Source organism: Haemorhous mexicanus, chromosome 4 (genome assembly GCF_027477595.1).
Source record: "Haemorhous mexicanus isolate bHaeMex1 chromosome 4, bHaeMex1.pri, whole genome shotgun sequence".
In the NCBI taxonomy this organism is placed as follows: Eukaryota; Metazoa; Chordata; class Aves; order Passeriformes; family Fringillidae; genus Haemorhous; species Haemorhous mexicanus.
In genome coordinates, this window is record NC_082344.1 from 58,961,977 (window position 1) to 59,018,776 (window position 56,800).

At 36.6% G+C, this 56,800-nt stretch overlaps 1 protein-coding gene and 1 long non-coding RNA gene across 3 annotated transcripts; one reads left to right on the forward strand and one right to left on the reverse strand.

Annotated features, from left to right (window-relative positions):
• Nucleotides 1-4,485: 4,485 nt before the first annotated feature.
• On the reverse strand, nt 4,486-51,009 carry TBC1D19 (TBC1 domain family member 19). 2 transcript variants are annotated; one of them, XM_059845044.1, is made up of 21 exons: nt 50,840-51,009; nt 40,993-41,065; nt 40,177-40,222; nt 38,313-38,388; nt 32,492-32,566; nt 31,465-31,528; nt 30,510-30,556; nt 28,817-28,927; nt 27,922-27,994; nt 27,146-27,184; nt 24,472-24,584; nt 20,900-20,974; nt 20,370-20,432; nt 14,892-14,976; nt 12,601-12,645; nt 11,368-11,400; nt 8,898-9,007; nt 7,602-7,693; nt 6,739-6,854; nt 5,863-5,933; nt 4,486-4,876 (listed from the first exon to the last, which is right to left on the reverse strand). In XM_059845044.1, exons 1-21 carry the CDS (start codon nt 50,936-50,938, stop codon nt 4,802-4,804), a joined length of 1,581 nt encoding a protein of 526 aa, XP_059701027.1. In that variant the 5' UTR covers nt 50,939-51,009; the 3' UTR covers nt 4,486-4,801. The 2 variants fall into 2 exon arrangements, with proteins under 2 accessions (XP_059701027.1, XP_059701028.1); XM_059845045.1 differs by lacking the exons at nt 40,177-40,222; nt 50,840-51,009 and having other exon boundaries at nt 40,993-41,046.
• On the forward strand, nt 11,840-15,504 carry LOC132326605 (uncharacterized). Its single transcript, XR_009486276.1, has 2 exons — nt 11,840-12,153; nt 13,632-15,504. It is a non-coding gene; the product is annotated as an uncharacterized LOC132326605 (long non-coding RNA).
• Nucleotides 51,010-56,800: the final 5,791 nt, after the last annotated feature.

Sequence of the window (56,800 nt, forward strand, 5' to 3'; positions counted from 1 at the left end):
TGAAATCTGGGCACATGGAGGCCCCTCTGCAACTTTCTTCAGAGAACCTCAAGTTCACTTCCTGTAACCAGCAATGTCTGACAAGACACAGAATCAGGTGAACCTCCCTGGGCTTAAATAAAGACTGAAAAAAAAAAAATTGCCAAAAAAGCAATATTTCTCCCTTTGTATTAATTTTAAGACTGATCCCTGGTTAGTACTTAGCACAATCAGATGGCAGTACCACTGTTTATGTGCTGCATTCTTACAAAGCATGGTGATTAACCCAAGACAAACATCTTGTCCTAACCACAGACTCATTCTATACCCTTTAATAACTGGGGACTTGTGCAGCACTGTGTCCTCCACAGAAAAGACAAGTATCTCAAGATGCTTCTCCAAAGCATAATTGGCCAGTAATGCCATAATTTGCTAGGTATACTATCAATTGCCTAGTTTAAAAAATACTATGTTGAGACATTTTAACACTGTTTTAAAGCAGAGTACAACTGTCACTCTGCTGGATCAAAATGATCTTCCCTGCATTAACAATTTTGTTAAGGTACTGAAAAAGCCGAGCATTAAGTGCGCAGGAAAAGAAAAATCTTTCAGTGATTTCAAACAGCAGCACACAATCTCTAGGTTCTAGAGATTTTGGTTTACTCCATGGTTATTTGCTGCAAGAAGTGGTTCAGATCACAGATGTGCAGCCCCTCACTACACGTGTGACCTTGTGCTAAAAGCCTGAAACCACCAGAAGGGTACTTTCTGCCTTCTGTACTGATTCCTAAAGTTGTGAATAAACCCTGAATCCCAAGTGCTGGAGTTGTCCTTCAGCACTTCTGAAAGCCCCCACAAGAATGATACCCACTATCATTCCTATGGCTGCTGGAGGGGGAATTATTCCCAGGGGCTGTTTCTCCTGTGCTGCTGCCCAGTCCAACAGGAAGGCTGGCTAATGCCCCCGTGCCTGCCTGCCATTCCCAGGGGCCCTCACCTCGCCCTGGCCCTGCTGCACTCTCTGCCCAGCAGCTGAGCTTCCTGGGGCTGGAGGAAACCTGCTGGAGCTGGCTGGGCAGCACAAATACGTGCTTCAGCTAATTGCCCTTTCCATGTGGGCTGTGGGCATGGAAGCTGCTGGTCCAGCACATGCAAGCTGCCAGGCACAGACAGAAATGGCCTGGAGGAAAAGAGGAAAAGGAAGCGCCCAGCAGCTCCCACTGCATCCGCCCTCTCCCTCCCCCATTTCCTCACATAAAATACTGGACAGAATATTTTACTGATTTGTTAAAATATTTTGAAAGGCTCCTCCCCTTCCTCACTAAAGATACAGCCCTTCAGTTTTGCAATTTATTTCAATATCTTTTATAAAATCCTTATTTTATTGTTAATTAACAGCTCACTGTATTGCTATCCCCAAACTGATCTTTATACAGCAATTCTGTTTCAAGGAATCCCTTCCATCTTGTTGGAAGCATTTTATAAAATTCATGAGAAGATAGTAAAATAGGTGCAAGCTTAACCTTTTTTTTTTTTTCTTTGCTGTTTTCTGGCAACAAGTAGAAATGTGTCTTAAACTGGAGACTCCTTGCAGCCTTTTCCCTTTACTGGGATATCTAACTGTTTTACAGTCTTTATACTCTCATCATTTCTCATAATAAAACTTGTTACTATGACAAAAAAAATCCACTAAAAATTATAAACTGTTCTAGTTATTCAGTTGTTCCATGACCCAGCCATCAAGATTTGAGCTTCAACATATTTTGGAAGTACTGAAGAAAGATAACTTGGGTACATTTTTAGACAAGCCTATTTATTTTTGCATTTTTTACAACAGTCTATTTGACATTACAAGAAACCCTTGACAGACCATAGCCAGAATCCTAAGGTAAGCAGCAAAATATTTGATCATTATCTATAAATATGAAGACAACTGGTTCTTGTACTGAAATGTCTGTTTATATTGATTTCAGATAGGGAGGAATGGACCAAAACAATTTGACTAAATCGAGTCATTGGACATTAAGCTGAGCCTGTTTAAAACAATGTAATTATCATTTTACATATCACATCTGGCCATGACTTAAAACAGCAAAAATGAAAAAAGAGTTTTAGAAATTTGGAAGTCAAATGACAGACTACATATGTCAAGAAGTTTGACCTGATCTCTAAAGTTAAAGAATTACAACTTCAATAATTGATATTACCTACGTATACAAGAGAAGTATCTAGCTGCAAGACAGAAACCAGTCATTTTAATATTACATTAAATTAGTATTATTTGAGCAAAGGAGATTAAAAATACAAGTATCAGCCGGAATCTGAAACAGAGTATTTTGCTGGAACTCAATGATTAACTGAGGGGAACATGAAAACAACACCACTTCAGTAAAAACAACATTTTAAAATAGATTTTAAAAATATATAAAAATCTAACAGTATAGTTGAAGCTTAAGGTGAGGATCTAGTTCAGTTTTTAATCTCATCCTAATCTCCTTTTAAGGCACTTATGCTCAGTATTCCTGTATGCAAGAAGGTGTGTGGGCACCCTCATGAGCTCCAGAGCACAAGGTTCCCTTCCAGGCATCAGGAGAGACACTGGCACAGGTCAGGCACAGTTTAAGTGCCCCAGTGGGAAAGATGGAGGGGATGCAAGGGAGATGGGAGATAAAACCAGACCATATTCTATTAGTCACAGAACTGCTTGTTCAAAGAATTCAACAGTCTCTATCTCTGCCTACTTATAGCATTTCCAAATTTATTGAAAATTAAAAAGAAGAGAAGATACTGCACAAAAATCCTAATCTGGAAGAAGTTAAGGTGCTGTTCAGATTCTGCACTGTGTATAAGCACAAAGCAAAGGGAATTAGAGGGTCAGCAGGCCTGTAGGGAATCTCCCTTGCTATTTAGTAAATACTTTTAATTCTTTATAACGCCACGGTAACCTTAAAATGACCTTATTGAGCCACAAACCTTGTGACTCCTTTGTAAAATAATTTCTAAACTTCTACCCAATTTATGGATTTTAAAAACTGCATAATGCTGCATTTTTAGATGGAGATCTGAAGGTTAAATAAGATCTTGTGGTTTATACACAGAGTATCCAGAATGCAAACAGAAATTCAAGAGAAGAGAGACTGCTCACCTCCTTGAGGAATCTACTCTGTAATCTTTAGCAATTCACTTAATCTTTCTATGCCTTCATTTCCCATATATAAAACAGGGTAATACTTGCTGTAAAGGATAAAAGCTATCACATCATTTTAAAAATCAAGTGTCACAGAAAAACCTCTAGTTAAACAGTTAAAACAACTTCTTGCAAATATTAAGGAAAACATCCATTTTCTCTGTTATCCAGAGCAAAATTTCCCCAAATATTCTCAAACATTATATCTGCTAAGCAGTTTGATTCTTTGTATAGGAAGTGTTACCAAGTCCACAACTTAACCTCTTTATAAATTAGCCCTTTAAATTTACTAGTTCACTAAGTTTCTACTACATTATTGTGACAGAGACAAGTTTCTACTCATTATCATCACAGACATACTGCTCATACCCCTACCTGAGACTACAGCTTATACCACTTGTCAAATTTTGAGCAAGGTATGAAGGATTCATGTTTCACTGACTTACATTCAGTATGGCAAATAATGACAACTACATGTCCATAAGCATGTACATGTTCATAAACCAGATGAAAACAAAAGTCCTATTGCAAATGCAGTAACTGTGTAATCCATTATCATTTTTTGGCTTAGAGCCTTTTTCAGGTGTTTAGATACACTCAGTCAAATCAGATTATTGATTCCAACTTTGGTATTAAACAAATCAAACAAATTTTGTGAGGAAGACCTCACAAAAAGGTATGAGAGCTAACAGATGATGCCAGCCTGACTGTAGTGACAATCCATCACACATCAACATGGGCAGGGCTCTTGCACTGAAGCCTGAGCTGTTGAATCACAGAGGCTGGAAAACTGTCAAAGGCGTAGCACTGCCCTCCCAGAGAGGGTGTGGGGCACAGCAAAAGGACTCTTGGCATCATTCTCAGGGCAATATTTTGTCTCATGCAAAGACTGGCTCCAACAAGTTCTGAAGGAAGCTGTGCTCAGGCCTTCTCTGCAGGGGAACACATTTTGTGCCTTTGATCTGGGGAGGAGTTCAGCAGATGCGTGAGATAGCTCTATACCTAACCAAAGATGAATGGGGAATGTGTGACTACATCTCTGTGTATGAAAAGAATAAACAGGCGCAGTTAACATGAGAAAGAACATGGAGAAAATTTCTGTGAAAAGAATAAATAAGACAGGGATAGCAAAACTGATGTATGATCCCATTTTTTCCTAAGAAAACAAAAAAAAATAATCTCGCAAGTAAAAGTACCTATATTTTCTCACTTGACAGTATTGGACAGGAAATCCTCTAAGCTGTGAGCCTGAACAAGTAATTTCATATTAAAAGAATAAGAGCTTTTAGAACTCTGACAATAACATCACAAAACTCAGATCACGAATTACATTTACTTTATTTAAATTAATATCACATGCATTTTAGACAGTGATTCATATTATTTACTTGCACAAGTAGTCATTCTCAATGTACAAGTAATTGCTTTTACATTGCTTTTACAGTGCAATTCATTAGCATGCACTTCACACAATCGTGTGCAAAGTTATTTTTTCCAGTTAGAAAATATTAAGGTAATTATTTCTAAATTGATTTTATACATGGAGTTTAATTTTGGTTTTATGCAGACATTGCATAGTTGTTGCTTAGCTTCTCCAGAAAGACTGAGATGTGGTACCACTATTGTTGAAACAGATCAAGTGACAGTAGCAAACAAGAAGATTTGAAGAAGAGGCATAACTTTCAGGGTTGAAAGGTCAGCAAGGACAGCCTAGGATGAAAATCAGAAAGGTTTGTTAAACTTGACATTTGAATCACATTTCCTTAAAGCAAGTTAAGAAGTCAGGAAAATGTTCAAATCATGACTACGATACTGGCAATAATCAGATGTGGACATGGCGAGAAACAAATTATACTGGTTTATGTTAGTACCCTATGGCATAACTTTTCATTCCAACATTTCAAAGAAAAAACAGGTTTACCCAATGTATAGTACCCAAGTAACTTTATTTTAGCCTTTAGCCTTACTTCAAATATACACTGCATCATGGGTGAATAAGGAGTCTAACATTTCAACTTGTTTCTAAAAATAATTGGGAATTAAGAATCCTTATCCTGTGGCTTGGCTAGTACTTGTGAACTAAGTCCAATGTAATACCTCAAATAATCAATGTCTTCTCAGGAAAGTATGTTTTAAAAAAAGCCAAAGAAAGTGATCACAAACTCTCTAAATCTGGAAAAAAATCCATCACTGCATTTTTGAAAAAAAAAAAAGAAAAAATTAACAGGTGACTATATATAGTAATAATCTTCATACTAATAACTTCATTTTCTTAATTTCTTATGGCAGTATGCACAGTGAAGTTTCAGATTCACACTGACAAAGTAATCTTGTAAAATTTTTATAATTTGTAGAACAGAAGCAACTAAAATGTACTGAGGAAAAGGGTACAAACCTCTGCAATATATCAAAAACAATATATCCCACTAACACAGATTATATATTAAAAAAAGATTAACTGTAAAAAATAATTTTATAACACTGCATTTTTATAGCAAATATGCTTTATTTCCTTTTACTCCAGAAAAGCAGCATTATATACAACACGTTCACAATTTCCTTATTTTTTATCTAAGGTAAGAATTTAGACAGAAAGATTTGCACTATGCATCATGTGCCATGTGAAGCTTAAGTTACTCTTACTGGCAAAGCATCAGAAACTATTTCAATCTCCTCTAAGTGAAACTTATCCTTACTTCAGCTGCAGCCAGTGATGTCACCTCCATCAGGTTGACTGCTCGAAAAGCAAACACAGCAGCTGCCAGGACTGAAAGAAAATGTCCAATATTTAGGTTCTGACCTGATATATAGTGGTTAGAATTAATCTTGAAATAAAATACCAGTTTTCACTTAGTTTAATTATTTTGATTCTGAAGAATAATATAAAACAGGTGGCAGTGTTTGAGTTTCTTTGCTCTTTTAAACAGACAGGAAAAACACAACATTCTTTCAAGAAAGTCTGAGTTTAAGATGAACAGCTTTTAATTAAAAGGGACAAGCTGTCTTACATGTACAAATGAAACCAAAAACTTTTCTACTCACCTACTTTGTATTTAAAAACTGACTCAACTGAATATACATGTTATCTTTAAAACATCCATCTTAAACCTTCCTAAACACGAGGGCAAGTTTATGAAAGAAACTTTCAAAGTGTCTTAAAAGATGCCACTTCAAAGGAAATCCAGCAAAATCAGGGGGACTCTCAATTGCTTTAAGTACTGCAGAGATAGTTGCCATAAATAACACGAATCTTGTACTTTGTGAAAGGTGATGAATTCATTTACCACTACTACTGAAGCTGGGAGAACATCCTGTGTTCTGTTCAGAGAGCACTTAGCATTTTTTGAGTATTGCCATTAAAAAAATTACCTGACATATTTTTTATTAAAGACACAGTATTCATTCAGTTCCATTTTTCTAGATGATATATGCTTTGACATGTATGTAACCTGCTGTTTGCAGGTTGTCAAAGAGCAACTATTTTCTTCTCATCACAGAATACATTGAAGCTAATGCGTATTTGCCTTACATTCACACAGACTTCACATGTTTTGTAAAAATAATTCTATTACCAGCAAGAATTTCTAGAGAATTGTATCCCAGGATTCTGTCCCACAGAAGCAAGAGCTGGTCTGTAGCTAAATAACCAGAAAATGCTCGTACCATCCATTTAAATGAAATTCGTAGCCTGCAAACAAGTGAAAAACAATGGTTATTATATTTCTGCCTCCCATAATGACCAGATTGTCTATAAATTGAAAATATTTAATTATCTTTCTGCATTTCTCTTCTCTTCCAGGAAGAATAATAATTTTCTCTTGCTGCAGTAGTAATCAATATTTTAATTTGCAACAGCCATCATAACATTATTTAGCATCTCATTTAATAAAGTACTAATATCATTCTCATAATCATTTTGATCAAACAATCACATTAGAGTGATCTTCAGCTATTATCACCCTCAATGTTTCATCCTTTCTGCCATTCCGCTATTAAGATGGATACCAATTAAGACAAAACGGTTTTCAGGTCCTGTTGTGCCTGGCGCCATGAATTCATTATTGAACGACTCTTGCTCTCTTGCCTCTTCTAGTACCTTCTGCTGCAACTAACACATCTCTGTATCTTCTGTCCCCTAGGAAATACATCACTTAGTTCCATCAGATACAACATGAATTACTGAAACTTAGCTGAATAATGCAGCATAGAACATTTCTCACAGAGCAATTCTCTTTCACAGAGCATACAGAAGAAATGCACAAAGCACAGATATGCAGGTTAGACAAAGCACTCCATCTGACTCTCAAGAAAAAATGGAGAACTGATGGTTATACTTATGTGTAATTTCCTATAGATCTTCAATTAAAACACTACAGAACAGCATTTTCAGAATATTTCAGCATTTCCAGAATACAAGTCAGAAAGAAGTACTTACGGCTGAGCTCCAATTTCTCGGAGGTGATAGAAGAGCTGGGGCAGATGAGTTTGTAGAAGAGTCTCAAAAAGCAAACACAATGATACAATGCCCTAAAGAAACAAGATCATGTCATGAATACTAACACTCATCCTGTCAAATCTGGGAAAACAGTAGCAGCATGTAAGTGTGCATGAAGTTTTAGTTCAAGCAATAAAGCAATATTAATGATACAGTATTCAACTCAGGTGAGAAAGGCACAAGCAATTCTAATACCTTCAGTCACTAAAGCCTTGCTTCTGAAATTCCATGTATGTATTAGCAACATAGTATGTTTTGATAGTCCTTTGCAAGTCTGAGTTACTTATGGTGTTTGTATGACAGGGTTGAAGTACTTAATGGGTTATTATAATGTAACCTACTTGAAATATCTCCACTTTGATGAAACAGACCTCAGTTGCACTAAAAAATAAACGATGTGAGAAAAAGTATCTCTCTGAAAAGTAAAGCCAAACAGCAATAGGGATGACTACAAAAATAGTTAAACACATTTTTAAAATTGTTTCAAAAATTCCCATGGATATGAATAGATTCTTGTTGAACCCCTTTCTCTGCTATTCAAGATGGAAAGCACAATACATAGCCTTGAAATGGGATACCAAGGATAGGATTTTCTTTTAACCAAGAAATATTTTCAAAAAGCAACTTTTCAGCACTTTTTGAAGGAAAAAATAAATATCTACTCTATTTTATTCTTCACAAATAGAAGACAAGCCAATTTTTACAACTCTTGTACATTCAAGAGAGCTGATTCTGGTCACAAACAGACAAATTATTGAAACTCATCTAGTAGTACTAAAAAGTATGTGCTAGTCATACCAAGATTCTTCAGTTAAAGAAACAGACACAAACTTGGTATCACTGAAACAATATCTCAATACATATATTTTATTCCCTTTACCCCAGACAATATTTCAGAGTCCATTTACATATCTTTAATGAAAGTGAATTTTTGTGACTCTTTGAACTGAGAAATCTACTGGATTAAAAAACTTGACTCGTATAAAAGACCCCATACTCTCAAAAAATGAGAACTTACTATTTTAATAAGATACATGGTAGCAAAGACTAACACTGACATAGAAAACAACAATATCCAGACTGGAATTACCTAATAATTTTCCCAAGCTTGCCTGAAATATTTTAGTAAATTTAAAAGGATACATTTCAATCACATAGAAAACCATGCTACTGTATATTATTGTTCTCTAGCAAACAGGGTATCAAGTGAGTGGATTTAATTCCTAATGAACTTACAGAGGGATGAGAAGAGATGGAATGGAGTCTGAAGAAAAAACGCACATACATCTCACGGAATATCTGATACAATTTGGAAGGTTCATGGTACAGAAAACAAAGTGGAGCAACTGAAAGGATAAAAGAATTATAATTGACTCAACGCTGTAAACTGCTAAAAGAGTTCAATGATTAAGTGCATGAAGTATGAGGAAAAACCAGGTAATTTATAGTACCACAATTTACAAGAACAGTACTAAACCAATTATTGAGAAAGAAGTATTCCACCACAGTCTATCATTTAATGCAAAAAGTCAAAAAAGGGAGTATGATATATTGTAGACATTATTCCTACATATTTAAAGAACCTGCTTACTACAGTGCTGGCTTCTGATCCCTAAGAAATATGTTGTAAGGAGAGCACCCTAAGGTGCAGAGCAATGTGAAGAGTGCAAGTTTTTGATTAAACTGTCTCTAAATTTCAGTGTGCCATGGGGCCAGTGATCAGCTCCAAATTGATGCCCTATTGGTAAGATGGCTTGAAGACAGATACTGTGAAAATGAAAATGTTACAAGAACAGCTTTTGGTTGCCACAATAACATCATTAAGTATGACAAACGCATAGAGACATGTTTATTTCTTACAAGACCTGTAAACCATGGACATTTGGTAGTTAGTACTGTTTAGAGGTCTTCTAGCAGACCTGATTCAAAATAATAATTGATTACGTTTGTAAAACAGCAGGTCTGAAACTTTGCTTGTTTTGTAAAAGTCTAGCATATAGATAAATCTGTTATATGTATGTGCTGCTCAAACACAACCATCATTCCTTGAGACTGACAGTCCAGACACTCAATGCATTCTCACAGACAGCTGTCATACCTTTTTGTGAACAGCCTTTTGATCTGTCCAGTCATCATGCTGACTGCTTCACTTTACAGGTTTAATCACTTTTAGCTAACAGTTTACATTTTAACACACTCATAGTTTTTATCTCTACATTCACCTTTCCCTCCATTTTACTTACACTAAGCTAGGGATATGGAAATATTTATCTGCATATGTATGTACACATACACACATAGATATAAGTACATTTCTTAATATATATACAGATATATGCATGTGTGAATTTATTTTCTTATTTAAGTATCAGAGAAGGTGGCTTAATAACAAAAATGGTGTCTGTGTATGAGAGGTGGGGTGCTAAGGCAGGGTGATATGTTCACAGAAACATGTATTTCCATAAGGGCCAGAAAAGCAAAGGGTGTTACTCGTGCTCATGTTTTTAATGCTTGAAGATGGAGGTGGAAAACTTGTCAGTGTGCACATGTACATAAGGGCCTGGAGAGTAACACAACAGCCTCTGACAGCTGGCACCCTGACAGTGAATGCGTGCCAACAGGAAAAAGGGTATAGGATTTTCAAAAGAACCCAGACACTTCCTCACATAGCACATAGCACAGTATGGAATACAGCAGATGCTCTGCTTGGTCTTAGCCACTGTAGCCAAAGTGTTGAGCTACATTACCATCTTTCTGCTGCCTTGCTTTTCACCCTTCCTCCTTCCCAGAGCCAGCATATTCTGAGCCTGTGCAAAGAGCGAGGACAGGAGGGAGGGAGGAAAACTCACACCTCCGTTTGGGAGACTCTGTTCTCAAGGGCAGAGTCAAATCCAAACATTTTGAAAAGCAGTTCACACAGAACAAGTGAATGTCTCTAAGGGAGTCCCTAAGGAAGAGTTTGTGACTTAAGTGCTCATTATTCCAAAGACTCTGGATTTCCTACTCAGGTTCAAATTTGCATTTCATATTTCAATTCCATTATTTTAATGATTGTGTGTGATCATTAAACTTCATTATTAGTAAAACACAGCATTTTAAATATAATCTTAAATCTGCTTGCTCTGTGATGCTATGAACACCTTTGATAAACCAAAAGAAAAAACTGAAAAACCAAAACATCTAATCTCACATCTGCAATAGCTGCAATATGTCTGTAACCCCAGGAGATTATTCTGCCTTTTTTCCTAAAAATCTTTTTGATATTTGTGCTTTCCTCCGTGCTGTAAATTAGCAAGCATTATATTATTAATGCTCTTTTAACATCTCTTGCAGGTAAATGTAGAGAGCAACAGGTCTTTCACATTATTTATGTTTTTAAGAATTTTTTCCATGGGTAACTTGTCTACCCAGAAGTGAAACACAAGGAAAGAGCATTTTGTTGGTAAACTTTATCCCTCTATTCATATACATTAAGATGCTTAGCTCAGCTATTAACTCTCAAAGAAGGAATTCCCACATGGCAGCAAGCTGTAACATGAGTAAATAAAACAGCCTGAAATTTTAAAAATTATATTCAACAATCATACACAAAAAACCATAAAAGCACATACACCAGTTAAAAAATTGCAGAAAAGTATATACAGCTTTAAAGTTCAATATGAGGAAAAGCAATCCTGAGGTTTTGGCTTATAAGAGTCACACTTACCATACATAGAAAAGCCATGGAAAGGAATTACACCTGCAAAACAAAAAAATTTTTTTTTTGTTCTTTAATAATCCCCTTTATGCATGTAATAAATATTACTCCCCCTCATATTATCAAATTGTATTCTGCCTACATCAGGAATAAAGTATTTCCTTGTAATTGCACCTGCACAGATCTCCATCTTGTACATACGTATGTACAGTATCACCTATGTCAGTACAACCAATGACATGTTTAAACACAAGCTACAGTTCCTAGAAAGTCAAGTAAAGCTCAGTTTCCATGAAGCTGATACACAGAGGCTTTGCTGATATCAGAACCTAATTTCAGATTAATGACAACCCATAAATGTCATGCACTGACAAGAATGGAGTAGGAAAAAAAGGAGGCCAAGACCTCTAGTAATTCATGTAGTACTCAGATAGAACATCCACAGTACTTGGCAGCTGTAGCATGACAGCTTGCTCCTCCTTCCCAGCTGATCTTAGCTCCCATTCTTAGATCCCATTTTATATAAGACTGGCAAGAGGTGGCTGCTTTGGCAAAAGATCGTAAGAACAACGCTTCGTGGCTACAAAGCTGCAAGAATTGCAGAGGCAAACATAGAAAGAAGTGAAACAAAACTATGATCTGCAAGTGACTACACTGAAATACAGAAGATATAAAAGACAAGGCCAGAGACACAGATTTAAGATTGGTGATGTACAGCCTTGAAAGCAAGAGGAAAGAGCTTGAAATACAAATGGAGGATTCAAAAGGATTCAATAAAGGATTTAAATGGTCAAGGTAAGAGCTGAAAAAACCAATTTTAATAACTGAAGTTTTAACAACAGCAACGATATTAAAATTACATAGATCTGTTGTGTCAACACACATTTTGAAAGGAGACTTTAGGGTGTGGTTTGTTAAGTACTGAAAAGCTGGGAGGTCAGCCAGTTTCAGCATTTATCATTCAAATCCACTAAGTGCTGATACAAGACTGAATACAAGCTGCAGTATCACAAGTTGTTTTCCTTCTCCTTCCCACACACAAAGACAAATTCCATTTGTAATCACTAACACCAGGCTGAATGTGGGTTTGGAGTAGCTTCCATCCAGCTTATTCCTTTAAATTAATTAATTTCACACAGTAATAGCAAAACATAACTTGCAATAGAAAAAGAAAATATCATGTATTTGAGAAAAAAAATCTTTCCAAACTACCACTAGAGGAGGCAAGAGTATAATTCATACCATTTGGAGGATAGTAAACAGCATATTCTTCCATTCCGAGTTTTCCTGTAAACCATCAAACCACAAAGAAAATGTCATTAAGCTGTAAAAAGGTATAAAGATTTAAACAATTTAAATTAAAAAGTGGGTTTTAAGTTACAATTACAAAACTCATAACTAATTACATTATTGACCATATGACATTGTCTTAAATGTGGCAAGAAATGTAATGGGACAGGTACAATGTCAGATATAAAACTGAAACGCAGCACCAATAAAGAAGAATGACAAACAACAAAAAAAGAGGAGGAAAATTTCAGCAATGCCGTTCCATTTAGAGTCTATCTGGGTGTGTCTTAGGAGCTCTAAAGGTGTTTGCTGCAGACCTGTAAGACAGTGAAGCTCTAGGAGGGAATAAGGGCAGACTGACCTAGGGACAGGAAAGGCCTTCAAACAGATACAAAATAAAATACAGATAAAAAATATTCAAGGCAGCATTAGGTCTGCAACAGAGGAAGATGGATGTTCTGATAAAACAAACAAATATTTAAGTAATCCGCTGGATACAAAAGAGTTAAGTCAAGAAAACCACTAATCATATACACTGATAGTATAACTTCTTTATCTTTCCTGCAAAATGAACACATTCTATTATCAAACCATATTTTAATGATAGAAATTAATAATCCAAAATCTATTAATAAAATTTAACAACTTATTTAGAAAAATAGAAGTGCTATTAAATATAATTACAAGTAATTAAAACTTGCAATTATTTTAGTTCTAAAATGAGAACATTCAACTAAAAATTTAATTTATTACATGAAAATTTATAGAATATTCTGTGTACTCTATTTACTCTTAACAATAGAATTTAGCACATGGAACTTTTGTCAGCTTCAACGGAATCTGGACCTTGATAGTTTCCTGAAACAAAAATTAACCTGCGAAATTGCTGCTTACTACCCTATGAAAACAAAATCCAGTGTTTTCCAATTATACAAATGAGTTGTTTCATTAAACTAAAAATTATTTTCTCCTTTTTCTTTCAGCAGTTTGCTTGTCGCGCAGCCAGGAATTATAATCTGGGAGGATGAGTATTTTTAGCATAAAGCACATCTCTTGGAAAATCAGCTAAAAATAGGACACACAAGCCTTTCGGATTTGCACTGCACAGATTTAGGTATCAGCAACATAATTCCCCAGGATTTGCCTGGGAATACGCAGGATGTTCTCCATTGCTGTGTTTCTGGGCAGCCACGGCTCTGTGTCTGAAGTGAGACCTGGGATCCCACTGCTGTTTTGCTCTCAGTGAGCCCTTTGCTTATTTCAGGGAGTAGGTAAACTCCATCATTCAGTACAAGACAGTAAAAAAAGCAACAAAAAAGGAATTAAAAAATTAGGAAACAAACATTACTTATAGCGACATAAGAGGCAGCAAGATGAAAACTCTCAGCAGAGGTCCTGTGCAAAAAAAGTACTTAGGGATCATATTTGGCTAAATACACAGGCACCAGGACCAAGGAAATCAATGGGAATGTAGAAGATGAAGGTGCATGGGAAAAAAAAGTGATTGGATTACTGAATGACTCAAGAAGGAAGGCAAAATTAGGAACCTCTCGGTAAAATCAAAGCAGGTGAGCTTCTAAGACACATGGAAACATCCAGAAGAATGGCATGAGAAACTGGCAGAGAAGGCAAGCAGACTGAATCAAGAAATCTAAAGATTGTCAAGAAAAATAATGAGACCTCAAATCAAATAACATCCAAAAATAAGCTAATACTCTGGAAGATGCCATGCTTTTTAAAAAAAATCAGTTCTAAGTATGCTTGGTAAAGCTCTACTCTCCCACACGTTTGAACAGAGCCCACAGATCTTTAGCAACATGTTTTGCTCCTGTCTACAAATATTTGCAAAACTCACAGCTTTGCAAAGACAAAGATTCTATAACTACTTCCAGTTGCTAAATTTATTGGAGTTGCAGAGGTCAATATTGTCTACTTAAATGTCTATCTCTGATGAAGACAGGCATTGTCATGATTTTACCATATTTTCATAGTTGTGTTTCATTTCTCCTGGTAAAGCACTGCAGAACTATACATAGGAAAGTGGAGTAAAAGAGCAACATTGCAATCTGTGATCAGCTTCTAAACTGTCAGAATCTATGCAGAAGTCAGCTGGATATATTTTTATTAACATTCTTTAAAGGGTAGTCTGCTAGGTGTAATGAACACAAAGCAAATTCACATATTGTATTAGTGCATCAGTCAACAAAAATCTGCATCATCTTTTTAAACACAACTCTTTTTACCTTGTATATATGATTTGGGTGGGGTGGCACTACTGTAACTAAAGTGCTCCAGTACAGATGTATCTCGGGAAAAACACAGCAACACCTGCAGAAAAGAAAGTCAGCTGATTAACCGGATCAAAGCAATGTCAAACAAATTTAATGTCTTAATTAGCACCTATTAGATGCTATTTAAGAGAGCCAATAAGGTTGAAAACTCTTCACCACCTTAGCTTGTTTTCCTGCTCAAATTTCCAGGCTCACTTTGAACTTGCTATAATTTTACATTCATGTTCATTTGTTATCAGTTTTATATCCACATTCTTTTACCTTCCTTCTTCCCCCTCAGCAGGTGTTCATCCCCTTCCGTCACAACATTAGTGACTGTATGTGTATCTGGCTGCTTTTACATTTTTTAGACTGTTTTTCAACTCAGTTACTGTAACCTGGGGATGTCCTACTAAGTGAATGAGCAAACTAATCATTTACGCTCTTGAATGTGTGCAGTTCTGGAAGAACTTACATTTGCTTTCATTCCCAGGATCCTTACAAAATGTTTGCATGCAATTCAGCTCTTTCAAAAAACAGATTATAATGCTCACCTTGTATCCTAAAATCACAAATGTGCATCGTATAGTCTAAAGTGTATTTGGGTTTTATTGTTTACATAAATTAAAAAAACCTGTATTCACAGCAACTGAGTATAAAATTAAGCAGTAAAAGCATTCACAGAAAAAAACCCACAATTAAGAATCTCATCCTATCTGGAGTTGCAAATATTGTAGTAATTAGTACTGTACGTAAAAATCTTCATGTTTTCATGCACTGAAAGGCTGCACTATGAAGAATGTACACGAGAGGGCAGACATAAGGCAGACTTCAACTCATTGCTGACTTTAGCACACCTGAATCAATCCCTCTCTGGGATAGGGTTGGGGTTTAAGCCCAGCTGGAAACCAAGTATCACTCAGACGCTGGCTCAACCCTCCCTCTCCCTCTCCACCCCGGTGGAATGGGGAGGAGAATCAAAGTAAAACTTGTAGGCTGAGATAAGAACAGTTTAGTAAGTAAATAATGGCAAATGATAATAATAATGATAATAAAAGACTAATGCCAGACCCTTCCCAAACCCAGGTCGGCCAACCAATTCTGGGTAAGTCCCCCCAGTACCAGGCATGATGTTCTGTGGTCTGGAATACCCATTTAATCAGTCCTGTCTATGCTCCCTCCCAGTTTCTTTTGTGTACCTCATCACTGGCAGAGCATGAGACAAGGAAAAAGTCCTTAGGATGAACACAACTTAGCAATACCCCAAAATAGCATTGTGTTATCAAAACCATTCTCATTCCCAATCCAAAACACAGCATTGTAACAGCTACTGAGAAGAATTAAACTCTACCCTAGCTGAACCCAGGACACTCTGCTCTTGAAGATTTTAAGAGTTTATTTTAACTGTAGTCAAGGTGTAAAAGGAGGAAATGTTTCACTACATAATTTATTGTGAAAAAAAATGAATGGATTTTTCCTTCCAGTAATTGGTGCAAAGATCTTACATGTATCAGCATTTGTTAAAAGAAAACAAGCAAGATGACACACCTATTATTGCTTTAAATTTTTTTTTAAGGAAAGCAGGTGATATTTTGAGACTTTTTTTTTTTGAACCTCAAAACTATTTCTCAAATACAAACATCTTTTAAAAATTAATAATACTTTCTTTATCTCAAACAGTTTAAGCTAAATATTATTTTTCTGCAATACACAATCATGTTCATAGCTGCCAAAATATCACTGACAATAACAATGCACAGGCAAATGTAATTCTATGTGTATGTTAACTGAGGCGAACAAAAGAGAAACTAATCTGAACAGGACATAAACTATGTTCTCTCATAGGGGAAAGAATGTAACCTTCATCTGAGGCCCTCTTTTTTAGGAATACAGTGTCCAGTACCAGTATCTGGAAGTCTTTAAATGAAGACTCTGCAACTTTAGAAGCGATAGACTCTAGCTCAAACCTAAGTTATGACTACACCCAAAAAACTCTGGGCAATGTTCTTTACACGTATTCATTCTGCAAGACGTAAGACTAAACTATTACTTCAGGCCTGAAATAAAGAATTTACTAATCTACTAATCCATGTGTTATTTTCCTCATTAACAAAATGATAGTGCTAAAGAAAACAATAGCCCTTTTTAAGTACAGAAATATTAACCAAATTATTGGCTATTTATAATCCAACTGAAAAGTAAACCACTGAATTAAAATCATTGAGGGAAAGAAAAAAAACCCCTAAGACAAAGCTTTTATCCAAAAGAAATTACTTCATTAAAGTACCTGTATTTTATTTCAATTATGAAGAAGTAATAAAAATAAGTAAACTTTGGGGAAAAGAAAGCAAAGATATTAAAGGAAATAAATTATGCCATTTCACAGTGTTTTTCCTGAAAATAGTTGTATGCTACTGAAGAGGTACCAATAATGCAACAAGATATCCACATCATTATTTAAGCCCAGATTTTCTCATTTTGATGGACAATTCATCTGTTCCATAACATACTAGGGACACACTCTGCTCAATGACTTGGAAAACTTAAGAGGCAGTAACTAGTCATGAAAAAAAGCCATAAACCCAGAATGAATGTATCTGGTTTAAACTAACATTTTTATTACCTATCTTATTTAGCCAATATTTAATTCCATGTATCATATTAAATCAATAAATAATATCCCATATCACAGTGACTCATACTACAAAATTTTTCCAGTGGCTATAGAACAAAATAATTTGGCAGTAAAGCATTTGCAAATTAGGTTGGAAGAGGAAATTATCAAGGAAAATGGATAACTTTTTTCTAGAACAGCGTCTGAGGAATACCACAAAACAGCAATCAAAACTAGAGCAACAAATAATTAGAAGTTTGAGATATTTTCTGCTTCAAAGCCCTGCAGTAAAACTAGACGTCTGTTTTGAAGCATGCTCACCTTTCCTGGACTCCTTTGTTTTTAAGGGCTGCTTCCCAAGGAACTCTCTGAATAAGTCTCCTAAATACATCAGAGTCTGCCCTCCGGAAGTCCAAAGAAAGAGTCTTATTGATGTTCCTCCTAATTTCATCAAATATTGAGAACTCTGTAATTTCATGATCACTCAGCCCCAAGCAACCTCCAACCACCACATCTCTCACCAGCCCATCTCTACTTGCAAACAACAGGTCTAACATAGTCCCTCCCCTGGTGCGCTCACTCACAACTGAGACAAAAAGCTGTCCTCCACACCCTCTGAAAACTTCCTGGACTGCCTCTTTTCTGCTGTATTAAGTTCCCAGCACATGTCTGGTAGGTTAAAGTCACCTACAAGAACAAGGGCTGGTGATCCTGAAACACTCTCCAGCTGCTTAGAGAATAAGTTGTCCACCTCTTCTTCCTGGTTGGGTGGATGATAACAGACTCCCAGTAGGTTGCAGCCTTGTTGGCCTTCCCCTTAATTCTTACCCATAGGGACTCAATTTCATCATCATTAGTTTCAATACCTGTGGCATCAAAAGCCTCCCTAATATAAAGGGCCATCCCTCCACCTCTTCTCCCTTTCCTGTCTCTTCTGAAGAGCTTGTAGCCATCCAGTGCAGTGCTCCAGTTATGTGACCTGTCCCACCACGTTTCCATGATGGCAACTACATCATAGCTTTGCTACCGTACCATGCTTCTAGATCTTCCTATTTGTTACGCATGCTGTGTGCATTAGTGTACGTGCACCTCAGCTGGGCTACTGATTTCACCCCTAACTCAGGCTTACCTCCCTTGGGCCTGCTTCCAGAGAGCCCAGCTGCATCCCCTTCTCCCTCCAAACCTAGTTTAAAGCCCTCTCAATGAGTTCCACCAGTTCATGAGCTAAAATCCTTCTGCCCTTAACAGAGAGATGGAGCCCATCCAGCTCCAGCAGGCCAGGCACTGAAAAAAGTTACCCCATAATCAAAGAACCCAAAATTCTACCAATGACACCAACCCTTGAGCCACTTGTTGATAGTGTGAGCTCTCCTACTCCTTTCATCATTTTTCTCGGCCACCAAAGGGACTGACTGAGCAGAACATTACCTGTGCTCCTGCCCCATCAACCACTTGACCCAGTGCCCTAAAGTCCCTTTTAATTGCCCTGCCACTCCTCTTTTCAATCTCATCCCTGCCAGCCTGGAGTATAAGCAGCGGGTAATAATCAGAGGGCAAAATCAGCCCAGGGAGTCCCTCAGTAACATCCTGTACCCAGGCCCCAGGGAGGCAACAGACCTCCCTGTGGGATGAGTGTGGTCGACATAGGGGGCCCTCTGCTCCCTCAGAAGAGAGGCAACTACTACAACTACCCCGATTTTCTTTTCATTTTAGCTGTGGTGATCCATCTGACAGATGAAGCGTAACTGGGAGGCTCACTGGGCAGACAATTTTCTTCTATGTCATCTGGCTGACCCTCTTGATTCAGGGCCTCATACCTATCATGAAGTAGGCACCTGGGTAGGTGATGGGGCTTGAGAAGAAATTTTAATTCTGAAACTAATTCAGATACAGATCTTAATATTGTGTCTATTTTAAAATGAAATGTCATCATTTCATGAGGTTATAGTTTTAACTATTAATGTTTAAATGCTGAAATATAAGCAGACATATTTGAATAGTATGCTTAAACAGTACTGCATATTTTTATATCTATATGGATTAAGCAGCATTAAGGACAGTTTCTTGCCTAGTTAAATTACTAGCAGTTTTATGTATTCCCATCAAAGAAGAAATTATTTAGTTTCACATAGCTCTCAACCAAAAAATTAAGCAAGTCTAACATAACAGATATGACTAATGAAATCAAAAGCACTGTGGAAATGTTAAGTTTGCTGCATGACACCTCTGTTGACACTGCAATCAACTATACATTAGGAAATTTATAGATGTAATCTCCTTCTAATTATGGGCATTTGATAGCCATCAACAAAGACAATTCTTTATAAATTAGCTGGATTCCTGATTCCTAGAAACAGTTGTGTGACGGGAGCAATCCTACAAGTAGCCATACCTGTCACTACCTTAGTCAGAATCAATGTCTTTAATTTAAAAATATGTCAATATGCTTACTGCAATAGGTCACTGTAAAGCAAGGAGGTATTTTAATTAGACCTTGAATATACTTCTCATGACCTAATTTTTCTGTACACAACTTTTAATTGTTGGGGGTTATTTACTGCAAAGCTGGAAAGGGGAAAAATATGGCTGACTTTGTATTTTCCAGCTTAGTGCACTGGAAAGACATTGTGTATGGTCCTTCATAGCAGGAGTTTTAGAAGCTTGCCCTGCTTAATCTGTGTGTCCAAGATTGCTATTCGGAAGAGAAAGTATATGCAGTGAATAGATGTATCTGTCCCACTGTATTCTGCCTTACAAAGGCAGTTCTCTCTCCAAAGATGATACAATCCCACAGGAGTGTAACTCCTAGGTTTTCTAATAAAAAAATAGTTACATACCTGATATAAATAATCCTCAAATACAAAATAGTAGTCATCATTGCTTGCTGTCAGCTTTACATCCTGTAATAAAAAAATACAAGACTTTGAAGCCAAAAGACCTCCCTTCAGACTCCCATGGAGGCTAAACTTAACATGATGATAGAAGACTGTTTCACTTTCATTCAAAGAACTATAGCTAAGCTTAGACTCCACATTGTAAAATTAAAAAATGCTCTATTAACTTGATGATTAGTATTCAGAGTTGAAACTTGAAATGGAAGCAGTCATACCCTGTTGGTTCTTTCTCAGAAACCCAGTTACTCATTCAAATGAAGATATTCCTTTATGACTTAAGAGTTCAACTCAAATGTCTTACACAAGAGACAACACAGGCAGGAGGAATAAATTCACAATAATAAATTCACATTAATGATTTTTACACTCCTCAAAACCAAACCATCTAGTATTTTCTTTGTAAAAAAAAAAAAAACAACAAGATACAAGTGTGATAAGCACATAAATCACTCACTGTTTAGTGAATTACTTACTTTGTAAATCAGGCTGTCCACTAAAAGGTTGTGTTGAATCACATTCGACTTAAGCTGTTCATAATACAAGATGTCCTAAAAGTAAGAATATTACCATTATCTGTCTGAATTTATATTTAAAGTAAAAAAAATAATTTTCAGCAATTTAAAAAAAAAGCATGTGTTCAACTAAAAAAAAGCGCTGCATATTTATGAAGCATCTATCATGGTTTGTGTCCAAAAATGTGTTACATTTCTTATGTTATTTAGAATTTTTTCAATTTTAAAACAAAAATCTTACCATTTTCATCTGATTCAACATTTCTTCTTTGTCTGTTGAATTTTCATGTAACATTGATTTGTAAACTTTTTCTCCCTCAAAAATATGTTTCATTTTTATATAGACTGCAGGTTTTCTGAAAATTATAGGTGGTATAAAAATACCATACCTCCAAATATACTTATCTTTCCAAACTGAAATTAAGTACACTTCAGGACTGCAGTGAGCAGTCTTCTTGACCTTACAGAGCCACATCCCAAAACATTCATACTGTATCCACTTGAGAGCATAAGGGAGCTCATGGGCAAGAGAGAACAATATCTTTCAGCAGAACCCGGCAAAGCTACTTTAAACAGAATCTGGATATTCACCTTCTCTGAAATAAAGGTTTGGATTACTCAGCAACCTCTGTGCAGCACAGTCCACCTGTGTCCTGTCATGAAATCGCTGGTACTAGAGCTACACTCTCACTGATGAACTGTTGGCAGGTCATGACCCATTTTTAGTCACCCTTGCCATGTGATTGCACTATTGCACTTGTCTCTCAATCTAACAAGGACAAAACTAATACCTAATCAGATTACATAAAGAGAAAACAGACAAAAGAGTTAAAGGAAGACCCTCCCAGTGAATTCTTGAAGAAGGCCCAAAGCTTATTCTCCTTTTACCAGAGATCTGTGAAACCTGCTTATAAACTACAGCCTTCCGCAGCCAAAGATGACGACAGTCTGTTACTGTAACTGAGTTTTCTGATGTTTGAATGGTTCAATAGGGATCTTTGGCTACTGATCCTAATCTCAGAAACTCTTCTGATAAGGCAGATACACATAATGTCCCATTATGAACTTGCCACCTCACCTATTTATTAAGTTTTTAAACCTTGGAAACTACATTCAGTAATACCTATAGAAAAGTAAACCATTACTGATTTTTCCATGCTGGAATTTTCAGAAATAAGGTTTTCCACCTATTAACTCAAAAAACTTGGAGGGGGAAGAAAAAGCCTATCAGATAATGAACAAACTTCTTTCCTAAGCACTGTTTCAATAGCCTGCAGAGACTAAACAATTCTCTAACACTATGAATAGAAGGAAAAAAAAATTAAACAGATTCTCAGTAAGTGTATGCCATCCATTTTGTGCAATGAGACAGACATCCCACAGGAAATAACTGTGATTCTGTGATTCAAGTCCATATGATTAAAATATATCTATAGCAAATTGGACTGTTTACACAGACAGTATTAACTGTGACACTGTTCACCTTCAAATGTTTGTCTTTGCAACCTTAAAAAGGCTCTTTTAACACTTCCTCTAAAGTGTACCATTACAAATGAAAACTGAGAAACAATTCATTGTCAGGCAATGTGTTTATACATTTCTAAATAATCCTGCATACTGAGCTCACAGTTTATCATTTTTATTATTACAATGCTAGATTGTTAGTATCATTCCTTGCTTGGCTGTATATTAGCTTTATACAGAGGCTGAACTTTACTGAATAAAATTGTCCTAACAACAATATTGGATGCTAGCACACACAGTGCTGCCCATACCAAGCCCTCATAATGTTTCACATCAAAGAAAGGAAATTCACAGTTCATGTTATTTAGAGATTCATACAACTATAAATGTAATAGAACCTAAATTGCAAATCAGAAATATTACAGCAAGGAACATCTGCAGACAACTCAACTCCAGCAGAGAAACTATTCACAAGACGTAGAGAAAAGAAGTGTTAGATAAATCTATAAAGTCTATATGAAATTCAGCAGATCATAAAACAGCTACATGTATACGGAAACTGCTTTGCTATATTTCACAAAAAAGAAAGCCATGTATTCCTTCTATGCAAGAAGAACATCTCAGGGTAGCATTTTGGCAGTAGTCACAGCTTACTTCTGTGTAAGAAACATTAGTTAATGCACTGCTTAAACTGAACCACGGCTATTCATCTTAGAGCTGTGTTAATCCACGTGCTGTTCTACCTGATCCATGGGCACTCTGCTAGGTCTCATTCAGAAAACTGATCTTTTAAATGCATGTACTCAAAGTCCACAAAACAACTCTAACTTAGAACCCAGGATAAAAAATACTATGCAAAAATAGTCTTGGAAAAGAAGACAGAAGATTATGACAGCTGTTACACTAGAACAGTTTCAGTTTTGCAAGAAGAAAAACATTTACATGCACTTACCTCACAGCTTAAATTATTTTCTTCAACATAGTGTATCTTGTCCCAACTTGATAACCTCTATTTTCTATGGGGACTGAGGGTGCATTTTGTATTTCACTGTTTTTCAATCCTTTATTTCAACAATCTCAAAATAGTAGACTAATTTCCCAGTCTGCATCACTTTATCTGCCCTAACCATTTTGTGTCATTGTATTCATTATCATTTTCTAGCCACTTGTCCTCATCTTTCTAGAGTTCCTTCAGTATCATCACAAAGTATTGTCTCACCACTAATTCCTTGCACGCAATCTACTCAGTTCAGTCTCAAGGCTCTGGCAGAATGTCTTTTAAATGAAAATTTCTACTGCACTCAAGTCTCAGAATAATGTGTGTTTGAAACAGTTTATTTTCTTTTTCATCTATAGCTGACAAGTATAATTTGCGAAGCATGTAAAAAATTATCACAAGGTAAATTATTATGTACATATAAAAGCCTCACATCAAAGTTTCCCCAGTTATGCAAAGACCTTAAAGACGGATTTAACTTTTTATGGTATATTAAATATAATAACTGTGGCATGGCTTCAGATATGGCAAAAAATTTCATTGTTGAGGACTTGCATCAAATATAAGGTACAATGAAAAACTGTTGCAGTACAAGAGAACATAGAAACAACCCACATCTCCTCTCTAAGTCTTTTTGATTGTACCTATGCAGAGTATATGCCATAATACATAAAGTAATTTTTAAGATATGTAAATCCATATGACAACAGGGTCAAACAACCAGGAAAAAGATATAACACATCTTTTTATAAAACTTAGCAAAGATATGAGCAGCTGATTCTTCTTCACAGGTATTTTTTCTTGTCCCTTCTAAAAAAATCAGCATCATATAGGAAAATCTCAGGAGTCAGTCACATTCTACAGTATTTTGCTCACATATCTATTAAAAATTAGGAAGAGTGGCAAAAATTTCACCACAGCACAGAGCTTTTTAAATCAGAGAATGTTTATCAGTTTCTGTAACAACGCTGTAGAACATTTCTATTTTGCAAAACACATCACTAGAAGATATCTGCTTACACTTTTGTGTTCTCACCTTGTCTTCACATTTTACTCTCCCTTCACTACTTACCTCTGGCTGATTAGAAACGTTAAGAATGAGAGCCCACAAATCAGCTCGGAGTGCTGTTGGACATCCCTGACGAACATACTGCTGAGCTGCAGCACTATCTTGCTCTGCTAAAACTGCAATAAACAAAGCAGGTAAAGAGTTGCTGCAGTGTAAGACTTCTATCAAATACCTTAATTTTTAACTTTAAAAACTGGCTTACCCTGCTGTAAGCATTACCTAATAGGAAAATACTGAAAATTCCACAAGGCAATTTTAAAGTAATTCCTTGGGAAACAAGGCAATTGGTACTAATCAGCAAGGCTGCACTAAGCTTTGTGATAAAATAGCATTTAGTATGTACACATGACTATATCAAGGCTAGTTGCAGCTACTAAGCTGTCATCATGCAGAACAAGCAGCCATTTATAGCCACAAAATACTCCTGGTTTAACTATGATTGTTATCTCAGTTCAAATAGGAGATTGCCACTCATTCTGGCTTTTTTTGTCTTCCTTCTTTCCATGTTAACTATATGAGCATCTTCACAGATAACTGAGGCAGAATTTTCCATTCCAGAGTGTACTGTCATGTTCTCTCATTATTGGTGTATTTACTCTAGAGGATAAAGACCTCAAAAGATGTCGGTTTGCCTTCATCTTGACATAAAACAAATACTCTACTGCTGACAGGTTTGCTTATTTGGGTCACAGTTGTGAAGCTTTAGGCCCTCTGTCACAAGGGCCTCATGCTGAATACAGTACTGTATATACCAGATAGGTATAGGACAGATTATCTCATTCCCTGCTTAAATCTATAAACTTGAAAGACACACATCTTCAGCTATTGTAATCTGGTAAAAGTGTTCCTCACCAAGGGTGTGTGATTAACTTTACCCTGATACCCAAAATGTCTTTCACAAAAGAGAGAGTTGGGAGAAATTTTTGTGTTATTATCTAGACATTACATAGGTGTTCGACTGCTACTTGGAAGTTTCCAAATCCATTTCCTCTAATTTTTCTGAAGTGTCTATGGAACAGCTTGCTTTTCTATATCTCATTGAATTTGATATTCACAATATCTGCTCTGATATGACTTAGAAGTATCTGCTCTGATATGACTTAGAAGGATGAGGTTTGGAATTAAATATCTATCTAATTGATTTTTCTTTCCTTCTCTTTTTGCTTAGATACTGAAGTATCTTTGCTTAAATACTGAATAGACCAGCTTGCCAAATATTTGTTTAACTTGCAGAGCTCTAACACAGACACTTCTATGATCCTTTGTTCCTGCATTAAGAGGGAAAAAAAAACCCATTCCAACATTCCCCACAGAACTTCAGAAATACTGTGATTCATCTTGGCGTCCATGGGTATTTACCTTATTTTTCTTACTGACATAGAAAATATTAAGTTGTTTTGGTATATACAAAGATGGGTTTTACTAAACACCATAATATAAAATCCTCAGACTTGGCAATACTTCTAATATAAAAGCAAAATCAATACCACAGTGGCAAACAAAGTCATAACTAAGACCTGTTAGAACATGCAGCAGGACTCCCACTGAATGAACAGGGATTTCAGTTTTTGGTCAAGGCACTTACATATTTACAAAATTTATAGTCTTTGAATATAGCAAAAGCTAAGGTATTATCTAGAATAGAGCTGCTCAGTACATATATATATATATATATATATATATATATATATATATATATATATATATATGACAAACATGAATGACAATGTGGAGTTGAATGAATGGCTCAAGAAGTCTAGAAAATATCATTTATTTGGAAGAATGGGAAAAGAACAGAGAGGTGGAAAGTACCTAATGAGTTGCTCTTGGATTAGAAAATTGACAGTGCAGGACAGAAAGATTACAACGAAAGAAGGAAGAAAGAAAGACAGAAAGAGAGAAATATCATTGTTTTGTTACTGCAACAAAAAAATGATGATGAAGCACTTTTGGGAATTGGCAGTATCCTGCCAATTTTTTCCTTTGGTGCTAATGTTCAGCAGGAATTAGAAGAGACAGTAATGAGTAAATATTGGTGTATTTCAACCATTCCTTGTATGCTTTTTCTATAAGCAAACTTAAACTATTAAAATATTATTTCTTTTAACTTCCCCTTCCTTTTGTTGGCAATTTCTTAACTAACAAAAACAATCCTGGAACTTTTCAGAAAAAGCAGTATAAAGAGACAAGTAAGTGAATATTCCATAGTGGCTAGTATGGAATAGCAATACTAATTGCTAATACAGCAATATTCTGCAATTGCAACTGATTATTAAAAAGGCTATTCTGACACAAAGCATAGATCCCATTACAATAATGAGATCTTTGTAGGCAGAGAAGGGACTCCACAGAATTTTGATTTTAAACTGAAATTCAGTAGTGGAATAGGTTAAGTTGCCACCAAAAAGATGTCTATGTGCTTCCTATTTTGTTTTAATTGAAATACCTGTGGAGCTTTGTATCTGGTAGCTACAGGTAGACTGCAAATGTTTGCATTTCTGTCCCTGTCTAAATGATAACAGCATTAGTGACTGTCTATCTAAATTACAATGGTATTACTGATAGTGCTTTGTGCTAGTCTAAGTTCTTAAAATTCTAAGAGGTACATGCAAATACAAATTTACTAAATGCATTCTTAACTACTCAAAGTTTATTAGAGATAAAAATAGATCCATACCTTTCTGCCCAACACGTACATGTTCATTTTCAAAGAACTCTAGAAAACAAAACCACAGAAAAGCATGGCAAAAAATAAATGAAAAAGACACCCCAGCTGATAATGTGTTTCGTATTTTTAACACACATCATTACATTCAGTTGCTATTTACTGCTAACATCACTAAAAGTTAACCTGCACTAGAGAGTCAAAGTCCTTTTTCAAAAACTAATTTTGTGTTTCAGAAACACAAATAGCAAAGCAGCACTACATCACATGATTTTCAACCAGGCAAGTTTCCATTTAAAAAGAAAATCTTGTGATACTATAGTGATTTCCATTTTTAGGCAGAAGGGCCATCTTAAAACCTCTTCCTACAGCAATAGATTCATACATGGAAAACCAACAGAGATTATACACTATTTAAGTTACTGAATATTAATATATGGATATGTCCTCTAATATTTTGACAACAGTTATTTTAAATGTTTGTATGTATATCTGCATATATATACAAATACACCTATCTTTTAGCTGGATAAACATTTACTGATAATTTCTGTATTTCTGGAAACAGGCAATGTGCTTCTCTAAATCCTGAAGAAACTTCTCCAAATCTGACTCTTCATATAAGCAATGTTTTTTATTACTAGCTATATTTTACTATGAAAACAATCATACTTACAGAGCAAATATTTATAGTTTACTACAGGAAAAACACACTTTTTTTTTATAATTTTTAAGGATTCTACTCATTAGTGTTCTGTTTGAATGACTGGAGCATGGCATTAGCTTACCAGGAGGCACTTGTGCTGAATCATCAATACCTAGCTGTCCTATATTTAAGCCCAGTTCACTAAAATCTTCTTTCTGAAAAGGAACAGAACCATAACAAAATAATTAATATGTTCAATTCTCCAAATCACTTGAGATTTCTTCTGAAAGGCTTAATGTGAATATTTTCTGAACCAAATTAAGTTCTTCTAAATGCATACATTTGAAATAGAATCTCACATCAATTCTTAATCTAGTTTTAGTTATAAGCCCCAGTTTGCATGTCAAATTACGAGCTACATCTGGATGTAGTGAAGTGGTGAATGAAAGATCAGGTTAAGGATCTCTAATTCCCATCTCTTTTCCAACCCAGGTGAAGGTTTTTCTACTAGCATATAATCTGCAAGAGCCTCATCAGTGAAGCATTTAGAAAAACTCTCCCATATAATACACTAGTACTCAAACACTTCTTTTCATTTACAACCTGACAATAAAGGGATTTAAAACTATATTGAGAAGAAAGTCAGAAGCTAACTCATTGTCAGGCTACTGATCTTGAACAGAATCTGCAGAACTGAGATGTGCTACAAATCTGAAGTTTCTTGTACAGAAGAAAAATGACTAAGTGAATAACATGTACAAAAGTGTATTTTGGGCACAAATTAAACCTGTGTGGCATAAAATGAAAACTTCTCTACTAGCAGAAATTTTACTCTTTATGTTTTATTTTTCATGAAAAATATTTTTAATAGAACTTCTTTGTGCTCTGTATTTTAACTACACATTTAGATTGATTTTCACTTTCAAAAGGAAAAATTTATGATAATACTAACATTCATTTTTATTAGTTAGAATAATTTTCATAAGAAAGGAAAAAACTCTTACAGAAACCTCTTATAAGAAAAAAAATATACTTACCAATTCTGGAATATCTTTAACTTTCAAGGGAACCTGAATTAGTCCCAGATGATTTCTGAAACTAGGCTGCTCTCCATTTTCATAATTTGGGTTTCGAAGATTCATCAATACCTTAAAAATTGTAGCTCTGTCATTTCTTGCTTACATTCAGAACTCTTCTCAACATCAGCATTACAAACAGTACATTCAGCATAAAATCATTTCCCACAACTTATATATATATATATATATACATATATAAATTATCAAATTATATCTCAACATTTTCAAAACCAAAAAGTATTGAAAATTTTAAGGTTATTTAACTTTTAATAGTCTACTATTTAACTTTTAATAGTCTACTTTGAAAAGTCAGCTCAATAAAAAAGCAGAAATAATTTTTAATATACACAATTAAGTGCTGGCTACATGTCTTGAGTGAAATTTACTTCCTCATTTAAACTATACCAACTACATATTTGTGATGGCCACAGTATCCAGGATATTTTTCAGCATTACTTTTCTCTGAAATAATTTTTATCCATCTTCTTACACAGGCAATCTGACAGAACTTCCAATAAAAGTGCTACATAACTAAAATAATACTTTACCAAATAATAATATCTCAAAATATCTTCTTTCATCTAAGAAAAAGAAATTACATAATTGAAAACCTAAAGCAACTATAATTTAAATTACAAGGAATCATCTCATGGTAAGTAACTGCGATCTATAAAGGAATTTACAGTCTCTTACATACTGTTATTCCAAGGTATAGATTTTGATTTGATGTTGAACTGCAAAGATTCTTTCTAACACGAATTTCCAGCTCCTATGAAATTCTCTCATAATATTGTACCTCTACAGTTCTCACTCTTGTAAGTATTCTAATACCATATAATCTCACAGTCAGACTTGTTAATTTAAAGAAACTGCAAGCTCTGGAAAGAAAATGGCATAAAAGAAAAAGAGAGTGATCATGAGGGTTACTGAAAAATGCTAAAAAAACCCCAGATTTATTTACAGATCCCAGATTAAAAACACACCACAGCTGTTAGTACAATGAGGAAAACAAAATAAATAAAACATTTTCAACATTATTTTGATTAACTGTACAGAAGGAGTGATATGCAATAAGTACTGTTTTACTGTGATGTTCTGTGCTTGAGTCATAGAAAACATTGAATAATACTGACATTTAAGGCTTTAAAGATTCTGCAGTCACCAATTTTTTAATGGTCCAGTTTGATTACATACAAAAGCCCTGAAATTCTACACAGTCCTGTTTCATGTTTGATTTTGTACAACCTAGATGACCTACAATTGCAACTGCATACAAGTCTACAATCTACTATCAAACAGTCTATTAGTTTCACATATTGTGATTTATGAGCTTAATATATTGGAATTGAAAATGTAAAATGGTTTACAAAATCACTTGAGAATAACTCTCCAAGCAAAAAACGTTGGGCCCAAACTATACTTTAGAGAAGTTTATCACAGGTTCAATTTAAAACTGCAGTTAAAAAATAAAAAAGGGGCAATAGCGTTTTGTTTTGTAAACCAAACATGGATTCATAAAAACCATGCCAAATTTCACTTGCTATAAATAACAACTAGTATGAAATACATTTAGCAATTATTTTTCCCACTCAATATAAAAGACTATAATGGATACAAGCCAATGGCTGAGTATTGTTTCACAAAGGCTTACCTCAAGAAAATCTTTAGGTGCATAAACAGGCCGGAAAAGACTTAGATCTGAAGTAAGATTTCAATGACACTATGTTAAAACCAAAAGATCAAAAACACATGTGCCATATTTATAACACAATCTAGCAATTTAAATAACAGATTACATCAAAATAACATCATCACATATATCATGGCAACAACTACCACATATTCTATCATGATTATGCTACTGATAATTGCCTCATTTTTTAAACCTCAGATAAATGAAGAGGAGGGTGCTCTTCAAGGTCTCTTCCAGACCAAACCATTCTATGATTCTATGAAGAGAACAGTAGTCACAGGAAGCTTTTACTTAATCCTCATAAGTCTTTAGACTGAATCACTCTTAGACTTGGGAAAGATATGATTTTCAAAAGCAGGGTATTTTTCAACAGCTTAAAATTATTGAATTACACACATTGCTGTCAAATGAAAACTGTGAGCAGTACTAAAAAATCCATGAAAAGTGTTTGCCACCAGAGGAGGTAGTGTGATACAAACCAGCACCTCTGCAAAATCCTTTTTAAGGAAGTTGGCTATGAACTAGCATGAGAGTTAGCCTTGCTTTCCCCAAGTATAATATCACTGATTATTCTGTCCAAGAGTTATTTTTATCTTTTGTCAAAAAAAATCTGAGCTCAATTATCCACAGTTCTGAACATTTTCTGTCAGCCTGAGTTTACATTAAGAGGAGCTGTCTTCTAGTTGAATAAATCTCTAGAGCACTGGAATATGGAATGATTCAATGTTAGTACAATAACTTGAAACAAAATAAGGAAATAAGTATTTATATATGCATAATGACACATTACCAATGAAAGATCGAAATCAATTTGCCTTGAAGAGATTAGATTAACCTTTGACTGGTAAGTAAGATGTGCATCCTTCCTTTCTATGTACAAAAGTTTAATGCATGTAAATTTAGTTGACTTTACCTGGCTCATCAGTTCCCATTTCATTCCATTTATTAAGCAATTCTTTTTGTTCATTTGCAGGCCTCTGAAATACACAAAAAAGTGCTTCTTCTTTTTTTTAACAGAATGAACAAAAACATGCTTATTTCAAATACACATTCATTTCAACTATACATTAATGCAATGTTTTACAAAATAGCAATACAAACTTATTTGCTAACAAATTACCCCTAGCCTGAAGGTACATTACACACTGGGAAAGGCCAAGTTCAGTTCCTGGAAGGAAAGAAGCCCATTAAACAGTTTCAGGTGTTTAGTAATGAATTTAGGATATTTAGTACTCAATTTTGTGTTCCTGAAGATTTACTGCCCATTGCATAGAGCTGTTGGACTCTTATCAAATTCCTGTCCCTGGTAGCCATGAAAACCAAATACAGCAGCATCCTTTAGCTCATGAACCATAGAGGTTTCTGACACCTATCACAGAGGTCAAACAGGGAAATGAACAAAACATGCTAAAGTTACTCCCTAATTCCATGATCTTTAAAATTAAAGCCTCTATATTAATTTAAGAAAAATCAACCAAACAACAACAACAAAAAAAAAACCAGACCAGAATGAATGATAAACAAAATCAGCAATGTACCAGTATCTCTCTCTCCTTATGCACCAGTTCAACTACCACCTTCTGTGCACACAAAGCACATTTGTGTCGATTAGTTAGTTACACAGTTGAGTCTTCACACAAAATACTGTTATGAGCAATGAACACAGTAATTAGCTTTCCAAAATGCTGCTCCCTCAAGAGGATAACTACTGCAACAGCAAAGAGGAAAATCTACCTAGAGCATTCATATTCTCCCAAGCTGAGCTGACACATTCACTGTCACCATCTCTGAAAATTATTCTGCACCAAAATTATTTAGATACTGAACCTGCAGCTCTTGATAACCATGTCTAAAATGGAAATTACATTACAAGTGTGCAAGATGAGGCTTAATTTCAAAGAAAATGTCAGTTTGAAAACAGAAAATTAACAATACATTACCTTCTGTGCTAGTGGGATATTGAGTTCTGTGCACATGCTGTTCAGACTTTTCAGAATTCGCTTCTCCCAACTTCCCTAAAATACACACAAAAGATAAATTATAAGGAGTTTCTTTTTCCTGAAAATTGAATTTACTATGCAATAACACGCAGTTTTTTGAAGTCAGATATATGTAAAAGGATAGCAAGAGTCACTGACTGACACCTGCAAGCACATGAAGAGAATATTTATATGCTTCTTTACATGGAAGCAATAGATCAAACAGATTTAATTCTTTACAACACAAAAAAAAAAAAATCAGAAAATTTAGTTGTTCATATTTCAGATCTTTAAAAAAGCATGTATTTCACAATTACTGATTTTTATATATACTTAATGATCAAGTTTCTTTATAGATCAATATTTAACAAATTTTTCAAACAATTATAAAGGTCAATCAACTGTGCACAGCAAATACCTTCTCCACTTTGGGGCCTGAAGAGACTGGCAGTCTTTCTCCACAAAAAGTATCTCAGATGTCGTCAGAAATAAAGGAAAGCTAGAAATCTGATATTCTGTAATGCTTAAAAAAATAGTTCTTCTAACACAATGCTCAGGAAATAGTTGTCTAATCGGAGAAAAACAGAAGTAGACAATACTTCAGTGGCCAGCAGACCGCTTAAAAAGCAACCAGATTCTTCTGGCAATTGCATTAGGCTTCAATAGTGCCTACTCCATGGCCAACTCCTCTGAAGTTAATGCCGATTAGTAATGACTTCCTTGTCAATGGACTTGGTACTTTGCTTCCGTGATTACAGCACCACTGGTGGGTTTTATACTTAATTTAGTTTTCTATGGATGACAAGCCAGACCTCAATCACATGAATGCAAAGACTCCTTTGAATTTCATTTAGTTCTATTTATTGCTTGTAATTTGCTCTAGACGCAAATTTTACAACAGTTAGTTACTGTTTAACCACGCTCCTCAAGGTTCTGTCCAAAAAAGGCTGCAGTTTATTAGACAGGAAGCAAATGAGAGGAAGGGCAGTTTAAAATCTTGTCTATAATTGTTTCATTTTAGCTTTCATTTACAAGGTCATTTTCAAGATCCTCTCATACCTTTTTCCATCAAAAAAGTTGCTACCTTTCACCAGAAATTTTTCCTCACAATCAAGTCATCCCTTCACTTTTTTTTGCATAAACAAAACAGATCTGAGTTTTGAATGTAAGGAATGTTTTCCAAATTGCATACTTTTTACCATACTCCGTAAAATATTTTTCTTTAACTGTATTACCATATTTAAATCCCCTTCAAATGCTGTAGTTACACAACACCATGTGACAAAATGGTTCATCTCTCACAAACTGGTAGTATCAAGCCTTTACTATTTTGCCAAGAAGTGAGGTTTTGTTGCTAGAGAAATAAAAAGTGAGAGAGCACAAAGATTACTAGGTCATACAGGATAAGAAAGTGGAAATGGAGAATACACAGGTAGTAGCAGCAAAAACAAAATCAAAGGTAAAGTCTTTTTTGGTAAAAGCGTGGTCTAGATCAGATGGCCCAGCATCCTGTCCCGCCAAATCCTATGTGTCCAATGTTGTCTCCCTAAGATTATTGCAATGGCTAATTGTTCCCTATGCAAAAAATTTTCTTCTGTCCAATCAGAATCTCCCCAAGAGTAACTTGTACCCATTAGTTCTCATCTTTTCCATGTGACTCTTGTAAAAAGGAGTCTCCATTTTCTCTGCAGCCACCCTTTAAATACTGGAACAAGGTCTCCCCTAAGCCTCCAGTTCTCAAGGCTGAACAAACCCAGCTCTCTCAGCCTTTCCTCACATGTCAGGCTTTCCAGTTCTCTGTAGCCCTTCTCTGGACCGTCTCCAGTCTGTCCACACCCTCTGCTGTACAGAGGGGACCAAAACTGAACACAGTACTCCAGATGTGACCTGACTAGCGTTAAGTAGAGTGGGACAATGACTTCTTTATCTCTGCTGGTGATGCCCACATTGAAGCAGCCCAGCATCCTGTTGCCTTTCCTTGATGCAGCAGCCCACTGTCCACTCATACAGAGCTTGCTGTCCACTAGGTCCTTCAGGTTCATTTCCTTCAGGCTGCTCCCCAGACAGGTAGGAGCTCCAAGCCTGTCCTGAATTCTGGATTATGTTTTCCCATATGCCAGACCTAACATTTGTGTTTTTACATCACAAGTCTCTTGTTAGCCCACTCTTCCAACATATCCAAGTTTTTTTGCACAGTGACTCTCCCTTCTGATGCAACTGCTTGGTTCGGTACCATTAGCACTATCACTTCATGATACCATCAAAATTAAGGGAGGACAGGTGGAGGGCGCATAGGCAGGGGAATAGCAAAGATATGCTTAAAGATATGAAAGCTACAAAAGAAGAAGAGACAGATAAAAGCTTTGCAAGACCAAAAACCATCTAATTCCAAGGAGAAATGGAGGTTAACACACTTGGTGTGACTTACAACTGCCACACCAGACATTAATCCACTCACTGCACTGGGGATGCAACATACTGGTAATAAACCACTTATACTCCGTCATAAACTGTGAGTTTAATTCATATTTCAAGACCCAGTAAAAGATAATCAAATAAATGCAAAAAGACAAAACCAAAGTGAGGGTTATGCAGCCTTTCCAAGCAAGATACCTCTCCAGGACAGCAGGTACCTGAAGTGAGCAGAAACAGAATGCACTGCTCTTGACTGAAATAAAAAGGCAGAGGGAGAGGTCATAAAGCCATTTTATTGATGGGAACAATACATTTAACAAGATGATTCCTCTAGTCTTACAAAGAAATTCAACACTAAGAAAACACACTATTAGATTGCTATGGTTACAATTATTTAGCAAAATAGCTGAAACTGAGGAAGGAAGCATTGCAATTTGGAAACAATTTCATAGCATCACAGAATGGTTTCCAACACCTAAAGACCACACCTAAAGGGAAGGAGAAGGATTATGAACAAGGGCATGCAGTGATAGGACAAGGCGGAATGGATTTAAACTGAAAGGGTAGGTTTACATGAGATAGGAGGAAGAAATTCTTTACTGTGAGGGTGGTGAGACATTGAACAGGTTGCCCAGAGATGTTGTGGATGCTCCATGCCTGAAAGTGTTCAAGGATGGGTTGGATGGGGCTCTGAGCAACCTGATATAGTGGGAGGTATCCTTGCAAGGGAAGGTTGAAACCAGATCTTTAAGGTTCCTTCCAACCCCAACCATTCTATCATCCTATGACTTACAGCATTACTACTCATTGCCATTAATGCTCTATCCTTCTCTAGAAACCTGGTTTTCTTTTGAGGTAAGAAAAGAAAGCAATATAAAAACTTCAGTCTGCCATCTACGAGAAAACAGAACCAATGTGAGAAGAAAAAGGGTTAATTATGGACATTTTAATACCTACCCTAGAAAAATTATTAATATCACTTTAATCAGTGACTCAAAGTCATTCCAGTAACTATCAGAGCTGTTTTCTGGGAGTAGTACCCTTATTTCCAGAATTCTGAACTAGAGCAAAATTTATTAAGATAGAAAAGGATAAAGAAATTGTCAACAAAATTATAACAATGGAAACAGCATCTGAAATGGTGACTGTATCTAATAAAAATAGAATATGACAAATATGGAGAACATTTTTATATGGGGACAAATTTTGATGATAGCACCAAAATATTTTTTCCAACTGCTGTGATGCTAAATGGAAATAAAGTAAAAAAAAAAATTACCTACAAATAAAAAAAACCCCAGTTTTTACTGTCAAAACATTAATAAGATTTTCAATACCTATGAAAGTAAATTGCTAAGCTTTCACTTTTATCTCTCTCCCAAAAGGTATTAGCAACCTGTACACTTGTATTTTAGCTATTTCCAAATATTTTAAACAAACAAAATCATTGCAACACTGGCTTTGTAAGCTTTTCACATTGTTTATTTAATCAAAAAGAGTAACAAAATAAAACCTAGTTATGATTCAATTGCTCTAATGATGCCTGTTTTCTTACAGGCCCATTATCTACAGTGACAAATGTATGTCATCTTGAAAATCAAACACTTGCATGTATCTCGGTGGTTTTAGAAAAGATCATGTTAGTTCTCTAACTGTGCATTTATTATTCTTTCTCAACTACCACAATTTACCAGTATTTCTCTACGGAAAGGGTTTACAAGTCTCTATCAAAGAGCTGTATTTTAAGAAAGAGTTTGAAAGACCATCATACTGGTTTGGCTGGGATAGAGTTATCTTTCTTCATAGTAGTTGGTATGGTGCTTTCTTTTGGATTTGTGACCAAAAGGATGTTGATAAAACACAAATGTTTTAGTTATTGCTGAAAAGTGCATACACAGCTTTAAGATCTTTCTAATGCTTCCCCAACAGCAAGGAGGCTGGGAGTGCACAAGAATTTGGGAGGAGACAGAGCTAGGACAGCTGACCCCCAGTGAGCAGCGGGATATTCCAGACCATACAACATCATGTTCCAAATAAAGAAGCTGGGACAAAAGTTGCCTGATGATGGAAAGTAATCAATGAATCCCTATTCTGCTTTGTTGACATGAGTAGCTTTTACTTTGCCAATTACACTATCTTTGTAACACAATTTCTCACTTTTGTCCTTTTGATTCTCTCCTGCTTCACTGGGGGAAAGTGAGTGAGTGGCTGAGCTGCCTACCAGGGTTAACCCACCTGGAGGACATGGATGACTAATACTCTTTGAAATAGGGAATTAAATTTTGCAACCAGCAAAGACAGGACTTCTCCTGCTCAGTTTTAAACTACTGGAATAACAGGCCTTCCTACATACATCTAAAAACACTGCAAGTATTACATACACTTTTGTAAAATAATAACCCATGAACCCGGTTCAGAAAAACATGCATATAGATATATCTCTCTGGTTCTTGCATTAATAAACTAGTAAGAATTTTTTCAGGCAGCAAATTGTGGCATTACATTTCACACCACACAAGAAAAATTGATTAAAGCAATCTTTAGCCCCAAATCCTAAAGACTGAAACCCAGGACAGAGAGATAAGACTTAGAGGAATAAACAACAATATGATTGTAAAGGTAACACAATTTGTTGAGTATTTTGTAAAATAATATTGCAATGTATCTCTAGGCAGAGTTAAATACACCTTTATCCCTACCTCAGTTGTTTTTGTTAAAGCATATTCTTCAAGCTTGTTATGTTTTCTTTTACATTTTATGTGGGTTTTTTTTTTTTTGTTCATTTCAAATGGCATATATTGGCAAAAAATTAAACAAGCAAAAGTTTTTTTCCTGACACCAAAAATCCTCATTTAATCTTTCCAGTCCAGTTTCTCTTATTCTCCTTCAATATGGCTTAAGCTCCTTAGCTCTATATTTTTCATCTTCCTTTCACATTTTTAAGTACTAAATATATCTCTTCTTTCTGAAGATCTCACTATCTCTGCAGCCTGTTATTTTTCATCGTGAAACTGCCTGTGTCCCTTCAAAAAATGCTTTTGTAACCCTAATAAAACGACCTATAGCTACCCCTATTTTCTTCTCAATGAAACCAAATTCTCTTCTTTGACATATTCACATCATCTCTATTCTATATTTTTCACCTACCTGCCACTATATCCTACTACTTTCGTGGCCGGAGAATTACCTGAGCATTTTCTGTATTTATGTAAAATGTCACATACACAATATTATTATTATTAACTTTGATCCAATTACAAATCTGAGCTTTTCCTAAAACCTAGAAACACAATAACATTCTAGAGAGCAAATCTCAAATAGTCTAATTAAAGCTCTGATATGAATGGTAAAATTCATAACAACCAACCTGTGCTTTCCTCATATAGGCTAAAGGTTCTTTAATATGTTCAGGTGGTGCTGCAGGATGACAGGGCAAAGGAAACCTTAAGAAAAAATATGGTAAACTTTAAAAATTCTGATATTTTATTTTGCTTAATTAATCCTGTAATTGTAAACCTAAATATAACTTCTTTCATGAGAGCAATAGCAAAAACATAAGTGTGTGTTGATCAAAACTGAGTGCTATTTTTAGAAGTATTTTTTCCTCATCCATGCTATGGATACAAATAAGATAACAATATGCAAGAATTAATAACATTTCAACATGAGTTGAATTAATAACATTTCAACATGAGTTCTTCCTGTATTAAAAATAACATTCCCTTATAATTTCACATACTTATAAAATAAAATAAAATAAAATAATTATATTAACAAATCAGGTATTTTAAAAGTGTATTTTCTTCACATCACGTCATCTTTATGATTTCCTGGAACTTTCCCTTTCCATGTCATCAATTTTTCGAGACAATATATGTTTTTTAAGGGTTTCTTTTTCAAAATCAGTAGTGAACATGTACATGCCCAAAGTAATTAGAATTTTGAGTGAGGTGTTGACTTAAGCAAAGCTGAATATCCACTCATAAACTGCATTATGACAAAATATAAAAGCTAGAATAAAATTTAAAAACTAAACCAAAACACTATCTTTCAGTAGTATAGGTTATTTCCAATGAGTTTTTCTCAAACATTACATCCAGCTTAATTTTAAGTGGCTCAAATGTCTTTCAGGAAACAAAATTTACACATAACTTCTCTAATAGTTAGCCTGAATTTTCATTTGTTTGAATGCATTCAACCAGTTCCTATCATGCGTTTTTGGGAAACCCTCCCCAAATTTCTTCCCATTTTTAACAGATAAGACCATTCTTGTACTTGCTGCAAATTTGTTATGGACTATTCTGTTTCCAATGTGTAAAACAGAATCAATATCAACAGATTTCAGAAATCCTGTTTCTTGGCTTTTCCACAATGCTCATGAAATCATGGTGTTCGGTTAATTTCAATTTTCAAGGGCAAATTTCGTTATTTTGCTGCTTATTTCCGTGCATTAGCCCTAGAGACAGGTAAATATTTTTTCCCTGGGAAGATATAATGAAGATGAATCCCTGCTAACAGACAGAAGCATTTGGCAGAATTAAGTTCCGAATACCACTAAATATACATTGTGCTAAACTGGTAACTCTAACAAGCTTATTTACATTAGCACAAATAGATTTGCATACACAATTCTTATTTTATAGTTGCATTCATGGCTATATCTGTCATGAAATTCACCTTTCCACTGTGCCAGAATGTGAAGAAAAATTATGCTTCCCAGACGTCTAATCCAAAGTTTGCTGAACAATAATAAAAAGGAAACTTGGCCGATTTGACTGCGTTTATAACCATATCCCAAGCATGATGAGCACTGACCTGAGAAACCTAGAGATCCAATACCTTAACGATTTTTTAAAATAATTAATACAAAAAATATGTGCAATGTTGTGACCAATACCTAAATTAAAACTCATTTGCAGCAACTACCTCATTTACATAATTATATTATGACCCTTGGTAACTTTGGAAGTAAAGCCAAAAGGAAAATACTAAAGTAACTACAAAATATGGTGATATTTATTTCATTTATTCTTTAAAATGCACTTGAGTCCAGTATTTTCACTAGGATGAAAAAGAAATAATGGCACTTTAAAACCAGAAACTAAGCAGGTACTCTTGCTATGACAGATATTGCAGATTACAGTAACACACCATACACCTCTATAAACAAATGGATCAAAAGTAAATCATGTCAGTAGAACTCACTAAGTGAAAATACTAAATAAACTCACACATTGAGTTCACTATAAACAGCATTCTGAAGCTTCTTTTCCCAACCTGTTAAAATAAAAAAAACAACCAGAAGACACCTTTAGGAATTAATACTAATGGAACATCAATCAGAGGTTGCTTTGCAGTCAGTGGAGTTTTGTGTCTGGTCTCAGTTCATGTCTACCTACCAGAGAGACAAGAGGAGACAAAGAAACCTTGATCTAATCAAGACAGGAAAACTGCAAGTTGAAAACTCTATAGAGACTGAATATTCTTTATTTCCACCTGCTGTTCAAATAATTACAATTTAGTTTTGGTTAAAAAGCTTACATTCTATTTCTTAAAGCCATCATTTTATAAAACCAACAATTAATATTAATTGACACAGTGTTCCTGATGATTATAAATCTGAGATCATTTATCATAAAATCCTTACATTATAGTAACATAGGCTACAACTTTCAATGCAAATTGGAAATTTAACAAAAGGTAAAATTTTCAATAATATCTCCATGGAAGTTAATTTCCATTTTCAGAAGTGACTGAACTCTCTATTCACTCAGAACTTTCAGAAAAAATCACCGCTATCTTAGAAAATTATAAAAGCACTTTGCATACATAGTATGTTTTTCAAAAAGCAGCTGGAATCCAACAACACTTTCCCTTTAAAATTTTTTTAACCTGATTTAATAATCTGGAATCACTGAATGTCTGCTTCTGGCTACTGTCAGTGACAAGACACCAAGCTCCACAAACCACTATTTTCATCACTTATATCACATATGTTGTCAATATATCTATCTTCTTCACAAATATATCAATTAAGTGTTACAAACCTGATGTCTTCAGAAAATCCTTAATATCCTCTTTTAGAGATTCCAGCTTAATTTCTGGTTTGTGTAGGCTAACCTAATATGAAAAATAAATAAATAAGTATCAAGAACTAAAGAGAAATTACATTATTCAAATTATAAAGTAAGTAATGAACATGCTTAAGGTTACACCCAAAGCAAACGCCTTCCTTGAGCAACAACAGTCAAAAATATCAGTTAACCTTTTTCTTACTCAATGTCTTCACCTTTTTCATCAATGCTAAAAGCTGCACATGGGGAAGAAGAGAGAAAAAAGGAGTGGAATATGCAATGAATGCATATAAACGTACATGTTTAATAATCTGAGCAAATACCCCACATACTTAGCACAAATGCTAGACTATACACATTGAGGAATTGGTCGTAAGGTACACATGGAAAAAACTAGAAGCCAATCCCTGTATTTCACCTGAAAGAATTAAAACTGAAAACGTTCCATAATTTTTCACTTAACCTCCCACAGTTCAGCTTTTTCAGGTAAGAAATGCCATTTTCAAACCAAAAAACTGACTGCACTGAACACTCCCCACTGCAGTTGTGACTACCGGGTATATATGACCTCTTGCAATGAAATGCACTCAACACACTAACCAGCACTAACCAGCACTAACCAGCTTTACAACCATACCATGATACAACCATACAGATGGTGCTGCACATCTTTCAGCAACAGCAGGACCAGCTCCTACAGCATCTCCTTCTTCTGCAGCTAGATGAAGAGGTGAAAACCAACACAACACAAAGGTCCAAAAGGACAACAAGCAGAAACTCTGAAGTTTCTGTGAAGTGCCTTCCAAGACATATTTTCCTAAGCATGGTACATGGCAATAGCTGATTAACATCAGATAATAACGTTGAAGGTTTAGAGAAAAAAGAGAAATGCTGCATGCTAACTTGAAAATAACACCAGAAGATCTGTGTGTCCACAGCCATGACAGCTCCAGGCATATGTCAGAAGCATATGGCCATATCATCTACATAGAAATGTGAGACACCTCTTACCAAAAGCTACTCAACAATATACTGTAGGCATATCGGCTACTGATTCTATTGCAGCAAGCTTTCCTGCTGCAATGGAATTTTAATTTTAATTTAATTAAAAATAATCTTTTAGCGATTTGTGCAGATTTCCAGCCCTAACAGCACTGCTGACAGCATGGCATGCTTTAAGTCCATGGCACACAACTGAAACTCAAAAATCCTGTACTTTGCCTACAGTTTATACATAGAAAAGGGTGTTTCTGCACTGGAAAAGCTGGTCTAGGTGAATTCACAATGCAGAATTTTAAGAAAACCTTTCCATTTTCCCCACATGAAAAGAGGAATGGACAATAATGGAGAGAATAACAGCATCAGCATTTCAAGGCCCCTTGCCATTACAGGTAAGGGAGGCATTTATATTTGGGTTTTGACTGCAACAGCAAAGAGACTATTTCTCAGCATGCTTCTGAGAAAGAAAGGTCATCATAAGCACAGACCAGAAGGTGTGGTGGGTTGCATAACTCTCATGTCAAATGACTAACACATATTCCATCCAGCACAATGGTAAAAGCTGGCAAAGGATGGTTACTAATATCCGGGAAACAAAGATTTCTATGTGTGTTCTTGGGCAGTTCACAAAATACCCTTTTATGCAAAAACCTCAAGGAGGATTTTATGAAGAATTCCTTTTGAAGCTACTTTGATGGGAAGTCCTTTTTGGACATTTGTCAGGCTGAGGTTTTCTCTGGTGCAAGGCAGTGGTTTTGTATGTTTACTGTAGAAATTTTAAATAAAGTAACACACATCAAGCATGGCAGATTTTGCCATACTGTTCCTCAGAAGGTTTTGTGCACCCTTTTGCAAATGTTCAGCTTTGTCTTTGAGTTAAATATGGCTCATTCTAATCTCAAGGTCCATGGGGTTTACCCATCAGGTCTGGCACACTTTTTAGATGCAAAAAAATCCCCTCACAAATACAACTCATTGACAGATGATAAATCACACAAAGAAAAGAAAGCTCCTGTACAATCTGCTATATAATGGATTAATTATCTTAACACTGGAAACAGTACAAGAAATTATGTGAGTGCAATCAGAACAGTGTTTTAATTCTCTTCTGTTCACACACCTGTGAGCTCTTGGCTTATTAAGGAGTATCTGATACTCCTATTGAAAACAACAGGGGTTTTTTTAGAGATTCCTGGAAATTTTGGAAATTGATACAGCATATCACATTAGAAGGCATTAAGGAGTTCAGTCCACAGACTACTTCCCATTTTCCCTGTCAGGCCAAAAGAACAACAGAGGTCTTTCTTGTAAACTGCTGTTCCCAACAGAGCCTGTTCCCCAGCTGCAGAGCATAAAATCCAGAGACTCTCCTGTTTGCAGCAGAAAGGCAGTCAAAAAGGAAACAGGACAGCATGCTGGGGAAAATTTTTCCCCAAGGATTACATCAGTGCATCAACCTGCACTGGTTACCTTCACCTCTTCATGCCCATGAATTCAGCCAGATATTATTTCATTATTCCTAGCCCTGATGCAGCCAATATTCTCAGGCTAATCTTTAACTTATCAAAACATCTATCTTTAGCACCTTTCCTGTGTTCTTTTTTTTCCTCTTTGCTGGAAAAAAGCTCTACTGAGACAAATTTTCACATAAAAAATATGAAAATTCCCCCCCAAAAAATTATGGGGGCACTTTTGTCTCCACTTTTACCAATTCAGAGATCAGTTGCAAAAGCCTCCTCCCATTTACACTTTCTCTCTTGTTTACTTGTGTACTACAATCAGCACATTCCTAAGTGCTAAGCAGAACAAGAGAGCCACAGAAACTGTTAGGTTTGCTGATCAGTTTTCAAATCAGAAATTAGATACTTGAGAATGTGGCAAACAGTTCAGCTGGCAGCTGCAGCCAGCTCTAACACACACCATATTCCAGCTCTGTTTAACACAAAAAGGGAAAATACTCATTTTAGTAAGTGAAAGGAACTCTCTTCAGAACTGTTTTGCTGTAACTTAACAGTATGGTACCTCTTTAGAATTCATATGGGTGTTTATGGGAATTAAATTGAGGAATCAAGGGGACTTAGCAGAGCTGATGTTCCAAAATTACTAGTCCAGGTCTCCCACATAATCTTGTTTTTCCTTTGGATTAACTGATCTAACTTATTTCTGTGTTGTACCATGTTGGAAAACACATTTAGGTATTTATATTTTTGGTAGGGTTGGTTTGTTTTAAACTGCTTGGTACGACATACTGACTAAGTCTCATTTGCATTTTTTTTCCCTGTGATTTTTGGTAGAATAAAAAAAATATGTTGAAAAATTTTATTTATATAAAAACGCATTACTACAACTTTACATAGATAAAAATGCCTGCCTAAGATTTATTGGGAGAAAACCCCACATTGATGAGATTTGTACTCATGAACTGAATTAATTCCCTGCATGATCAAAAAACAGCAAACACCCTGGTAGAACTACCAATTTCAACACACACATCTTGAGGAAAGGGTATCTTACTTCCATAAGAAAAATACTATCTGTTACTATAAGGAGATTATAATATGCAGGTAATAAAGAGTGAGCAATACAGGGGAACAATTCATGAAAGCAAAGGGTGACAGCTAGAACAGGGAAAAAGCCAAATATTCAGAGGCTGAGTCAGGGCAATATAGAGCCCTGAAAGGGAATAGGGATAAAAGTCAAACATTTCAGCAAAAAATAACAAATAATTTTTAATAAATGTTAATGCCTAACAGCTTTTCCCTGTAAAATTAGCATTGTGCATAATCTTATGGACAGGGCACCGAGGTCCAGGTGTGGGATGTCTGTGTTCCTCGGCAGTCTTGGTCAGCTTGCTGTGAATCATGACACATCTGTCCCTTCCACATTCCCTCACAAAACAAGCTTTACAGCATTCCTTGGTACCCCCCAATTCTTCAGCTGTACAGACCCAGACTTCAGGGACCTTTAAAATTTTGCCACATTTGCCGGTGCTTAGGGTACCACTAACAATCTTGTGTGTACATCTTTGATTTTGGCAAGGTATCCTGCTGAGGTCTGCACAGCCACCATCGGAAGTGGTACTCTAAATGTACTCTCTCTGTACCTAGATGACAAGATGGAAGAAAATCCAGACATTCAACACTGCTGTGGCTGAAAGGAAGCAAAAGGATAGCACAACAGTAAAATAATAAAATTGGTGGAAATAGGAAATTGATTCGCAGAGGAACTGAACACAGAGTTCAACCTATTTACAAATTAGCATCTAAATTTGAAAGTGGCATTCAGTGATCATGACTGGAGCAGCACTGGTCATTCAAGAGATGATGAATCAATCACAGCACTCGAAGAAGTATAGGAAAATAACCAGAGGACCAGCAACATACTACTAAGAGGAGGCTTAACAGAACAAAGTGTTCCAGCATAACTCCTGTGTTAAACTATTTCTTTTCTCAACAAGAATAAACACTGCAGAGAAGTGATCCAACTACACTGAAATGTGGAATCGCATCAGGTGAACACATATTTTTATCCTGTTGCAAACAGTTCTGCAAATAACTTTACACAATCCTAATATTTTTACAGGCTATCAACCATAATTTCTGTTCAAAGCCTTTTTTGTTTAGATACACATGTACCCTCTCAAAGCATTTATTACTGTTCAGTATGTTTCTGCACAAGTGCACAATGTTTTTCGGTTTTATTGCTATTATTTCCCAAATTACAATAAAACAGAATCCCCAAATATAAATTCAATGAAAGCTAATAAACATTCACCATTCCTTATGTACTTCATCCTACCATAATTGGACTTTATAAGGACCAAGCTGACTTGGTAGCACTTCAAGCACAACCACCACAATTTCAACATAAACATTCAGTAAAAACCTAAAACCCTGCAACTTTAACGGAGAGATTAGTTTTGGTTATACATTTCTGTAACAGAAAGAAGAATCACTCTGAGCCTAACTAAACAAATTTCAGTAAGTGTGAAACCCTGATTACAATGACAACTTTCCAACCCTTCTACATTTCTTCACGAACTACAGTAAGGGAAAAAAGTATTGTGAACTTTCTTATACAAGTAAAAATAACCTAGCAGATACAGGGAGAGCTTCAATCAGTTTCATATGGAAGTAAACAGCTTCAAATGTTATGCTGTAGTACAAGATATAAGGATATATTTTAATGATGTAATTTTAATGTTTAATAAATTTTCTAGGTTTTGAATATAAAATTGTTGCTGAAAATAAAATACAGACACAAGGCAAAAACCAGAATCTACACTACTAAAAAAGTACTACTCAGCCAGTCAAGCTTGCATTGCTTCTGAATTATATCATCTGATCAACACATACTCAACTGCATTCAATTTAAAATTCAGTATAATGCAAATACTACTACTGAGCTCTATCAGCAAGCATAGTAAATCCTTTGCCAAATACAATGCATGAAAATGAACCATTAATTTTCCATGATGACTCCTGAGCCCACATTTTTTTGCTAATTTTTATTAAATAAATGCTACATTGCACAGAAACATTCTCCTCCTTAATTTGATCTTTTATATGTTTGGTATCAATTTCAGATACCAATCAGATTGGTATCGATTTCTTTTTTTTTTTAACTGGCGAAAAATATCATGAAAACAATATGCTGAGACATGTTGCAAACCACAGATTATAATTAATTATTCTAAGCTTATTTACCTACACTTTAGGAGCACAGTCAGGCAGTACTCCAGCTCCAGTGTTCCTAGTGCTCCCAAAGGAAGTCGTCTCCTCCTTTGCCCCATCTGAAGTCTTGTAAAGACCCTTACCTCTCCCTTTGAGCAATACTGTCTTTAAAGCCTTCTGGTTCCATCACAGGTCTCCTCAAAGTCAAAGAGCGGTGGCAGCCTCCCCTCCTCTGGACAGTGTTTCTGACTGCGACATCTCTTCTCCAGCCTTTATACCTTCAGGTACCTCCACCAATGTATTCTCACTCCCAAACTTAACTGCTACCGTGGGGTGGGATGGGGTATCAGGCCTGATTTTTATACTTATATTGCCCCTTTTTAGCCTCTTAGCTTATCATGCTTTGTTACAAGTTCCCCTCAGGCTGTCCCACTCCAGCTGTACCTACAAGAAACATCTGAGAATATTTATGCAGACTGGCAGGGGGGGACTTCTTGCACTGTGAGTCTTTCTTGTTCCATTTAAAACATAATTTAGAACCTTTATCTTTCATTTAGAACCTTTCCTTTTATTGTCACCTCCAGCTTTAGAAAAGTTCTTTAGGAATAAACTACTGAAGCTTTTGTCTGTTGGTTGGTTTTGTTGGGTATTTTTTAAACTCTGTCATTTGCCCCTGGTCACTAGAAGTTCTGGGCAACTCTGAGTTAGACTGATTTCTGTTAGAGGTTTGCATGGGACAAAAATTAGGATTGATTAATCTCAACTGATTAATAAAGCCTAACTCAAAGGTTTTCAAAGATTGTGAAAAATGCAGTTTCTGAATTGGCTGCAAATGAAAATGTGCTAAAAAGGTAGCACTTTTTCATGTCTCTGAACAGTTTCATTTTTATTGTCTGTTCACTAACACAGATTTTCCCTAGAGCAGAATTTTAGCAAGATTTCCCAAAATAATTTGTTTTAAAACCGCATTTTGTCCTTGAGATGTCCATGTTTTATTTTTTCTAAACACCTCTAATCTCTACCTTAAAAAAATTTACAATTCAGAAAGGGAAGAGAAAAATTAAGATAAAAACAAGCAAATTTGATTACAAACTTGCACAGAGAAGTTGTGCCCAGAAAATGAGGTCTTTCCTCTGCTACCCCACTAACACCAGCAGCGTTAGTTGAAAAGTTACTACCAAATATTTTGGCTCTTTGTCACTGTTACTCTTTCCTTTCAAACACACTACAAAGTATGTTCAGAAGAAATTCCAAAGTGATAGGTACATTAGAACTCTCACCCACATTAATCTCTCTTCTTAACTTCAGTAATGTATCAATATATCAAAAATCAACCTAACATTTATTTTTTACTCATTCATCACTTACATGACACTACCTCTACTTCAATCCTTGGGATAAAAATGTCATTATCTTGGTATCCCCAGAGGTCAAGCTCTGACAGCAAATCATTTGATGCCCATGCCAAAGTTATTTCAAAGAGATTGTGTATCACAGCCCTTGACACTAGCTCAGGCTCCCAGTGACAGCCAAGCAAAGCATTGGTTTGATCAGTTCATAACCACAGGGCTACTCTCTCACCACTCACAAATAATGTTAGGGTACTGTGTTTTCCCCAAAATTCTATTAACTCATCAATGAAACTGCTCATTCTGAGTTCTCCTTCCTAGAAAATAAGAGACAAATTCACAAAACACAGCTTTTCTAATAGCTAAAATATTGTTTGTGAGACTACATGTTCTCTCAAAATTTCAGGGATTATTATAATGGACCTTAAGATCCATTTTGACTGCAGTGTTTTCAGAGACAGTAAATATTATTGAACAAATATCAACATCATTTTCTACACTAAGAGATGAACAATATTTGTGAATTATAACTGCAATATAAATATCCAAAACAAAACTAAATTTCACTTTGATGCACTGATTCCAAACACTTCTCAAAATACAGTGTGCATCTCCCAAAATAGTTTAAAATCCCCTAAGAAAGGAACCACCCTTCAAAATCACAACTCGTGCAGACCAAGCAGACAAAAAACTCCATCACATCCTATCAATAAACTGGAGTTCAGGAGTGATGCCCAGCAACAGCTAAGATTTCATATTTGATAGTGCAACTCCAGCAATACCCCATGTAAAGAGAGGAACATCAAGCACTAGCTTTAATACAGAGTGAAGCAAAATTCAGAAACATTCAGAATGCTGTACAGCTGCTCAAGGCAGAACAGGAGACCAGCCACTGACTGAGGGGCCCTTGCACGGAATAGCACTAAAGTGACTGTCCAAGCTTTATAAACAAAGCAAGTCTTCTGTGCATGAAAGAACATAAACGCGTGCAAGGTCAATAAAAAAAGCCTCCTCCATCAAGAACACACAGCTTCCTGCCAAACACAGTGTATATTTGGCCCTACTAAGTTAAACTACAATCTCCAAGAGATAATTCATTTGATTGAGAAATCCCATTGTTGATGTATCTATAAACTTTCAGATCAGTACACTAAACTATAGCTCTGATTTAACCTGCTGTTATAAACCCTTCACACTAAGAACCCTAAGAATCAGCTTGAATATTTGTTGCCCTGTTTCTTTTCCTTCCCCTTAGCACTTCATATGACTAGAATGATCATGACCTATACAAACACCATTTTTTTCTTCTCTAAGAAATCTGTACAACAGTACTCTGCAAAGCCATCATAGCAGATACATTCTCATATCCAGAAGGGATTTAGGCACCTCACTGCCCTTTCAGACTCCAAACACCACCTTGGGAGAGCACTGCTCACGTTCTCAGTGTCCACCTGCACAAAATGGTTCCACCAAACCAAAGCCACCCGCCCAGTTTAGCACCTTCTAAACACCCAGCCAAGTCCTGAGGACACCAAGCTTCCTCCTCTCTCAAAAAACCCATGCAAAGAATGAAGTGATTGTGAAATCAGGCCCTGCCAGAGACAGGGATAAAGAATCCAGTGGAAGGGAGTGCATTCAGGTTTGTTAGCAACAGGAACAGAGTGGTTAGAACAGAGCCCTGTTCACCGCCCATTTTAAGGACAAGATGTGACTCTCCACTTCTCATGTCGGGTTTTTTAGGATGCTCAATTTCCCAACACTTAGCAGAACCCAGCCTCTAAACTCTTTCATAATTCCAGCTCCCTTCAAGTCATGTATATTGGCTTATTCAAATATTTAGAAAGCCCTGTCAACAGAAGCAAGGCAGACACACATTTATAAAAGCATTTAGAGACCAAATCAGTACATTTAAATACAAAACAAACAAAAGGCAGGCAGTGTGACAGTGATGTCACTTGCTTCAGAGAGCTTCAGGGACATTCAAAGAAGAAAATCATTCTTCATTTTAAAATGCAACAAAACGAATGGACAAATAATGGACATGGTATCCTAAAAAAACCAAACCAAACCAAACCAAAAACCAACCAAAAAAACCCACTAACGTGTAAAATTTTAAGCAGTGTTTGAATAAAACCCCAAAACAAAAAGCACAAGATTTTATAAAACTCAATCCAGAATATTTCAGTAATGCACAATATTTGTTACAGCACCATGACTAGGTTATTTATGATCATGAAAATTGACGCAATATTAATCTGAAACATCCTAAATTATATTCAGCTGAAATATGAAAATCTGGCTCCAAGTACAGATAAGTTATTAAATATAAAAAAACCCGCAACTGTTACCCCAGCTACTAAAATTCACTTCCACGCGTATTTTTTTCATTTATTTTCACTTCCTTTCACCAAAACCTCATTTTCTCAGGGACACAAGGGGAGCGGGGGAGGGTGGGTGGAATTTAAAGCTCTCCAAATTAAAGATTAAAAAAGCAATTCGTTTCAGGACCTATATTTGAAGCAGCGAGATTTCAGACGGATAGTCTTCATCTTCACTGCGAAATCCTTGGGTCCCAAGGGGAAACACAATAAACACGGCTCTGAAAACCAAACAAGCCACTCTCCGGCTCCGCCGAGGAGGGAGAGGAGCGGGACAAGGAGGAAAAGAGGGAGGGAACGAGGGGCGCCGGGACCCCCTGCCCACGAGGAGGCCACCCGGGCCGGGGGCGCCGGCCGGGAACAAAGCACCGGGAGGGGCAGCGCGGAAGGGAGGCGTGCGTGGGGGCAGGTCAGGGCTCACCCGGGCCTGTCGCTCCAGCTGTGAGTGCAGGCTGGAGCCCTGCAGGCGCTGCACGACCCTGGCGATGGTGAGGGACAGCCCGCGGTCCGGGTCCAGCATCGCGGCCCCTGCGCGGCCCGGCCGCCTTCGCCGCCGCACCGCCGCGTTACCCGGCAACGGCGGCAGCGGCGCCGGCCTGCCGCTGCGTCCGGCCGGGAAGCGGCGCCGCACGGAAAGGTTCCGCGGCGCCGCACGGAAAGGTTCCGCGGCGCCGCCGCCCTGCCCTGAAGGGGGAGGAAGGCCCCAGGGGCCGTAGGTGCTCCTGGGCGAAAGGAGCCATAGAAGTCAGAGAGTCTGCAAACAGTCAGAAAATTTTATTAGAAAATTACTGGAAACTTTTATGCCCTGACCTCCTATGTAAGCACAAAAACAATGGAAGGAAGGGAAAGAGATGACGGGTCCTGGTCCCAGCGCAGCGATTCAGCTGCGGCGGTGCCCGGGGTCCTGGGCTGATGCCTTCTTATGGGCAGGTTTGTCCAGCCGAAGACACTTTTCTGTGTGCTTCCCCAGGGATACAAGTCGGCCCGTATCGATGCGAAGTTTTGTTGCATTTTTGGATCTTTTCCCTCGTGTGCTCGGCGTGGGTAGCGGTACGGTCTCGCTGGAGCCGGGCAGGTGTGTGGCGCTGTCCTCACAGCCCGCCCTGATGCACCTGCGAGGGACTTGCATCTATTTAGCCTCTCTGGGAAAATCTATTCCTATCAGTAACAGAACCACGACATCAAATTTTTACTTAATAGCCATTTTTAAAGTCCCAGAAGCATTAAGAAATAAGCTAAGAGAGGAGATAACGTGGAAAAGCTGACTGTTGACCTTTAAAGCATTAGGACCCATTTTCAGCTCTGAGGATGACCTTTGTAAAACAAAGAATGTTTGAAGATTCTGAAACATCAGGATTAAGTTTTTCAGTCCTGGAAGTGACAGATATGAATGAATTATACATGTCATCAGTTACATCAATAGAAAAAACAACTGCATGTAATAGGTATTAAAAATGCTCCTGAACTAATTTGTCTGCAACCAGTTTTGACTTATCTGTGAGCATTTTTGGATAAAATGAAGTTTAAAGAAGAAAAGAAGAATAGTAACAGATAGTCAGAGATCACATTCTTTAATGAACTATAGAGAAACCTAAAAAAGTCACTTATGCTAATAAAAATACTGAGGAGAGGTTGCTTCTCAGTTCACAGAGAGCACTGGGAAATGAACCCAGTTACCTGCCAGTGCCTTTAATATCTATTCTGATTTACATCAGGTTTTCTGTCACTTCTTTTCTTACATGCATGTATGATGTTAGGGGCAACAGTAAACACTTTTTTTTTTCCCTGAGTATTGAGAGAGTTAATGATATTTTTATCTACATTCCCAACTGAACAAGCATACAAAGTGCAATAGCTTTCTGTGATAGTTCATAGAAAAAGTCTGCAAAATGTTCCATACAGAGAGTACCTCACCTCATTTTGGTTTGTTTGGCTTTTTGGGGTTTTTTTTGTTGTTGTTGTTGTTTTTTAATGAGGATCATTTGTTTGTGTGGGAAGTTCACCTGCTAAGAAAAGCACATGCAAGAAAACTGGAGGGTGACCATGAGCTCTGCAGGCCAATAGCTGAAGTCCTGAGTTTCACATTTCAGCTGCAGGTGGAAGAGAGAGCCCTCCCTCCTTGCCTGGCACAGTCCCCAGCAGCATTTTCCTTTCCAGTTTGTGAGCAAACCTGTGGACTGGCACAGGGATGGGAGTCATATGTTGTGTTTGGTGGGTGTGTTATTTGTCAGGGCAGCTTGATATGTGAGGGCTCAGGGGCTGGGTACATTCCTGCTGGTAGCACAACACAGTCTCTGGCTGCTTTCCATGTGATTTGCAGGCGCCACATTTGGCCACAGGGCAGGTCATGGAGTGGGACAGAAGCCACAGCACCTTGCTGATTAGAAGTGTGTGTTCCCCTGCTTCTGGGGAGTGTGGGGAAGCCGTACATCAGGTGAGTTTCATGTGCAATGCATAGGACATTGCCGGTCTGCAAAAGCCATCCTGATCCCTATAGGTCAAGAAAACAGGACAAAAAACTGTCAGCTGCAGATGAGTAATTTCCTGCAGTTGACTGTCTCTGCTCTGAGGTTCTCCTTATAACCCTCTGCCTGTCCACATCTGTTGGTCTTCATTCCCTGGTTTCTTAGGCTGTTTCCAGTCTGGTTTTCCTCCACTGCATTTCCCTTTGTTGAGTTACATCTCCAGTATGGGTAGGAAAACTTACTTCTTGTAAATGCCAATCCAAGCTTAAAAGTAGGGCGATATGAAGAGATAATCTACAGAATCTTACCAAGGTCTGTTAACAGCTTCTTGTGTATCCCTACCATATCTAGTTGAGAAATCTCATGCTTAAGTGTGTGCTTCTCTTTTGTTTCCTTACAAGGAGTGGACTGCATAGCAGCTTGAGAAATACAGGGTTTTATTAGAAAATATCACTTAAATAACGGGCATTGGCAGAAATCCCAACTAATGCTTTAGCCTATCCCCCTGGTATCACCCAGCTGGTTTAACTTGGTTCCTGTGAGAAGTTTTTGACAATTACAGTTTTTTCATAATGATTTACTTTTAAATTGCAAGAAAGCGACTGCAGTACAGTCAGCATAGAGTGGTTTTATGATGTCCAGTACCACATACCAGAGGTAGCTTGTTGGTTTTATTAGGAGTGTCTCACTCTTACACCCTTGAACACCAATTGTCTTCCCTTTGTATTCCTCCTCCATTCCACTGCAGTGCTCAACAGTGTTATACCTTAGTTTACTGTGTTTTGTGTCAAGTTACTTCACTTAACTGTATTGGTACTGGTATCCCAAGTGTCTTTTATTAATCTGCCACAACGGGTGTGGAAAGCACCGAGAGTCTGGAAACGGAAAGTAAAAATTACAGTCAGTCAGCTTGGCTTTTTCCATGTAATAAGGTAGTTGACCTAATATCAAGCTAGGCTGTCTGCAGGTGTCACCAAAGGAGGCAGTGGTGTTGTATGATAGATAATTGGTGAGGGAAGACAAAAAAATCCCAGCAAGGTCAATAAAATCCCAGCAGTCCCAATCACAAAATCCCAGCAGTCAGCAAAATCCCAGCACTTCCAGTCAGCTGCTCCTAACACACTCTGCCTATGCCATTCACAACACCCATGCTGCCCTGATCCTGCCTTCACCTTTCATTCTGTTGCTGTGAGAAATGACAAATCATGAAGTCTCCTCTTAGGGCTGCTGTCTCTGCTGGGGGAGCAGGGGTGCCGAGGGGCTGGAGTGGGAACTCTGCCCCCTTACCTGTGCTGAGGGTGGGTGCCTTCATGCACTCAGTGCTGGCAGGAAAAGGGAGCAAGGTGTGGTGCAGAATAGGACTAAGCATGTGATCACTGGGGATTACTGCTGTGGGTGAGCCACTTCCCTTTCCTTTGCACCCTGAGTGCCAAGGGGGTTGATGCTATCCAGGGAGAGCTACATACTGCATTCAGCCTGATAATGCATCATAAATGCTGTGTAGCTCTCTTAAATTATTCCCTTTTTTTTGTGCTACAGGTGACGCTACCAGGAGGATGACAGTGTGGGCAACCCCAGTGGCAGTCTGGGTCACGTGTAGGGATGGCCAAGTGAAACAGAAACCCAGGTTTAGGAATAAAACAAACAAAAAGCCCACAAAACCAAAACCAAATCAAAACCAAAAAACAACAACAACCCAACCCAACAACTTTCTATTTTCTGCCAAAACAAAAGGAAAAGACATTAGAGGAAAAAACCCTAACAAACTCAACCAAAAGCCACACACATCCTCCCTTACCCCCCAAACCTCCAAATCCACCTTTCTTCAGATAGAGTACTTTTATTTCCACTCAGATAAATTGGATTTTTGTGTATTTTTTTCATCTAAAGAGATACTCCTGTCCAAAATTTCATTTCTTCTTTCTCTACTTGGAACCATTTTAATTTGTGAGGGCTTAAAATCCATTACCCCAGTCCTCCATTTCAAGCCATTATCAGAACTTCACCTGTGAACTAAAGTGTCAAGTTCCAATAGATTCCTAATTCAAGCAGGTACTTTCAGAGAACATCATATTCAATCTTTTACTCACTCTTTATATTAGACAAATGTATTTTGAACTTTAATCTCTATTATGGGCCAATTCTGCAAGCTCCTCTTTATAATATCTACTGGTTTCCCTGTGCAGTCTCAATCATGATATATTGTTTGGAGCTGATAACAGATGTATGACAAAAGAAGAAAGATCTGTCAGTGACTCACCCTTCTGACTTTCAAACTTTATTCAAATTACCAAAAAGTGACAGTGTGTATTTTGACAAGTTTCAATATTTTGTTCATAATAATCGGTTCCTGTGGAGTAATGAGATTTTTTTTTTTTGCCCCAATACCACTGATGCAATCTGAAGAATGTAGGAAGTTTAGATGGTGTATCTTCACTTATCAGACAAGAAAACATCTCTTATTGCAGAATGTTGTCCATGAGAAGTAATATATTTTCTCTAATTTATGGCTGAACTTGAGAGCTAGACTTTGCCTTCCAGTGATGTCAAGAATTATCAGTCTAGTCTTAGGAGTTTTATGTTGCTCCAGTTCTTGATTTTAGGTAATTTCCTACCAAACCTTGGCTTTAGATAGTGTAAGCCTCCCTAGAGAGGACCGTGTATTTCAGGTCATAATATCTATTAGTGGTACTTCTTTGTAGCATTTCTTAGTCATAGCTGGAACTGTGAGTTATCGGTTATGTAACAAAACTAACATGCACACAGCCCCTGTTTTTTCTAGTGTTATTAGATTTAGTCCATCTTTCATGTGTTCTATTATTAGTCAAGTGACATGGGTTTTAGTAGTAATATTCTGTATCTTCTCTGGTTGGTAAAATCCCATGTGTGCACTTGCCATGCATGAAGATGTAATTATGCCAATGTAAGATTTCTTGGACTTAAGGCAGAAATGGAATCCATCTCGGTACACACTGAAGAGAAACACATGCTGAATCACAAATACAGTTGATACACTGAGTAGTTTATGCACTTCACACATAGCATGTATATTTTGTTTCTTTTAATTGTATATTCACCTGAGAGCAAGTCTGTTGGAAAATGTTTTCAACTATTGTACTTAGCCAAACCTTTAAAAAGACATGATTCAGCATTCATGAACAAGCATTTTCTCAGGTCACACATAGCAGCTTACTTTAGCTATTTCTTTTAAGGTTTTTACAAAATTTAACCAATTGGTCTATAAGGAAGAAAAGCAGTAAAAAGAATTATCTCAGTGGATTCTTAGTTAACATCTCCATGTCAGAGTTTACTGGTGTGTGGGTGTGCTAGGGTGAGATTCTATGTTCTTTTCAAACCCATTAACTCCAGTGAGTCTATGTGATGTAAATACAGGCAGGACTTGGGTCCCGTTTGTCACAAGAAGTATGCTCTTTTTGAAAATAGGAACAATCTGGTCTAGTGGGTGGCATCCCTGCCCTTGGAGAGGGGGATTGGAACTAGATGATCTTTAAGGTTCCTTCCAACCCAAACCTTTCTATGATGCTACGAAAATATCTAAAAACAAATGGGTGGTGATGTTTTAATATCTACTTTTGAAAAATATCAAATCCTCTCATTCTTTTTTTATTTGTTACACAATATTGAGTATTACTCCACTGAAATAGCTTCTTGATGCTATATCGTACTTACTGCAGTAGGGGAATTTCATCTTCTGTGGAAAATGTAATAAATGTTTTAGGTAGTCTGTTATACGTCTGTTCCCTGCCTGCAATATATACAATTTACTGCACAGTCATATCAGTGCGTGTTGCAAGTCTTCAACAAGCAGCAGACCACCTTGGATACATTATGTAGTGTCTAGATCATAGCTGCCTTCTCTTAATCATTAAGAGGTAATCATAAACTTCAGCTGGCAG

Coding starts and splice junctions, on each gene's coding strand:
- TBC1D19 (XM_059845044.1), bottom strand. CDS start 50,938: ATGCTGGACCCGGACCGCGGGCTGTCCCTCACCATCGCCAGGGTCGTG. Junction 12,646..14,891: donor ACCCAAATCATATATACAAG/GTAAAAAGAGTT, acceptor GATGGTTTACAG/GAAAACTCGGAATGGAAGAA. Junction 5,934..6,738: donor TTCTCTAGAAATTCTTGCTG/GTAATAGAATTA, acceptor ATTTTCTTTCAG/TCCTGGCAGCTGCTGTGTTT.